The sequence below is a fragment of the Oryza brachyantha genome, chromosome 12 (genome assembly GCF_000231095.2).
Source record: "Oryza brachyantha chromosome 12, ObraRS2, whole genome shotgun sequence".
Classification (NCBI taxonomy): domain Eukaryota; kingdom Viridiplantae; phylum Streptophyta; class Magnoliopsida; order Poales; family Poaceae; genus Oryza; species Oryza brachyantha.
Window position 1 is genome coordinate 12,579,614 of NC_023174.2, and position 71,585 is coordinate 12,651,198.

The 71,585-nt window shown below is 38.4% G+C and overlaps 7 protein-coding genes and 1 pseudogene across 8 annotated transcripts in view; 1 reads left to right on the plus strand and 7 right to left on the minus strand.

Moving 5' to 3' along the window:
* Window positions 1–3,818: 3,818 nt before the first annotated feature.
* LOC102712876 lies at window positions 3,819–7,075 on the minus strand. The gene is made up of 2 exons (XM_006664524.2): window positions 5,494–7,075; window positions 3,819–4,081 (listed from the first exon to the last, which is right to left on the minus strand). The coding sequence occupies exons 1-2, from the start codon at window positions 7,073–7,075 to the stop codon at window positions 3,993–3,995; spliced, it is 1,671 nt and encodes a 556-aa protein (XP_006664587.2). The 3' UTR covers window positions 3,819–3,992.
* Window positions 7,076–7,158: 83 nt separating this feature from the next.
* LOC102706985 (putative disease resistance RPP13-like protein 1) lies at window positions 7,159–9,005 on the minus strand. The gene is made up of 3 exons (XM_040529867.1): window positions 7,737–9,005; window positions 7,260–7,588; window positions 7,159–7,162 (listed from the first exon to the last, which is right to left on the minus strand). Exons 1-3 carry the CDS (start codon window positions 9,003–9,005, stop codon window positions 7,159–7,161), a joined length of 1,602 nt encoding a protein of 533 aa, XP_040385801.1.
* Window positions 9,006–11,413: 2,408 nt separating this feature from the next.
* LOC102713153 (putative disease resistance protein RGA1) lies at window positions 11,414–13,724 on the minus strand. 2 transcript variants are annotated; one of them, XM_040529216.1, is made up of 2 exons: window positions 12,351–13,724; window positions 11,414–11,604 (listed from the first exon to the last, which is right to left on the minus strand). In XM_040529216.1, exons 1-2 carry the CDS (start codon window positions 13,667–13,669, stop codon window positions 11,589–11,591), a joined length of 1,335 nt encoding a protein of 444 aa, XP_040385150.1. In that variant the 5' UTR covers window positions 13,670–13,724; the 3' UTR covers window positions 11,414–11,588. The 2 variants fall into 2 exon arrangements, with proteins under 2 accessions (XP_040385150.1, XP_040385149.1); XM_040529215.1 differs by having other exon boundaries at window positions 12,154–13,724.
* Window positions 13,725–14,335: 611 nt separating this feature from the next.
* Window positions 14,336–16,016, minus strand: LOC121056063 (putative disease resistance RPP13-like protein 1). The gene is made up of 2 exons (XM_040529868.1): window positions 15,264–16,016; window positions 14,336–15,190 (listed from the first exon to the last, which is right to left on the minus strand). The coding sequence occupies exons 1-2, from the start codon at window positions 16,014–16,016 to the stop codon at window positions 14,336–14,338; spliced, it is 1,608 nt and encodes a 535-aa protein (XP_040385802.1).
* Window positions 16,017–20,503: 4,487 nt separating this feature from the next.
* LOC102713704 lies at window positions 20,504–24,833 on the minus strand (annotated as a pseudogene).
* An 8,726-nt stretch (window positions 24,834–33,559) lies between these two features.
* Window positions 33,560–41,959, plus strand: LOC102713975 (indole-3-pyruvate monooxygenase YUCCA1-like). Its single transcript, XM_006664526.3, has 4 exons — window positions 33,560–34,317; window positions 36,194–36,442; window positions 37,219–37,341; window positions 41,118–41,959. The coding sequence occupies exons 1-4, from the start codon at window positions 33,568–33,570 to the stop codon at window positions 41,325–41,327; spliced, it is 1,332 nt and encodes a 443-aa protein (XP_006664589.2). The 5' UTR covers window positions 33,560–33,567; the 3' UTR covers window positions 41,328–41,959.
* Window positions 41,960–45,669: 3,710 nt separating this feature from the next.
* Window positions 45,670–48,483, minus strand: LOC121055957 (polyol transporter 5-like). The gene is made up of 3 exons (XM_040529252.1): window positions 48,134–48,483; window positions 47,692–48,038; window positions 45,670–46,959 (listed from the first exon to the last, which is right to left on the minus strand). The coding sequence occupies exons 1-3, from the start codon at window positions 48,288–48,290 to the stop codon at window positions 45,925–45,927; spliced, it is 1,539 nt and encodes a 512-aa protein (XP_040385186.1). The 5' UTR covers window positions 48,291–48,483; the 3' UTR covers window positions 45,670–45,924.
* A 17,417-nt stretch (window positions 48,484–65,900) lies between these two features.
* The window catches only part of LOC102714524 (ABC transporter G family member 50-like), a 17,918-nt gene continuing 12,233 nt past the window's right edge, over window positions 65,901–71,585 (minus strand). The window contains 5 exon segments of the mRNA XM_015842828.1: window positions 65,901–66,167; window positions 66,925–67,179; window positions 67,264–67,435; window positions 67,796–68,023; window positions 68,187–68,319. Coding sequence (XP_015698314.1) covers window positions 65,901–66,167; window positions 66,925–67,179; window positions 67,264–67,435; window positions 67,796–68,023; window positions 68,187–68,319 — 1,055 coding nt within the window.

Sequence of the window (71,585 nt, forward strand, 5' to 3'; positions counted from 1 at the left end):
ACTTAAGTTAAAACTGATACGGTAACTAGCAATCGCACAACCAGATCAGAAGATCATACCGAACCGAGACAGTTCTGCTGGGGCCGGCATAACGTAGGACTTACCATTTGGCCGAATATCAAAGTGAAGCAGCCCCGCATCAGGTGGCAACTTCCGCCGGTGATAAACCTCGGGAAGGAAGGTGGCGATACACTGAAATTTGTAGTTGAAACAATAACCCTGGGTGTACATATTTATACCCATGGGTGGATACTAGTCTATAACGGACAAAGTACACATTTCCTAATAGATAAAAGGAAACACACAAGTCCTAATCAAACTCTAAATCTAATCTCTATTGAATCGACACATGTTTCCTAATAAATAAAGGAAAATAATAAGTATTGATCGGACTCTAACTCTAGAGATAAAACAAAATTCCTAAACCGTGCCTAACTAATAGATAAAATTAAACTGTTATGCATTGGTCTTCACGATTCCTCCTAGAATTCAGACTCTTCTGGACAAGCTTTCCATCGGATGATTGTGTCATTTACTTAGCCGAATCCACTAAGAAATTTTTACCAAATCTTGACGTTAACAGTCATCTATGCCATCATTCAAAAATAAAACATAATTTAGATTGAAAAGAGAAAGTCTGAATAAGTCAACATTTAATCCCCAGAGCAGGAGATGATTGTAAAATATTAACAAAATATATATGGATAATATAATATGGATATTTTGTTGGGTGATAACTGATATAAAAAGGTAATCTATTTTAGACAGTGATCTAAATGATAATACGATGATAAAATTTAGATGTTCTCTTAACGCCGCTTCACTTTCTAATACAGCATGCAACACGATGCGTGTTGGATAAAACTAATAGCGAACGACATAAAAACTAGCGCACACGAAACAATAAAACAAATCCTCCTCTGTCATTAGTTATTTGCGTGCTACGAACGGCGAGCATGACATGTTATATCTGGGTGTAGCAACATGGAAATCAACCACAAAGGTTGTGTTCTCTGTAGACATATTATTTTCAAGCTATTAAACGATGTTTTAAAAAATATTTCTATATGCAAATGGATCACTTTATATTCCTAGTAATATAGATTTCAAACTTTACAGTAGTCTATTTTATTATTTATATTATAAAATAATTATTACTAAAATCATATAATTTTTCATCTTCTTCGAATAAAAGAACGCAGATAAACTCTATAACCAACGGTACAATCACTAGCACAGTGTACAATTCGATTGTGATGTGAGATCAGTAGCAGAATATAGAAAGACAAGAAACTGTCTTATTCTCCCCCTGATCATGTTCTCTCCCTTTCTCCGTAGGGCCTTTCTCGGTACGGTGAATTATTAAGAGCTTATTAGCAATATACCCATGCTAATCTTATGGTCTAATTTAATAATATAAATAAAGTATTATAAATTCTTTTTAATATAATCATATATAAACTAAACATTTGAAGTGTTCGTCTATCAAGCATATGTTAATTTGTCTATTTAAACAAACTCTGATAAAATAACAGCAAACCACTAGGTAATAGTGACTATTATAGTTTTGCATAATCAATTATATGTTGCACTATATTTTAATAAACTAAGAGTTTTCAAGTTCAAACAATAATTACGGAACTCGTAAGATCATGTTTACATGCTAATTTCAGAAACCTTGCAACAATATTGATTTTAGAATCACTATAATATCAAGTTCACATATTACAAGGATAATTTTAATTAAATAATTTATTCACATTATCTGATATTAATATAAAATTTAAACTCTATAAAACTAAGCTTAATGAAACCACTTCATACAAACATAAATTGCATCACATATAACTTTATGCAAATCTGTAATAAATGAATTTTTGTTGATGTTGTATATGTCAAAATTACAAAACAACCGTGCAACTCTCTAGTCTATATTTATTATGAGTTTAAAAACAAATTTCTTTAATCAAATATTAAGTGATCATATAATTCATAACAAATATTTATTGCACGAGTTTATTGTAGTTTTAAAAAAATATATGATAGTTTTCAACAAATGAAATTACTAATGATATTTTTCATTAATTGTATTTCCAGATCATTATTATCAATAAATGTACATATCTTTCATGATTTAATAATATTCTACAGCGATGTGTCATTTGACAGATCAAGCAATTTACTTATTTTAAATAAAAACGTAGCGTTGACCAAATATTTCTAGAACACTAGATATTCATTCCTATTTTATAAGAGATTTATATTTGACATTATTGGTAGTGATTTGACTATATGGGTGTCCAATAATAGTGGTCTAGAGCCTTGATCGATCTTATGTTTAGCACAACTGTAGTGTGACGTTGATCACAAACTTTATTATATTGGTGTGAGTGACGGTGTTCAAACAATGTGATTAAAAGTTATGATTGAGCTTTAATTCTAAAGACATAAATCACTCTCTCTGTTTCACAATGTAAGACTTTCTAAACTTGGCTAGATCCATATGTATGCTAATAAATTTAGAAATATATATAAAATATATACATTCATCAATTGATGAATTTAGATAAGGATAGAAAGTCTTACAATATGAAACAGATGTAGTACATAGTTGTGGATATTTATGATTAAAAAAATTATATATGTATCTTTATATAAACTCTAATAGAAAGTGCTTTTAATTAAAACGATATTTTCTAACATATTAAAACTCTATAATTGGTAAGATAATTTTTAATTTAAAAATAACTAAGAGATGGAAAGTCTATATAAATAGAGGTGGAGTAAGCCGTACGATCTTACGTAGATAATTTTAAATGTTGGGTTTAAAGAATGATGAATGAAATATGTAGATGAATAAAAGTACTTCCATGTATCGTAGGTCAGAAGATTAAGCTTTTACTCCCATTTTGCAAGATATAAATATTTCTATAATTCACACCTTATACCAAAAATATAAACATTTCTCATACTATTAACAACTTATCCCGTTAACCACTTTCTTTTCAAATTAATTTTATTTTATCCCTACCTAACTCTCCTAAATAACCTATAAATAGGGAAAGAGCCATTACGTGCTACCAGGTCACATGGAAGTCAGTTTCTGCTTTTCATCACGAGCCTCATCATTTGGCCTCAGTGCGGAAAAAAATCAAACGATATATTTACCAATGAAAAATAATTTGTGAGTAACTTTTTTACGTATTCTTAGCAATGTTAAAATAAGAATGAAAAACAAACTACGATAAAAAAACCCTAAAATCAAATTCAAAATTTAAGGTTAAAAGTTCAAATTTTAGCTTATATAAACATAAGTAGAAGAAAAAGATGATGCTCGGCTAGTTATCAGTCCATCGAGACTCTCACAAATCTCAGTAAGATGATGATTGTTGTCAGATCAAGATTCACAATCAAGAAAGCGTCTTGTACATCTAGGTTTTGCTCTTTCTCGATGAAAGATCCTCTAAATCTTTGTGATAGCTATTTAGATCATGTTCTTCAGTTGATGAAAGATAAAAGACGAAGGCTTATCTGTTTTTATAACTACTTATCAATATAAATGATAAAATTAACTAATATAAAGTTAAAAATCATAATGAACTTTTATATATAAACTTTTTATATAAAAAATACATCGTTTGAGCGTGCATGCAAAATTCCGAGAAAAAAAATGAGAAGAATACCATGGAAGATATAAACAATAGAATTAACTATAATAAAGTTGATGGAATTAACTTCTGTATAGAAACTTTTGGAAAAAAAACCGAGGAAAATGCTGAGAAAAAGCTGGAGAAAAAAACACAATCTAGTTGAGCGGCCATAAGGGTATAATCTTTAGCTTGTAAACTTTTACATTGTAAAATGGTTTTACCAATAAATAATAGGATTTATTTTGGCAATAAACTGACCACCCCTTAGATAATTTTGAGGAGTTCCCTATTCCGTGACAACCACATGAACCATATGATCATCATGACAACACCAAGAACTCTTCATGGACATGTTGTACTAGCTGGTAAAGCGTGGAAAGCCACGCCAACGTCTTTTATCATTACTTCAGAAGTGAGGTTGCAGTTTGTATCTCCAGAATACCGGAGCATGTATGCACCATGTTTTGTGTCTCTGAAATAGCACAGCCCATGGGACGCTATAATCGGTTTTTACTCCTTTTCTTCGGAACGTACGTCACTTCTCACCTTAATCCTTTTGTTAACAAGTAGCCAAGCCGAAATCTTGCATTCCAAATTTCATTGGTGCCGCTCCATGCCAGATGAAAGCGAAACGTCTATCATGATCAGCTTCAAACATGCCTCTGCTGTTATTGCCTCTTCACTCATGAATCTCAGCAGTTTTGCTGTCCTTCCAAGGTACTTGTCTTCTGTTCTGACATCTCAGTAGTTTTTGCACCACAGCGTATTCCAGAATCTCCGTTGTGTTACATACATCATCCTTGTGTAAAAAATAGTAAGCGCCAAAGATGAGCAAAACATAAAAAACAGAAATAGATGGAGATAATAATGTTCCTACTAGCAAACAAGGAGTAAACTGAAGAGAGATGACTGGCAATGCTGAAGATAATTCATACCCCAGATGAAGCAAGGATGACAATAAACTGGAAACTTCAATCGTTGCAAGAAAGACAAGTTTGACCTGGAATTTCATGTAACCTTATGGAGGCATGGGTACTTCAAATTTCTCCGCTCTGATAGATAAATAAGATAAAAAAATCAGATTGTAAATTCATGACAATTTTAAATTATAGAACACAAGAACACATATAAATAAATAGATAGCTTAATTATACATACAGAAAGAATGCCAATTCATACTCCTTCCTCTGTCCACAACTATAATATGTTGTACTTTTGGCATTTTAACAGGAATAAAGTACAAAAAATGGCAAATTGAGATTGAATAAACAGCTATGTTTTGTTGTTCTTTATTCTTCTCGAGATCTCAAAATTCCATATATTTGTGCACAAATGAAAGTGACAGATTGAGGTAGTAACAAATACTACTACAATGGATGCCTATGCTGAATGCTCGCTGAACATTTATAAGTTTAAGTCCAAGAGAATACAGTGAAATGGTTCAGGGGAGAAAGAGTGATATACCTCCGTTTTAAGTTATAAAATGTTTTGACTTTTCCTAGATTTATATGGATACTAATAAATCTTGACATATATATAAAACATATACACTGGTTCATAGATTAATCTAGGAAAACCAAAACATCTTATAACCTGAAACAGAGGGTTATAAACAGAGGGGATATCATATATTGCATGACTTACGGTCCATCAAATGGACTGATCTAAAGGAACTTCCCTCTAAAACAAATTATAGTCGATGTCTAAAATTGTCTGAAGAAAATTTGGCATGATTGAGGTTCTACTACAAGGGCAATCTAGAAGGATAAGCTACCCAAGGATACAAGTTGGCATGGAAAGATTGCATACCTATCAGGTCTTTTTGGGTCAATGAGAGGGTAACGGATCCGGCATATCTTTGTCCACTCAGAACCACTAGCCTTGTAGTTCTCATGTAACGCATTGCAACAACCGTTGATCACAAGGACCCATAGGTTTGGTGGCATAAATGGCAGCGACTGAAGGAGTGGAGTGTTATGCAGAATCAAGCTCCGGAGAGTGTGCATTTCATTCATATTCGGCAGTGACTCCAACAGTTCTCCATTCCTTATTTCTACATGTTCTAGGTGAGATCTATTCTGTAATAACCATTCTGCAGGTAACTCAACCATTTTTGATCTTCCTAACATGATAAGTCTTTTAGTAAGGCACAAATTCCTTAATGGACTGATAGCAAGTAACAGATGGTCATCAATTTCAAGTGTTTCAAGCTTAAGATAAGAACTTTCTTCTGATGCTGGAGGAAGTCTTGACGATGAAGCACCGAGCAAGTTGGCACAATATTCTATTCTAAGTAATTTAAGATAAGAAAGGGCTTCTAGTCCACCCAAGGATGACAACTCGCTACATTCAATGATTTTAACACTCTCCAATTTAGGCATCCTTAAACAAACTTGTGCATCAGGAAGGGAAATCAACATGTGGCAACGAACCAGGCTTAAGACAGTGAGAGCTTTGCAATGTTCCTCTTGTAAGAAACACCCATTTAGAGAAACCAAAAATTTGCAAGCTTCTATATTCAAAATGGAGAGCTGTGACTCCATCATAGAAGCATGCCTTAGCCCCCTGTGATCACACATGGTCGGTAGACTAGACATTCCAACTCTACCAATGTCCAAATGCTGCAGACTTAAAGGTAAACCAGGTATCTCTGACAGGCATGGGCAATCGTTTACAACAAAAGTGATAAGGTGAGGAGGCAGTCCATCAGGGATGGTGCTTCTGTATCCATATGTGGCAGTACTGTAAGATGAACTAGCAATATATTTCAATTTTGGTAGATGCATCAGAAACAGATGCTTCAAAGTCCATAGATAGCCAATTGGAGGGAGTTTGTCCCATTCCACACATCCGTCAAGCTTCAGATATACCAAATTGGAAAGGTATTTAGATTCCATCCACAATGGAGGTTTAGTGCCGTTATATCCGGAAATGACTAAATGCTTGAGATTACTGTCAGGAACAAGCTTATTAAGCACCATATCATCGAAACTAGCTTGATCAGTAGACCATTCCAAAGACAATAACTTCAGGTCCAATTTCTTATCCAATTCAGCAGCAGAAGCTTCGCTGTGATCTATAACATTTTGGACATCAAGGACACTGATTTTTTGGAGCTTCCTTAAATCCTTCAGCTCAGTTATTTTGTGGCCATCTTTTGTTTTCACACTGAATCCATTCACTTCTCCAAGGGTAGTCAGCCTACCAATGTAAGGGATCCTGGACAATGTACTTTTAGGAAGATGCAGTTTCTGCAAGTGAGGTAGGTTAATACTAATAGAGTTACTTTTGTTTTCTTTCTCTATCTTCAGGATCTGAAGGACCTCCAGGTGACTGAGATTAAATATTTTGCTCAGATTATATTCCTCAGTAGATGACAGATAGATGTACCTCAAGTGCTCAAGCCTAGCAATAGCATCATTCATACAAAACCAACCATTTCCATATAGCTTTAAGAGTCGCAGACTTGTCCTGCCTTTGATGGATTTCTTAAGATCATTTGCAAGTTCTAGCTGAATGGAATTTTCCTCATTTGCTATGACAAGAGTGCGCAGGTACTTGGACTTGGAAATAATATTTATAATTTGAGCATTTATGCCTTCAACGTACAAGTGTCGTATTGTTTGAGGTATATCAGCATTGCGATCAGTGGCTTTTAATCTTGAACAATTGCCAATGGAGACAGAGCATGCCAATTCATACATCCCGTCATGCAGGACATAGTAGTCTTCAGAAGGATCAACAGTCAGTTCTCTGGGTACAAGTGAAAAGAATGATTTTTGTGATAGAATATTGAAGTACTCTCTACCAAAATCCTCCTGGTTCTTTATGCCATCCTCTCTTTGCAAAATCAGCCCTGAACTCACCCACATCTCAACCACCTCTTCCATCTTGAACTTGTGATGAGGTGGAAATATACTGCAGTACTGGAAGCAGACCTGCACATCGTATTGCCAGATTTTGATAACTCTGTCTGAGAACTTCCATGATTTTTGTGTCAATTTCATCAATTTGGTAGAGGTCGTGGTTTAAGATTTTATTCCATCTGGCATGGTCTGTATTTCCTTGTAACTGCTGACCAATTACTTTTGCTACCAAAGGGCACCCGTTTAGTTTTTCAGCAATCTGTTCACCAATCAATCGAAGCTCGACACTGTCGCTCGGAGTAAAGTCACCAAACACGTGATAATTGAAAAGCTTCAGTGTGTTTTCTTCATCTAAACCACCCAACTCCAAACATTTATATGTATCTAATGACATCTGGCGTTTAACAGCATTGGCCACTGACTTCATTCGTGTTGTTAGCAGAATTCTACCTCCAACTGGGGCATTGTTTCTAATTGGACCTAAAAATTGTTCCCATCGCTCATTTTCTGCATCCTCCCATGCATCATCTAAGACCATTAGGAATCTTTTAGTCATAAACTGTTTGGAAAGATTCTGCAGGGTGTCCAAGGCATCAGCACTAGCTTTGTACCGATTGAATGATTCCAAGATCTTCCTCACCAACACTTTAGGATCGAAGATCTTTGATATATGCACCCATATGATCTTGTTACCAAAATGATCCCGAACCTTCTTGTCTTGGCAAACAAACTGGGCAAGGGTTGTTTTCCCCATACCACCAGCGCCAACAATTGCACAAACCGAGAGCTTGTGATCTCTACTATTTGGAGCTTGAACACCGAGCCACTCGATTATCGCGTCCTTTTCCTTGAGTCGACCAAATACAGTTGTTGTCAACTCTCTTGTGGTCTCCCATCTGCTGGCAGAATCTTGGACGTTCTCTTGACCATGAGAGCAGGAGGTAGCATGTGTGACCGAGAGGGATTGCCCTGCGTTGTCAAGGACTGCATCTAACTTCTTGAGTGCATTTTTCAGACTCTCTGTTGCTCTACTGGAGCCAGAGCCACTGAATTTCTTGCTGATGCTACTCACAACGGATGACACACCCACCTTATTGCGAGCATCGGTGCCGCTCTTGAGTTGCAAGAACTCCAGTGAATCGAGCGCATCTTCGGCCTCCTCTATGGCATCCCTGAGCTGCCGCACCACCGCCGACAACCCTGGATTGCTCAGCGTGTGCTGCTGATTGACGGCATGCAGGATCGCTTCAACAGTGGGCATCTTCTGCTGCAGCCTCTTGCGCAGATCTCCATCAGCCGAAATGCGATTCAGAGCCTTGTTGACAAGGTAGGTGATGGCCGGCTGCGCCACAGCCTTCGTGGCCAAAAAAGCTGCAGCTTCTGCCATGTTTATCCAAGAGATCTGGTGAGGAAGAGGGGATGGAGGTGCTAGCCTTCTCTTGAGGTTAATACTAGCATTCGGTGCTAACTCAGAAACACCGTTGTCCATAACGTCATACTTTCTAGCTTTATCTAGATTCATATGAATGCTACGAAACATATAAGTTGATCAATGGACAAATTTAAATAAGACTAAAAGTTCTTACAAATGAAAAGTTAGCAATATGCTTTCAACTGCTCCAAAATATCGCGATCAGCAATCTCCTCTTGCAATAAACAATCTCGACAAAGGAGGAGACCAGACCAGAGAGGGGCAATGCGAGGAGAGTCAAATTAATTCTCCATCCCTATCACAGACCCCACGAAGCCGTCACCACTTGCCAAAGAAAACGGCGAACGCTGCAAAAACCATGGGGACTCGCCGGCGGACACTCGCGGAAACCAGAGCATCCCCCTACCCCCCACCAACACATGGGCAACCCCTCCGCCTCCCCTAGACCTAAGTCTGAAAGTGTGTACTGCGTACCTGCCCCCATGCCATACGTCGCCGGCGATGGCCTCTGCGACGGCGGCGGCAAGCGAGCGTTCTGTCCTGCCCGTGCACGCCCCTGCGCCACGGGAGGAATCATTAAAATGGGCCAAGACCTGGACCGGCCCATTATCGAACATACCACATTCAAATTTGTGAATACATTGATTTATTTAAACGCAGTATTTTAAGCAGCATGCGTATATTCAGATATACTACTCTTATAATCTGTGTTGGTGTGAAACGCACCAAAAGAAGTTGCGATGGATTCAATACAGATCAAACAGTGACAGATCTAGCAAATGATGTTAGAGAAGTCTGAACAAACTGACGGATCTGACAAATGATGTTAGAGATCTGAAAAAAATACATATAGTTTTAGACTCCTTTCCATTCATATTTGACATAAAATTTTACGGAAGACTCAGTGAAGCTTTTCATAGGCCTGACAAGGGTAATTAGGGCTCGAGTCCCCCTGTCCCATGTTGGATCCATCCCTGAGACCGGGAGTAAATACTGTAATGTCCAGTGCAACTCTCATAGGCAGTTCATTGATACAAGAAAACTAAAAAATGTAGCTCAACGCCCATGTATAGAACAATCAGATACAATTCAGGCAATATTCAGAAGGGCACAAAACACCAGTATCAGACAATCTTTTTAAAAGATAATGGATAGAAATCCAGCCTCTATATCTTAAGTGCATATACACCGGCACAGCCAACCAGTACCAGATAATGAAAACTTATGTCATGAATAAGCAAAATTTATGTTGTATAAACATATCATCTGGTGCATGTATGCTTCCAACATCACACTCCATATTCCACCTGCAGATTATTACCATCCAGTCTTGCTCTTCTTGGCATCCCTCAGTATAGAACTTGCTGGTGTAGGCATCCCTCCGCAGGAGATGTTGTCATGTACGGACGCACATACGCCAGGCGCAGACGCGCCCGCGACGTGCGCCGCGCGTCTGAGCGCGCCGGGCAGACGCTGCATGAGTTAGCCTCTAGTGGCTAAAGATAGAAACTTAGACTAATAAGTTGTTTTGGAAATTCCTAGAATCAAGGATAGCCTTCTCCATTTTGGTTGGGCCTTGGCCATATATGCTTGTAATCGCTTAACAATCAATCAAGCAAGAATTATATCCCTAATCTCTTTCTTTCTGTAAGCCTATGGTTGAGGGAAATAACCTCACCGGAGAAGACGGCCGGCGGCTACAAGTTGCGTAGTCGCGGCCCGGCCAGTCGGGGGTTCAACACCCTTGACAGATGTGGTCTCGACCCTTCGCTTCAACCTGGCCCTGCATGCCAATTGAGCTGTAATCAGATCGAACCCCAACACTTCAATGATGCTATGCTGTCATAAAAGAACCGAATGCTTTGTCCACGATATTCTAGTGCTGAAAAGGGCTAAAGCAAACCTTTTCTTGGATTTTCCTTTTTATGTTTGTCTGTTGCATACAATTACATATTGTAAGTACGTATTGTGGTATACTAAAATTCCGAACAAAATGAAGATGGGAAATTGTCAGACTACATTATATTCCCTCCGTTCCATATTATAAAACTTTCCAGATTTGTCTAAGTTCATTCATGTATCAATGTATATGTTTGTATATATGTTTAGATTCATTAGCACATATATGAATCTAGGCAAGACCAGAAAGTCTTATAATGTGAAACGAAGAGAATATATATGTATTATGGTACTGAAATAATTTTAAACAAAATAAATATGCAAAAATTTCAGATACATTATTCTTATACCAAAAAAGAGTACACTATCCATTTGTTTTGTGCAAGAAAGGAAACAAAGAGGACTAGCCAGTCTTGTTTGCAGTTTTGCTTTCTTGTACATTGCAAGAATTGATAAGAATTATTTGATTTTCCATGACACCACAAGAGCTTGTCAAATCAAAAGTAAAATATTTTATATGATAGCATCACCTATAAAGTTCATATCATCTGATGCTATCAGCAAGATTGAGTCATATTCATATGATGCTACTGACAACATTGCAATGCTTGTAAGGAAAATATTCAGGTATGCATGGTAATACCCTTAACACAATGGTTTCCACTGTTCCCATGCTAGTCTATCACAACAAATCGGCGGGAATGATTGCTGGTGCTGTCATCGAAATATTGAACCTTATCATCATCGTCGCTTGAAACTGCATAAAAAGGTTTACATTAAGTATATGCAGGAGTTTAACAGCCATCGGTAGCAGCAGAAAGCATCCAAATGAATTCAAAAGATGAGCTGAATGTAACCCATCATAGAGATGGGAGGAATTCTGGATTATTTAGCATGAGAATAAGGCCAATATAAAAGTTCACACGTTACAGGAGACACCAGTTTCTGAATAAGCAACTGTAAAAAAGAACCTATATTATAATCCTTTAACTGTAATAATTGAGCACAATCATTTTTGTATAAAACATCAGGAAAATAAAACCTTGTATAAAATTGTATTAAGTGCTATAATCTTGTAGAACTGCAGAGGTAGGAACAGGACGAGTGGGATTTCAATAGAGGATGAGGTCAATAAAATGATCCATGCTACTCAGAAGATGTGTAAGCACTCAGCATGAGTGCAAATTATAATGCTTAGTGGTGACTGGTGAGGAAATAAAAAATAATCTAAATTACCAATGACACAATAACACAATGTTAGTTGTTAAATGACAAATATAAAATTGAGAACAAAAGGAAAGTGCACCTTCAGAGTAGGCCTTTATATCAAAATGAGCAATGTTTTTAATTTTATCCAATTCTGAACCAACATCCATTTCATATAGCTTCAGAAACCTTGGGTCACAGCCCCCAATTATCAGATTATTAAGTGAAAGTGGCAACTGAGGGAGGGACTTTATTGCAGGGGCTCTTTCAATATGCAAGTTCTGTAGCGATTCCAACCTTTCCATCTGAGCAGGTAGGGTCTGAAGATTCTTAGCAACTCCTATCTTGATCAAACGGAGGGAAGAAGCATTCTGGAGCAACCACTCCTCAGGCAAGGACTCCATTGCATAATCACCACCGATGTGTAGCTCCATGGTGAACCTGAGGCTCTTTATTGGCTCCACCAACAACATGGCTTCGCGATCAACTTTAAGCTTATGTAGCTTAAAGGAGCAACCAGCTTTTGGAGAATATGAATGATGTATCTTGTCACAACATAGGATTGATAGAGCTCTCAGGGACAGAGCAGCTCCAAGACCACCCAAGGATAACAAGTTTTTGCATCTGACTATGGAAACATCATTGATATTTTTCAGAGTTCTAAACACTTCCTCTGATGGAAGTTCCCTTATGTTACTGCAACTGAACAATGTAAACCTTCGGAGGGAGGTGAGGTTTTGCAGTGACATAAGAAGCGAGTCGTCAATATGACCACATGGATTAATGTCAAACTTCTTGAGTGACATAGGCCACAGGCTGCCTTTGGTGTTAATGTTCCTGAGCATTGGGCATGCAACTATTTCTAGGAAAATCAGGTGATGCAATTCTGTTAAACCCTTTGCTGGCAGATGGCTTAGGTTTCCACAATGTCTGACAAGTAACGTCTCGAGGGACTGAAGAAGATATTGCTGCTGCTCTAGGAGACCTACGCCCAGAGAAGTCAAATTTTCACAACTTTCAATGTGCAAAAGAGCAAGACTTGACTTTATTGATGATGATGACGATGATGATCCATGTGTACCAGTATAACTCTGATGTATCATAGGCAGAACAAAAAACCCAACATGCTTTACTATTAATTGCTGAAGGGTAAAAGGTATAGCGGGGAGATTTTTTAGGCTAGGGCACCACCGAATGATGAGAGTATTGAGAGATGGAGGTAGAACATTCTCTAGTTCATTGCTCTCAAATTGCTCCTCTGTCACTGGACCTATGAATTCTAATTGTAAAAGGTGTTCCAACTTAAGATACTTCAGTGAATTTAGCTTCTGAAATGAGGGCATGGTCTTCCATTTCATGCAACATTCAAGCTCAAGTGAGACCAAATGGATGACTGATGAATTCTCAATCCAAATAGGGAGTCGGACTCCACTATATCCATGTATATGCAACTGCTGAATTTCTTTGTTTGGTTCCAGGCTGTTAATGGTTTGATGACCAAGATTCTCTGGATCAAAGTATTTGTTCCATGACAGAGATAAAAATTTCAAGTGTTGTTTGTTCTTTGTTGTGATCCCCATAGATTCTTTACAATACCTGACATTTTGGAGTGACATTTTGGAGATTTCTTAGGATGAGTTGACGAAGGTCAGTTAAACCAATCAATGAACCGACACTGTGAACAGAATTTTCTGCTACTCCAAATCCATGAAGCTCCTGAAGTTTGGTTAACATCCCAATAGTACGTATCTTTGATTACATAATATTTTCAGGAACATGAAGACAACGCAAGAAGCGTAATTGACGTATGCAATGTAAGTATCCTTCTTCATCTGTGCAGTAATTGATCTTAAACACTTGCAGATGATATAGTCTACGCACATGGTTAATTAAAAGCTCATCACATGAAAATAAAAAGAGATAGCGGAGATGAGTTAGAGTGTTAAAGTCACAAAGTCCAAACGAAAGGGTTGGCGCACACAAGTATAGCAAACCCAAACGTGTAGACATCCGCAGAACTTCTTGGAGCGCAAATTCAGCATCTTGATCCAAATAAACCTCACTTTGTATGATTAGAGTCCGCAGATTCTTGAAATGTGAGATCTGTTTTAAACTTCTGCAATGTGCAACAGACAAGTGTCTAGTTGTTCGCATGACATTCTGGAAATCACTGTTATCTACTCTTGCACATTCACCTCATGAGACAAACTGTGCCAAATCATGCATTAAACTATGCAAAACATAATACTCTTTCTGAATTCCATTAGAAGATTCTGTTTCTATCATAGAGCAAAAGAATGATTTTTTTTGCCAATGCATCGAAGTACTGTTCCCCCAAATGAACATTCATTTTTCCTGATGGACTTGGAGGTAACAATTGTTTCGGCCCATGGAGGTAACAATTGTTTCGGCCCATCAGCACCCCTTTTCTGAGTTTTTTCCATTACTCTAGAAGGTATCAATTGTTCCCCCACATCGAAAAACCTCACTTCCACTGGATCGGGAGGTATCAATCCAGAACCAATCCACATGTTTACCAATTCCAACTTATCAAATCTGTGTCCCTTTGGAAATATACTACAATATCTAAAGCAATTTTGTAACTCTGGAGGTAGATGGTTGTAACTAGCAAGAAGGAAGTCAAATCCTGATACGTACTGCCAGCCTTCTTGAAGAACAGTGTTCCAGTATTGGGAGTTCATATTGAGACTCAACTGTAAAGCAACTCTTATTGTTAGTAGAGGGCAACCACCAATCTGGTTTGCAATCTGTTCACCAACCAATGAAAGATCGGCATAATTGTCATTGTCAGCACGTATGTTTGAAGGCAAATGGCTTTCGAAGAGGTTGAAATTGTTAGCTTCGTCCAGTTCACTCAATTTCAGGCATTCAGCTTCAACTCCTATGCCATCTGCTGCCATGTCCGCTACTGATTGCATTTGAGTTGTCAGTAGGATCCTGCTTCCAACTTCGCAGTCCTTCAGAGAATCCGACAAATGATTTCCACTCATCCAGATTATTATCTTCCCAGACATCATCCAGAACAAGCAGAAGTTTCTTCTTGTCTCCGATATTATCAGCACCAAGCGTGTTCCGGCATTTAGTAGGTCTGCTAGTAATTTGTACAGCTTGAACCGCTGTTAACACCGCATCTGCACTGAACTTACCAGGCAGTGACAACCAGGTAAAAGAGTCGAAATTCATTCGAACCTTCGAATCTGTATAAGCGTGATGAGCAAGTTGTGTCTTGCCCATGCCTGCCATGCCTACTATTGCAAATACGGAGACCGCGGGATGGTTTCTGCTGGCAGGTTGATGCTCTTCAATCAACCACTGCACTATCTGTTCCTTCTCCACGTCTCTCCCAAACAACAACACCGTATATGCTGGGTTACGGCGCTCATTACGTCGACCCGGAAGATCGCCGACAAATTCAGAGGTTGAGACACGAGTTTGCAGATTAATCATATGGGCAATACGTTCTAGCCTAAGAACAACATCTTCTAACTCAGGGACAGGGGCGAAAATGTTAACTGACCAAGGATGAGAAACATCGTCGAAGAGAGAACCAACCTCTCGGAGCCTTGTGCACTCGACATCGTCGATTCCGTCCTCCAACTCCGCAACAACGGCCATGAATCTGGATGCATCCAGCCCAGCAAGCCGGTTCCGCGGAGAACCACCACACGCAGCTCGTACAGCGGAGAGACTCTGCAACAGCCTCTGTCTCCGATCCTGGTTGTAGAAGGGACCTTCAAAGTACCGGAAGGCTCTGTGCAGCAACGACATGGCAAGCGTCGCCGCCCAATTCACCTGGCAAAAATCCACTTCACCAGTCTGCGTATTTGAGATTGGGGGAAGGAAGAACGAGACTCGAGAGGGGTCAACTGGGGAGCGTGGTGCTCTGAGGAGGGCAGGGGGGAAAGAGAAATGGATGGAGTCATAAGGTTGCAATGGGTACATAACCACTCGATATCACGACCTCAAACCCATCTCCACAAAATCAAAATTTATCTACCGAATTATCCAATTATGTTGATAGTATATTTTTTCTTATACCCATACCTACGCGGGTATTTCTTATCACGGGTAATCCACACTCAATTATTACCTACAAATGCAATAAAAATAACGATATTTGATAATATCAATATGACTTGTAAATTTAATGCTAAATCATAAGCATAACTGAAATTTCACCATATAACCAAATAGTGAATAAACTAGCAGGGTTACACATAATTGGTGTTGGGCCTAGTTTTGATAGGTTAAGGTATAATTTTTATTTATTTATTTATAATGGGTACTCATTAGGTAATGGGTATGGATACTATCTACCCATATCCAAACCCAATAAACCATCGGGTATAAAAATTTATTATTAAGATATCTATAGATATAAAATCTAACCCATTTATCCACCCTAATGAGGTAAATACTCATCGGATTTCGAATAATAGGTCTCCATTGCCTCCTCTTTAGGATGGACCATTGGACCCTCCACTCGTGCAATTGGTGCCAAGTGTTAGACCTTTTTGTTCTGCCACCACCCACCCGAACGAAAACCGATAGAATGACCATGTATGAAACTATCTATTTTTGCTGTGGCTGATTCTTTTCGAGAATAAATTATAAAAATAAATTGATCTAAAAAAACTATTTTTAAAATAAGCCGTTTGCTCCGTGCCACTTCTGATGGTGCGGAATTTCACCATCTCCATGCTAGAGTGTTTGGTGTGGATGTCCGTGCCTCCTCGATGGATCGTATTGAGTCATTCAGATCCGCGCCGAGCCCTGGCATGAAGACAAAGGACCTCAACATTTTCAAGGGTGGCATGGAGAAAAAGGTTTATTTCTAAAATAAGTTTTGAAACATGTTCATTTTCATAATTACTTCTAAAAGGGTTCAAATAGCGTAAATTTCGTTGGGAACTACTTCATCTGTTCTATATGGTAAGACGGTTTAGCTATCTCCAGATTTATCTATTGATATATTTCTAGATTTATTAGCATTCAATATAGTCAATGTTAAAAAGTCTTACACTATAAACAAATGTACCTAAAACATGCTCTTCTTTTTTAGAGAAACTGGACACATATTTTTCTCATGAAAACCAAACGGTTTTGTTGCCCCCACCTGCTAGTGGGGTTAACAGTATTACCTGAATGCAGGAAATGAGTTGCCAAATTTGAGATAGCCTTTCCTCTATTACACAACTGTGCATTAATTCTTCCTAATGCTTTCCTACCAAACACCTTCATAACAAACAACTAGTTTTGGGTAAAGTATATTTTCTGTCATTTTTTGTTATCAAACTTTCACTTCTGATCGTCCTTTAAACCTGTCTTTTCACTTTAGACCATATTTTGCCTTTTTATTAGTAGATTTCAGAAAAGCCCATGTTTCATGGACAAATGGAAGATTACAAAAAACCACATGTATTATGACTTACAGCACATAACCTCGGGTACTATGTTCCTAGGGTTCCTACATAGGTTAAGTATGGATTTATTTAAAGTTTTCATCTCATAAAGTGTTCATGAAAATGATTTCTTAATATAGGTAAATTTGTTTAACTTTTTGTTTTGAATAATATTGTTTTAGATATGCAAGATTTACATGACTAAATAATGTGGGGTTTTTATGAAATCCATTCACCATAAAACATGTGGTTATGTGCCACAAGTTATAATACATATAATTTTCTGCAACTTTAACCATGAAATGTGGGGTTCTTTGAATTTCTCTTTTTAAATTTTGAATCACCTAAACAACTTATTTAGTACACATCAATAACCTCAAGCACATTAGCTCATCTGGAAGGTTCGTATCAGCAATAATATATGGGGTGGCACATGACCAAAAGTATGATGGTGCACAAGGAACAGGGGTTACCTAGGTTCGGACATTCAAGATGAGATAATATCGCACTCCTGCCTGTATGTAAATTGATTGTCAAAAACCTTAGAATAGGCTTAGCAATGATATATTAGATCGTGCCCCCTGAGGTACCCCTGCCTCCCCTTATATACAAGCTACAATAAGGTGCGATCGGCGGTCTCATGTGCAATGAAATTGTGCGTGGAGCCGGAGTCAAACCAGCAGGGAAGCGTCGTCGATCGTGATGTGCACTTGCATCGTCTCACTAGTGTGGACTCCCGCGATGGCATGGACGGAGATGTCTGGTTTGTCGACGGCCGCGAAGTTTGTGTAGGAGCTGTCGGTGGCGGCGACCGCCAAGTCGAGGAGGAAGATGCGTCGGCAGATGCAATTGTGGCCGCGCCCAAATTTTTCATTGCACTTGAAGCATAAGCCGAGTCGACGCTGTTCCTCTATCTCAGACTGGGAGAGTTGTTTCACGGGTCAGCCATCAACCAGTACTGGGGCGGCAGGCGAGGCAGGCGGTGGTGGAGGCGCTGACAGTGCCAGACGTGCGGGCAACGTTGCAAGGAGCTCCCGCTGTTGGTGGCGAGGAGGCAGGACGGGAGCTTCTTGGGAATAGTCCCACATTGGAAGATTAGGGGGAGTGGCACCAACTTAAAAAGGGCTAGCTTTTGGGGTGTAGAAAGACTTTCTCCCGGTTGGACCCGCGTCTCCCGGTTTTGGGCCAACAAGTGGTATCAGAGCCACGTGGTGATGGCTTGTGACAAGTCGCCGGTGGGAACGCCGCAAGGTGGCGGCAGCGGCAGCGGCAGAGGATCCATCCTATGCCATCTTTGTGCGTGGGCAGCAGTAATTGGTGAAGGATCATCAGTCGGTGAAAAGGACAATGAAGCTCTCGTCACCATCTCCCAAGCTATGCCGGACGCCGTGATGATGGCCATCGCGGACAAGGACACGTGGAATTTGCACCGAAGCTCACCGCACTTGTGGGGGAGATGCATTCTCTCGGTGGCAAGGTAAAAGATAGTGTTGTGAAGAAATTATTTAGTGTTGTTCCAGACAAGTTTCTTCAAATTGTTGGCATCATCGAGCAATGGGGTGATGTGTCAAAGATATCCGTGACGGAGGCAATCGGGCGTTTGAGGGCGTTCGAGGAATCCTTGAAGGGTCGGCGCCGTGAAAATGAAGATGGGCATTTGTTGCTCACTCGTGCACAGTTGGAGAGTCTCTCACTCAAAGAAAAGAAGAACCATAACCGTGGTGGTGGCCACGGCAAGGCAGGTGGTTACCACGGTGGTGGTTGTGGCCGTGACAACAACTGCGACGATGATGCAAGTGACGACTCCGACGACGACGAGCGCAAGTTGGACAGGAAGAAAGTGAAGTGCTACAACTGTGGCATACGTGGACATATCGCCGTGGATTGCCGCAAGCCAAGGAAGGAACAGGCGCTGCTCGCGACTGCCGACGACGAGCCGTGTCTCCTTTGATGATCCGTGAAGTTTGCAAGTCATGATTGGGGGGAAATTGTTAGCAGCAATCATGACTTACATGCTTTAGTCTTGCATATTGGATAGACGAGTGATTCATGAGCATGCGCGTGGTAGGGAGTTAAACGTGATGTGTTCACGTTAATTCAGTAGCTAAGCACATGTTGTATTCATGAGTCAATTAGATAGCTAGCTAGTTAGCACTTGACACATACGTGTGTTGTATGTGTTGAGAGAATAAGTCATTAGTTGGTTAATTAGCTAGGAGGCCAGCCGTTACATGCAAGAAACGTGGACGCATGCATGGCATGCAGGAGTTAGTGGCTCTGCATGTGTGGATCATGCGAACGTGTGCGTGAGACTCTGTCACAGGTCGTTGCTCGGCGTGTGCGTCACGTTGTCGCCTGGGTCTATATATGCATCATGTAATTGTTTCGTTTGAGTTGGTGAATAACAGAGAAAAGGTTTCAGTCATTTGTTGCTACAAAAACCTGTGTGCGCTTCTTTGTGTTCATCCCGGTTGAGCCATAGAGAGAAAGCTGAGTGTGCATGTGTCGCCATTCTCAATCTATCGTGTGTGTCCACTGCAAATTGTTCTACTCGTGCGTGTGTGTCATCGCGTGAGTTGCTACTTGTGTGAGTGTGCCATTTAATCTTGGGCCAAACCCAACAAGGCCATCAGCTCCCCGAGGGGATTGGAGCGGAGGGGCGGGCCAAACCTGAGGTGGAGTAAGTCGGTGAAGCGGCGCCATGGCGGGTGACCGACCTCCTCGCGTTGCACCTGGATGAACCACAATTGGGCGGCATCCTGCAGGTTGTACGAGGCCATCCAAACCTTCTCCTCGTCGGCGATGCGCTGCAGATGAAAATAGGATTCACATGGGTTGATGAAGGTGAGTGGATCCGTACCATCATACTTGGGAAATCGAGCTTCTGGAACCACGACGAGTGATCATTGTGGTGTTCGCCACCGGCTATAGAGGAAGAAGACGACCTTTCTTGCAGCAGGGCATCGACCTTGGCCTGAAGTGCGGCTACTACCGTCGTCAGATTGCGGCGAGGTCCGCCAATGTGGGATCGGCTATGGAGTTGACCGATGTTGTAGGCAACGGGGGCGCGGCGTGCTGGCGAGGTGGAGGCAGAGGATCATCTGGAAGCTGATACCAAGTTGTCAAGGACGTTGGTGCCCAAGATAGCCGGTCCCCGACTATGCAGTTCGTAGCGGGAACCCGACGGATCGCCTGGCTGGTCGCCGGACTTGGCAAAAGTGAAAGAGGCAGATTTGGAGAGAAGAGACGAATTAGGAAGAGGATATGTTATTGCTTAGTTCTAGTATTCCCTAGTTAAAATCTTTATATAGGCTCTAGGCCTTCTAAACATGGAATCTTAGTCCCTAATTCTAGCTTTCCCTAAATCTATCTTTCCTTTTCCTGATTCTTCCAAAAAAAATGGCGCCTACTTGCTATTAGTCGTGCCCTTGCCTTTGTTGCGACGCTGGAACTGCGCGCCCACATGACAGTTTTATTAGACAAACAACTTTAATATAGTGGAATCGATCGCATGAGTTTAATTGCTCAGTAGAGTGAAAATCATGGTTCAATATTTTTGTGATAAAATCTTTGATAGGGCATACAACATGCACCAAAAATTCTAGAATTGTGCTGAGTTTATCTTCCCTGTGAATTGACAGGATTGTTGTCCTCGTCATGGCTACAAACGGGCCTGTATTTTGGCCTAATCCCAGCTTTCCAAACAAGTTCTCTGCTGTTAGGAATCATCCTCATCTCTTCTAGGGCAAGATGGAATATTTTCTCGCCTATTCCAAAAAAAGAGAGAGAGAAAGAAAAGATTGTCATTGAAATAAAAACCTAACAAGAATGAGCAAGGAGACGGGACATATCAGGGAAGGTAACTGTTGAAATGGAAATATTCATACCTAGCATGTTAGTTTATTCGAACATTGTGGATTGACAATAGCTTCTCCCACTCAGAGCCGTGGATTTTACACTCATTCTTCAAATGAGCGCAACAGCCACTTATTCGAAGAGCCCACAGACTGGGGGGCATAACAGGAAGTGACTGGAGGAGGGGAGCATTATGCAGGACCAAACTCCTCAGGGAGTTGAAATTGTCCATGCTCAATGGCAGTGATTTGAGCAGCATTGCATTGTTCATTTCTATATGCTCCAACTGAGAACTATTTTGCAATAACCATTCCTCAGGCGACGCAAGCATTTCAGATCCATCAGATATAATAAGTCTTCTCGTGAGGCAGAAGCTGCTCAATGGATTCTGAAGAAGTAAAATATGGTCATCAATTTCAAGGTTGTCAAGCACCAGAGAACAACGTATAGCCGGTGCTACCGGAATTCGTGAAGATGTAGCAGTTAGACCAGTGCATTGCTGTATTTTCAGTAGTTTCAAGGAAGAAAGGGCTCCTAGGCCACCCAAGGTTGACAAACTCTGACATTGAAGAATTTCAATACTCTCCAGTGTGGATATTCTTCTAAAATGTTCTTCACTTGGAAGGTTCTTCAACATGCTGCAACAGACGATTTTCAGTCTGGTAAGAGCTCTGTAATGTTCCTCCTCTATGATACATGACCCAAAGGAAAACAGATTAGGACAAGAATCCACATGAATACTGCACAGCTGCGGATCAACTGCTGAAACGTTTTGCAGTGGCTTCTGGTTACTGGGTGGCAGACAATATATTCCAACTTTATTTATCCCCAAATGCTTTAGACTATAAGGTAGATGAGGTAGATTCAACAGTTTTAGGCACCCTTTTACAACTAAGGTAACCAAGAATGGAGGCAATCCATCACCATCAGGTCCCCCAATGCATGTCAGATTTGATAGGTCCTCCAGTAAGACATGCTTCAAACTAAATAGACTCCCAAGCGAAGGGAAGACATCCCATTCGACACACCCAACAATCTTCAAGTTTACCAATTTGGTAAGGAACTTTCTTCGAATCCACACCGGAGGTAAATGACCCTTATAACCAGAAATACTTAAATGCCTAATACAATTGTAAGGAGTAAGTGTATCAAGAATTTTCTCATTGATATGTCCATTAGACCACTCCAAAGACAATAGTTCCATATCCTTCTTATTGCTCAATTCAGCAGAGGAAGCTTCACTGCAGTTGCTCACATTCTGAACATCAAACACAAAGACTTTTCGAAGGCTATTCAAGTCCTTCAGCTCAGATATTTTGTGTCCTTCTTCTTCCTTCACCTTCAACCCATTCAACTCTCGAAGATTAGTTAGTCTTCCAATGTGAGGGACTCTGGATAATGCAAGTTTTGGAAGATACAATTCCTGCAAGTTAGGTAGGTTACATATATTACTAACAATTGCCTGTTCTTCTCCCTCTATATTTAGTAGCTTAAGGACCTCCAGATGGTAGAGTTGAAACAATTTATTCAAGCCTTTGTTAGTAGTAGACATACAGATATACCTTAAGTGCTTCAGCTCAGCTATATCATCATTCATGTCAAACCATCCATTCCCATCAAACCTTAAGAGCCGCAATCTTTTTATGTTCTTTATTGCTTTCTTAAATTCACCCACAAGTTCTGGCTTAAGTGGCCATTCCTCATTCACTATAATAAGAGTATGGAGGTACTTGGACTTGGAAATAACATTGATAGCCTCAGAATTTATCCCTTGAATGTATAAGTGACGTACTCTTTCAGATACATCAGCAGTAGTGCATTCAGTGATTTTAAATCTTGAGAATTCCTCGCTAGAAACAAGACGTGATAATTCGTAAATCAAATCATGCATGACATAGTAATCTGCAGAAGGATCAGGATGCAATTCTCTGGGTATCAATGAAAAGAATGATTTTCTCAAAAGAATATTGAAGCGCTCCCGAGCAATCTTCTCCTGGTCACTGTTACCCTCCGTGCTTTGCAGTATCAATCCTGAACTCACCCACATCTCAGTAAGCGCTTCCATCCTGAACTTGTAATGGGATGGAAATATGCTGCAGTACTGAAAACAAAGCTGCACTTCTGAGGTTAGATCTTCATAGCTCAGTCTGAGAATATCCATAACCCTTGGTGCAATTTGGTCTGTTAGAGGTGCCTTCTGATTTAAGACGTCCTTCCAATTGATATGATCAATGTTGTCTCTCAGGTACTGACCAATTACTTCTGCTACAAATGGACATCCTCCAAGGTTGTGTACAATCATTTCAGCTATGGTTTGCAGTTCAACATGTTCATGAGGACACAAGACATGAGATGCATGATGGTTAAAGATCTGCATAATATCTCTGTGATCTAAACCCCTCAGCTCAAGACATTTATATCCATCTGGTCGCATTTGGAGTTCAACAGCATCAGCCACTGACCTCATTCGGGTCGTTAGCAAGATTCTACCTCCCATTGGTGCACTGTTTCTGAGGGGAGCTAAAAGTTTCCCCAATTTCTTATCTGCCCCATCCTCCCATGCATCATCTAACACCAGCAAAAACCTCCTAGTAACCAACTCTTTAGTGAGGTCCAATTGAAGCATGTCCAAAGTATTCACGGTAGGTTTCTTCGGGTTAATAGATTCCAGCATCCTTCTCAACAAATCTACAGGTTCAAATTGCTTGGAAACATGCACCCAGATAATCATGTCCCCGAAATGATCATGAACCTTCTGATCTTGGCAGACAAACTGAGCAAGCGTTGTTTTGCCCATACCACCACCACCCACTATTGCCAACACTGAAAGTTTGCTATCTCTAATCACCGCAGACTCAACGCCCAGCTATTCGATTATCTCATCTTTTTCCCTCTGCCTTCCAAATACAGGCTTTGCTAACATTCTCGTTGTCTCGTTCCGGTTAGTTGTATGTTGCCTGCGCCCTTCACCATGTGAAGTGGAAGTAACCAATCGGAAATTTGCGCCATCATCAAAGACAGATTCCAACCTCATCAGAGCACACTCGAGATTCTTTCTACAGTTGGTGCTACCAGAACTTACAGACAGCCACAATTCCCTGCCTAAGTTACTGAGCAAGGATGATGATGATGATGCTCGTACCTTCCTATTGCAGACCTTCGCCAGATCGAAGAAGTCAAGCTCATCCAGCGCATCCTCGGCCTCCTCCATGGCATCTCGGAACTGCCAGATCCATGCAACCAGCCCCTGGTTGTCCTGGATGTTCTGTAGAGTGATGCCATACAAGATTGCCTGGATATGAGAAAGCTTGCTCTTCAGCTTCGTCTTCAGATCCTCGTTCTCCGGCGGAAGGCGATCGAGTGCCTTGTTCACAACATACCCGATCGCTGCCTCCGCAACTTTCACCCCGACGAAAACAGCAGCATCTTGCGCCATGCCGGAGAGATCGAGCAGACAAAGATACGCATGCACCGGATGGGAGGAGACGAGCGGAGGCTTTAGAGGTCAACGCTCAGAGTCCGTCAATGTTCCAAGCAGCTCTAACCTGTGCGTTGCCATCAACACATTATCAGATTATACCAGTGGCAGCTTGCTCCGTGGGATATACCTACCTCTGTAAAAAAAAAATACATCTTTTTTAGCTCATCATCCTTAGGCTTTGTTTAGTTTGCAAAAACATCAAATCAAGTTTGTGGACACCCATGTGAAGTATTAAACGTACTCTAATTAGAAAACAAATTTCAGATTCCGCCGGGAACCTCGAGACGAATCTTTTGAGTCTAATTAATCCGTCATTAGTACATATTGATTACTGTAACACTTATGGCTAATCACGTGCTAATTAGGCTTAGAAGATTTGTCTCATGATTTCCCGTATAACTGTGTAATTAGTTTTAATGGATATGTATATTTAATGCTTCATTTAGGTATCCAAAGATTCGATGTGATGTTTTTGAAAAAAGTTTTTGCGAACTAAACGGGGCCTAAGCCAAATAAAGTCATTATTATGTCAGAATTTGGTAAAGTAGGAAAAAACTGTTTTCGGATTTGAAAAAATATCAAACAAGATATATTAGGGTTTGAAAAAGTAAAAAGCATTTTAAATTTTGTAGCTTTGTATAAGTATATATAAGGTAGGTTATAAATAAAGTCTTTTCTATGATGATTTTTTTAGGATGAAGTAGTAAACACTAGAGTGTGAACACTTTCATCAGTCGTGCTCCACTATCAAACAACTTGGCAGAAATCAGGCAGATGCGATGCCGGTGAGGATGAAAGTGAAACAGTGTTGCTAGCTGCTGCCTCCCTCACACGAAAGACTTTATTTCTTAATTAATTATTGCATAGGAGTTTCATAAAATGAAAAATAAGTCCATCACCATTTGAAAAAGTTAGAAACAAATGCATTGGATTTGAAAAAATATATTATTTTAGTCCTTCTGGGTTTCTATTGATTTATATGCAATGGTTAAAAATAAAGTGTTTTTAGAACGAAGCGAGTAAGTAAATCTGGGTACTTCAGAGTGAGATAGATCCAAATATTTTAAGTTCCAGAGCAAGTATTTTTTAGAACTGTAGGAAAAAAAAAAAACAGTGCTGGACCAAATCCATGGCAGAACTATGATTAATTGGAAACAGGAAAAATCCAAATATCAATAAAAAAGATTGTCAGTAGTATGTCACTGTCGCTAGCGCTGATAAAAACAAGCAGGAGAAAATGCCACAACATTTCGAATAAACGCACACCATTTTCCGGCGACCAGAACGCGAAATTCTGCAGCTCGACGGCGCTCCGATTCCCCGTTGCTCCACCTCACCGGACGGCTTCCTCCCATCGCAAAACCCAAATGCCCCTACGCCAAAGGCAAATAGAAATCCCCCAAACCCAAAGCTCAAGTCGCTGACAATGGCCGCGTCTGGAAGAGTTGAGAGAGATAAGGCGCAGCGCACCGGTGCTCTGCTCGGAACTAGGTGCCGGCGAGCACGCCGTCGCCGGCATTCGCTAGCCGCGCGCTCCCCGTCACGCCGGCCGGCGGCGCAGTCCCTTCCATCCGCTCGCCCACGCGTCACCGCCCGCCCGGCGCCCGCCATATGCTCGACGAAATGCCGCGTTGAGGCACCCTTACTGATATCTGTAATTTTTCTCTCTTTATCCCAATTTTACATTTCAACCATTTATTGTTTGCATTCGTTTGGTTTGGGTGGGCCACAATCATACCACGGCCCAATATCCGGCCCATTAAAGTTTGGGATCCACTAGTCCGTAGAGCTCCAAATCTGTGTCCTGTAGGTTTATGAGTGTGGAGTGACTGGCAATTTTATCAAATACTCTCTCCGTATTAGACGATGCTATTGATTTTATATGATATATATTTAACCATCTATCTTATTCAAAAAACTTACGTAATTATTATTTATTCTATTATGGTTAGGTTTATTATTAATGTATTTTAATTATATTTTATATTTTTGTAATTTGCAGATAATTTTTTAATAGTATGAATCATCGAACGTGCGTCAAAAAGTTAGTTCATATGTTAAAATGTGGAGGGAGCAGCACACAAATTAGTGCGCTTAACTTTATTCCATGTACGCTGGGGGTATTTGTTCGGCCTTTTCCATAAAAAAAGCTGAACGACGTATTTACGAACGGAAAATAATTTATTAATAAAAAATGTATATACGTATTCTTAGTAATTTAAAGCTAAGTCTGAAAAATAAATTTCGATAAAAAGCTCAAAATTAATTTTAAATTTAAAGTTAAAAAATTAAATTTTGGCTTATAAGCATAAACAAAGAGATAAGACGTTCATACTATGCAACATACTTGAGCTGAACGGGTCTCTTTATTCTTAAATTTATTTCCCGACGACCGATCATAGTAGATTTGCTCTACAAAAGAGAACAGTGGAGATGCTGAAAAAGGGCGTGTTCATAGAGCACTGTCAAATCAAATGGTTGCCGAATTCATTGTATTATAACATTTATATTTTAATGTATATGCTACCTCGTATTATATCGTAAGTCTTTCTAGTTTTGCCTAAATTCATTTTATCGATAAAAGTATATAGTTTATATATGTGTCTAGGTTTATTAGCATCCATACGAATCTAGGCAATGCTTGAAAGATTTACATTGCGAAATGGAGGGAGTAGCTTTTACTTTTAGATTCGATTTTTGATCATTTAACTTATTCAAAAATTAGTGTAAATATTTAAAATATATATAGTGCTTAAAGTATTTACATGTATAAAACAAGTCAAAAAATAAACAATGTTTTAAAATGATTGAATAAAACTAATGGTTAAACTTGATGTACAAAAGTCGTAGGGTTGTACATTTAAATATGTAGGACTTAAATATCGAGGAAGCAATACTACAAAGAGCATCCTCAGGGTTTCTCTATTTTGCATGTATTATCTTGCAACCAGATGCAACGAATGAGATTACCAAAATTGACGGTTGATGTACAACTAAAACGGAATGATTGATCTCCTTGAGATCTATTTGTTTAGGGTATGATTTGCTACTTACCCTGGTCTAATTAAGCTAGAGAAGAGCCTTTGGACTTCCATTCTCAGAGGTGTTTATCAGGTCAGATTGAAATGACTGCCCTCATCTCATCAGCCTATAATTAGGATGTTTCATGTTCACAATTCATCAGTTCACCTTGCCTAACAGATTTGACAGAAAAGGGCGACACTGGAACTGCAAAAGAATATTTCCCTGGTCTACTCGTACATGGAGGCCTTGTTTAGTTCCTAAATTTTTTTTTCAAAAATATCACATTAAATTTTTGGACATCTAAATAAAACATTAAATATAGATCAACCAAAAAACTAATTACATAATTACAGAAGAAATCTTAAGACGAATCTTTTGAACCTAATTAGTCCATGATTAGTCATAAGTGCTACAGTAACCAATATGTGCTAATGATGGGTTAATTAGGCTCAAAAGATTCGTCTTGCAGTTTCTTGCTGGAATCTAAAATTTGTTTGTAATTAGACTACGTTTAGTACTTCAATATGTATCCGAAAACTTGATGTAATGATTTTGCAAATTTTTTTTGCAAACTAAATACCACCTTAGGTTGCATTCGGCAAGCTAGGTAACTAGCCTATATCCATCTTTTTTGTGTGCATGCTTCCTAAATTGTTAAATAATATATTTTTTATAAAAAAGTTATAGGTAAAAGTTGTTTTAAAAATTTAGATTAATCTATTTTTATAATTAATAATTAATTAATCATATACTAATATGCTACTACGTTTTCCGCACCTGTTATCAAAATCACAACCGAACGCGGCTTTAATAGTTTCGTTATATTCTTCATTTAATATATATGTTGATGGTACGGTATTTGTTTCGTGTTAAAAATATTTGTTGCGTTTTTCTATAAACTTGATCAGACTTAACTATGTTATTTGAGTTTAAAAATGTCAAATAAGCGGAGGAAGTATACATATCTTGATAGCTATTCTCAGAATTATCTCACGATGCATTAAACCAAAATTAACTCCATTGATAATTCTGTACTTATTACCATCCAAGAACTCATCCAAGGTCCATGGACCATGGACATAAATATGTTTTTTCTACAAGATTTGCCCATGGACCATCCAAGGTCCATGTAGAGCTCATCCAAACAACTTATGTAATAGTCTAATAAACCAGTACATACATATGTATGCTGTACATGCATGCTTGATACTGTTTCTCAATTCTCATCTTGAAGTTAGGTTTGGCAGATAGTACCAGCCATCATTTAATCTCACCCATGCTGATATTCATCTTGTTGCCCACCCTAATACATCCTAGATGAATTCAGTTGTACTGAAGATAAGGCTAGCTTTCTATGAAGTAGCTGCTGGGACCTGGAAGAACCAAACTGAGAGTCTGAATTTTCCTTGACAACTTGTGCAGAAGCTAGAGGCCATGGTCTATTTGGCAAAAGGTTAATACAACTGATCACTTTGTTCCTAATTGAAATAAATCATGAGGAAAAGATGCATACATGAATTGCACAAAAACCATGTGCTTGTAGAAGTTTGGATGACAGCTTGACTTCCTTGTAAAGAGCTTAATTAAGCAGCTGTTTGCTCCCAGGCCAACTTTTTGGTTAACATCATAATGTGGACATTTATCTGTTACTACAGGAGTTGGATTCATTCAGGCCTGAATTTCTGATGAGTTTCAAACCTCCCAGCAATATACCAATAGTGGATTCCTTTCATAAGTATATAATATCTAAATAATTTCAAACCATCTTCATGGTTTGAAAAAAAAAACAGACCATTTCTCATTTTGATACAAACGACAAACATCTTGAGAAACATAAGCTATTCAAAGCTAAGCTGATAGCAAAAAGAAAAAAAGGAAAAAAACATTTGGATTCAAAAGGCGATAGGGTAACAGCAGAGCCCCAAGGCCCCCAACTCCCCTACACACTCCATTTGCACAATCATGCCAATGACATGCATAACCTATTAAATGAAAATTAGTCGCCAAGATTTAGCCCCCCCCCCTTCCCTATGTATAAAATTCGACTTAATTTCTCCTTACTATCTTATGATGTGATTTAGTGTGTGCGTGTGTGCACTCAAAGGAGTGGTTGTGTCTATATTTGTACTATGTTTTGCAAAAAAATTAATATTACCAGACTATTTTTAGGTAGTTGTTAGTTTCATTGCCACTGTCCTACCATACCAGTCTGTTTTTTTTTTTTTTTGCTTTGAAATCCACATTTCATGCTTTTTTTATTCAAATCATGACTTAATATATCTGTGGTCAAAAAAATTCTTTTCCTCTCCAGCATGCCCCATTTTTCTCTTTTCTTTACAGCATGTGAGCATATATATATATATATATACACACACACACCCCATCTGGATCAGCTTTTACCTCAAATCATTATGATTAGATATGATGCTCCCTATGATGTATTTAGAGACCAGAAGCATGCAAGTCATTCATGAAAATCACATTAATTATTTGGAATTTTGCATATGCATATTTTTTTGGCTTAGGTACCAATTTGATGCCTTTATTCGCGCTAGCTCCGGAAGCATGCAAGTCATTCATGAAAATTCCTCTTGTCACCTTCTTTGCTTCACCAAATTTAGGAATTGGTTCTTATTCCCTTCTTCAATTGCGTCATAGGACAATAATATGTCCCCTACCAAATGGTTGGAGAAATGATGCGACTTTTTTGGGAGAAAAAGAACTTGTCCTACCAGGCATTTATATTCTTGGAATATTGGTTACATCAATAATTACACCAAGATTCACAAACAGGTATCCATAAACTTAAAAAAAATTATCTCCACGAAAATTGCAGTGCGAATATTTCCCCCTTTTCACACTAGATCTATTTCAGTTATAAGTTAGAGAGCATGGTTTGATGATCACTAAGTCTATGGCAATTTTACCCTCCTTTCATGCAGTATCTTGAGGTACCATATTTTTTAATATAAACTTTGGTATTTTAAAAAATAATTCCGTGAAAAATTGTAGAACTAAACCAGCTAGCTGGTGATTAATTGTAAACATTTTAAATTGAAAATTTTGGTATATTGACTTTTCTCAAGGACATAAAATTATCGTCCAATTAGAAATTATAACTTGACTTCACAATCAGCCAGCTGGTTAATCTAGTTCTACAAATGCCAACCCTAATCCAACAGTCTCCAACTACAATTTCACAGGCCCCACAACCGTTAATAGTCATTAAGGAACAATCACATTTCTACCAGTTTCACATGAGGACGATTGTATTTACCTAACTGGAAGATGCACCACCAAGTGTAATCTCTTTTATGATTTATTATAATCTTCCCTGTTTTGAAAGTGATGGTCATGAAAAACTAAATGCTGCATTCACTACTTACTGTACACGGAAGGCAAGTTCAATATATATCTAGCTTTGTTGAATATAGATGGCTGTTTTTAAAGAGTTTATGATCATGGATATGATCTCATATTGAAAATAGCCGCATGCAGTTGGAAACTTGGAATACAGCCAAGCCGTAACTTATTTTCCACCCTCCATTGATCGTAAGGCAGAAAGCCAGAAGTCCTACAAAATTATCCGCTTATAAAATTTTTATTTGCTTGGAGAGATTGACTGGCAGTGCTATTGATGTACTTGCTCCGATTTTTTATTTGAAGTAGTTAACTTTTATATTTATATTTAAGAGTTCATCTCATTCATTTTTTTTCAAATATGTAAAATTATAAGTCATTCTTAAAGTTTTTTAGTTTAAATCAAACCCTAACAAAATAATTAATAATTATATATTTTTTAAATAAGACGAGTGGTCAATCATAAACCCAGACTCAACCGTGTCAAATAAAAAAAAATAAAATTGGAGAGAATACATATAAAGAGAAATTATATGTTTTCTCATCGATAAGCAACTTAACCGATAGATTCTCCAATATGTTATCGAGAACATGAGTTATATATATACGAAACGTCATTTTTTCCCTCCCTCCTTATCGTTTTTAACCTTTATTCAACTATTATTTTTGAGAAATTTAATCGTCCTAAAAAAGTACTGTATTTTCTATTATAAATTTGAGCCCTACTATGGTGTGCGCAGTAGAAATTAATTTGAACCATTGATCTAATTTTATTGAAAAGTTCCGTTCTACTTCTACTTGTCTCACTTGACGGTAATAGAAACAAGAAACACGAAGCGACATAATGGTCAAAACAATATGGGATGGAGGGGTAAAATCTACCTATGAAAGGATGTGTACTGTTGTTAATTATGTGCTAGGAAATGATATGATCGAATGGATAGATAAAATCCTAACTAGCAATTAATATTAACCCAAATCAAAATAAAGTATTGATATACCCTTATAAACCAATCCTCCAGAGGTAACGTTTCTCTCGTAAATTTTGGTACCTTTATGTATTGTGTGCAGTATGTATCTCGAGCTACAAATTTTTAGCATAAATTTATATTTTAAGTAAGTACCTAGATATATTTTTTAATGATGACAAAATTGCCTAATGTATGAAGAATACGGTAACAAAATTAACCTAACAGTAACGGTCAAAATTTAGATCGGAGGATACCAACGGCGGAAATCGTATAGGTCGCCGAACATTAGTACTACGCAATTACTCCCCCTTCCCTAAATGTTTGACGCCGTTGACTTTTTATACACGTTTGATTATTCGTCTTATTTAAAAGATTTATATAATTATTAATTATTTTTATATCATTTTATTTATTATTAAATATACTTTTATGCATATATATATTTATATATTTGATAAAAATTTTGAGTAAGATGAATAGTCAAACGTTTATAAAAAAACCAACGGCGTAAAAAAAAAACATTTAGGATGGATATACTAATTGCATCCCGGTTTCGCGATGCCCTCACAGGTACCTCTCAATCATTAACTCCTACGACATATCCTTGTCGTCTCTTGGCATGCCCCCTACTCCTTCACTCCCTCACTCTACGTTCTACTTTACACCACCTTGAATTCATATACAGATCTTTATGTTTCGCTTATGCTTATGTTTATAGCTCCAAATTTCTATTTTAAACCTTAAATTTAAAATTAATTTTAAGGTTATTTTTATCGTAGCTTATTTTTCAGTCTTTGCTTTTAGATCGATAAGAGCACATATTAAAGTTTTATTCATAGATTATTTTTCGTTTACAAATATATCGTTGGGCTTTTGCATAGAAAAGACCATGCAATCAGTGTCCATCGATCCTTCCTTCCATTCCATGCATATATACGCATGTACACATAGATCTCCATGATCATCGTCGTCTCCAATCATAAGCCCATGCCCTCCCTCACTCCTAACCCTTACCTACGTCCATACCCCCCTCGGTATCTCTCTACCCATCCCTCTATATTTGCTACACACATACACTCTCAATTGCACCGTATGTATATATGTGAACACATATACGACGTAGATCCATACATACGTACGTACACCGCCACTAGGTATACCTAAGCTAGTTGTATGTGTAGGCCCATGCATGTGCATGTGTACACATTTATATTTGTACATGTACATTATATATCGAAAAATACATGTATATAGAGGTATATATAGGTGTAGACGGGTGTAGCTATAGTCGTAGCTAGCTAGCTAGATAGCTCAGCTGCGTGTGTGTGCATGTGTACTACAAGCTCATCACGCTAGCTACCTCTCGTGTCGTGTGCTTAATTTGCTTGTGTGATTTCGCCATGCCAACCAGCTCGCGAGATGGAGGAGGAGACAGGATAATTTTGAACGGCGGCGGCGGAGAAGGAGACGGAGACGGTGGTGGGGCGGCGGCGAGGCAGGTGTGGGTGCCGGGGCCGGTGATCGTGGGGGCGGGGCCGTCGGGGCTGGCGACGGCGGCGTGCCTGAAGGCGAGGGGGGTGCCGTCGCTGGTGCTGGACAAGGACGCGTGCGTGGCGGCGTCGTGGCGGGAGCGCACGTACGAGCGGCTCCGCCTGCACCTGCCGCGCGGCTTCTGCGAGCTGCCGCTGGCGCCGCCGTTCCCGCCGGGGACGCCGCCGTACCCGACCAGGGACCAGTTCGTCGCCTACCTCGACGCCTACGCGCGGGCCTTCGCCGTCGAGCCCCGCCTCGGCGCGCGCGTCCGCGCCGCCGCCTACGACGCCGCCATCGGCTTCTGGAGGGTCACCGTCGTCGAGGACTCCTCCTCCTCCTCATCCGGCGCCATGGCGGCGGCGTCGTCAACGGAGACGGAGTTCCTGTCGCGGTGGCTGGTGGTGGCCACCGGCGAGAATGCCGAGCCGGCGTGGCCCGAGGGCATGGAGGGGATGGACGCCTACCGCGGCGCCGTGATGCACACCAGCAGCTACAAGAAGGGGGACGAGTTCGCCGGCAAGAAGGTGCTCGTCGTCGGCTGCGGCAACTCCGGCATGGAGGTCAGCCTCGACCTCTGCAACAATGGCGCCGCCACCTCCATGGTCATCAGGGACAAGGTACTGACGCGCGCACGTGTTTTCTACTGTGTGGTTGCAATATAATTGCACTCTTAAACTTGCAAACTTGATTACAATTTTTTGTCAGTTTACCCTAATGTTTTTCTGCTTAATTGCTATTTTTAAATTTTTATTATTTTTACGTGTTAATTTAAATATATCACAAAGGGATTGATCTTAATTATGGACTGAATAATTACGTTAAAACACAAATTATGCTAAACTAGCTAATTATCCTTGTAATCAGAAATGAAAAAAAGGAAGAGACAAAAACATAGTCATCACATTTTTCCTTTCAAAGCAGCTGCCGGCTTTCTAAATAGAGTCAAACTGTAGAGGATTTGGAACCAAAATTCAAGCAAATCAAGGATATATCAACCAAAATGCACTTTTGCAATTTATTTTCCCCTTTCTAGGGTGCCACAGAGCTAGCAAACCTAGCATTTTCAGTTCATGTTCCAGGGTGTAATTCTGTGTAGGAGTTCTCTTCAGTGGTCAATTTATTCGGTCGCCGACATGTGTCTTTCCTTTTTGCCTCCCCTATTTAATAAATCCTCGTCCCCTCTTTAATAAAGTCTTGTCACTTTCATATATAGCAAGAAAACCATAATATACCATTTTCTGGGAAAATTCACATGAATTACAGTTGTTTCATCCAATCAATAAAATATAAAGAGTAAATACATGGCTGGTCCTTAAACCTGTGGCGCACGCGGTACCACTTAGATCCATAAACTTAGAAAATTGCATGTTTAGGTCCAGAACTCGTTTTAATGTCTAAAATCATGAACCTGGATGGTACATTAAAACGAGTTCATGGACCTTGATGATACATTAAAATAAGTTTATGGACTTAGATGATATATTAAAACAAGTTCATGGACCTGGATGGTACGTTAAAACAAGTTTACGAGCCTAAACGTGTATTTTCTAAATTTATAGACCTAAGTGGTACCGCACCACAAGTTTAAGGACCGGCCATATACTTTACTCAAATATAAACTACTATATAAACAATCAGTTTTTTTTCATATCAAAATTTCACAATTTCTTATCCTCAAATGGATCAAAGCCATACATGCATGTACAACACATATATTTATACCGTGCTACTTGTAGCTTGCTGTTTCATAGAAAATTAGTAGGCCAGTTTTTCTTATCCTGAAATGTATCCTGAGTATGTACACTACATGTGTGCTACTTGTAACCTGCTGTTACATAGAAGTACATACATAGTTATGTGGTGCCACATTGACCCGTAGACTTCCCGTTCCTTATCTTGCTCACACCGCACTGGGAGACAGAGAAAGAACAAGGAAAATTACAACAACAGTGACAGGGGAACACACAACTTTTTTTTTAAAAAAAATCACAATTTGAGAATGCTCTAGAAATGAGAAATATACATCACCAGCTAGCATGAATGTTCATGAATCCTCCTTTTCCATTTTTTTTTTGTTGTGAAACACGATCGAGAAGATGTTAATTAGTAATAGTGTTACTATGAGAATGATAATACATAGTGGATTTTCGAATGAGTCAAAAACTCAAAATTACATATTATATAGCCAAATTTGAGTAGCAAACAATGGATGGAAAATACAAATTAATTTCATCACGGCAAACAATGGATATATAAAGAAATTAATCCAATATGTAGTTTGGGACTACAATATTTTTACCATGCTTAAGAAAGTATCTCGAAATACGAGGTATCTGAAGGTACCAAATTTTATACTAGAAAATATGATACCTTCCGATACTTTCTCAAGTATATTAAAATTGCTCTTAAATTATATATATTGAAATGCATATACTATGGATTTGCAATATATATACTTAGTTATGGGGCACTTCTTGTGGGTCTAATTTGCAGATTCATGTGCTGCCGAGGGAGATTCTGGGCATCTCAACATTTGGACTCTCAGTGTTCCTCCTCAAGTGGTTTCCCATAAAATGGGTTGATGCAATGCTACTCTTTTTCTCGAGATTAATCCTTGGAAACATTGAGAAATACGGCCTCCGTCGACCTAAGATTGGCCCACTCCAGATCAAGTGCTCCACCGGGAAAACTCCAGTGCTTGACATTGGGGCTCTTAGAAAGATCAAGAATGGCGAAATAAAGGTAATTAATTGTAGTACTGGTACAATTCATGTATATATATAGCTAGATTGAACACCAGTGCTTGATTGGGGCTCTCAGAAATTAAGATCATGTAATTAAGCTCAATTAACACATCACTATAAGAACGAGCTAAATAACAACACACATATCTTTATAAATTATAACTAATTAAAAATTGCATGGGCATGTATATCACACACACACACCAAAACCCAATGTACAGCAACATCATGTAAAGAAGATTTTGGTCTGGCAGTTTTGATCTAGTTCAGTGGTCAGTGTACCTATATGTAGTTTAATGATGCAATGTCGTACCTAGGCCGCGTTCATAGGCATGGGTAAGTTATCTTACCTTTCTCGTTTTCTGCGCGTATAGATTCTGAACAGCTAAATGGTATATTTTTTGCAAAAATTTTCTATAGAAAGGTTATTTTAAAAAGTCATATTAATCTATTTTATTTTTAAATAACTAATAATTAATTAATCATGCACTAATCTATTACTCTATTTTTCGTGCTGAATAAGTTAACTTACCGCCTCACTCGCCGAACGCGGCCCTAGTGAATCTAGAAAGATAAGGGGTGATCTTAGCTTATTTAGAAAAAAATCAAACGTCATGTAAAAATAATTTATGAATATTTTTTTACATTGTTCTTAGGGATCTTAAGATAAAGGCTGAAAATAAACTACAATAAAAAACCTCTTAAAATTAACTTTAAATTTTAGTTTATAAGTATAAGAAAAACGAAAAGATAGGACTAATATATATTTTTTAGGTGGTCCCGGCAATAGACTGCTTCACTGAGAATGGGGTGGCATTCGTGGATGGGTGTAGGGAGGACTTCGACGCCGTCATCTTCGCCACTGGATACAAAAGCAATGTGCCATCATGGCTCAAGGTACTGCAAGCACCTATAATTCTTTAATTAAGTGCCACCAGTTTTTTTCGACATCCTTTAATTTACATGGTGCATGTGTATATATGTCTCATTAATTAACCATTTTAATTGCCGGTGATCGATGCTACAAGCATATTCACAAATACCAAAATAATTTCACATACTTAAATATGTTTTTAATGAAATGATGTATGAAACACTTTTATTTAACACGGGAGATGTGTATATGTAGTCCCTCCAATCATTAAGCATGTCGTTTTAGACTTGTTTCGCATCAAAATTTAAAAGCTTTTGATAGTTAATGATTTTTTAAAATATTATTAGAGATGGACGTGCACAAACATTGATGGGTAGCATGCATGAATGATTGAGTGATTGACTGAATTATATATATATATATATATATATATATATATATATGTGTGTGTGTGTGTGTGTGTGTGTGTGTGAGAGAGAGGGAGAGAGATGCATGGGGAGTATATATAGATACTTATTCTGTTCTAAAATAAGTTTATTTTTAGTTTTTAATTAAATATAATATTTCACTCTTCATCTTACTTATTTTTTGGGATTAATATTTTTATTGTTATTAGATAATAAAACACGAATAGTAATTTACGCGTCACTAATTTTTTTTTGAGTTTTTTTAAATAAGACGGATGGTCAAATGTTAGACACAGAACCAAAAATAAAGTTTTTTTTTAACAGATGCAGTATATAGGACATAGAAAACACAAAAAGAAATAAATACGCACTGTATACTTTCACATCAGAGATTGACTCTATGCTTGCATACATACGGTATGTGCCACCCTAACCAAGGTATTAGATAGCAAGGCATGGCCAATGACAGTGATACTAACAAGAGGGTGTGATGTCCCTCCAAGATGGAGACATGGAAATTCATCCAAAAAAAATAACAATCAACAGGCAGTGTCGCTCAAAAGATAGGATTGAATCATGGTTGTCACCTATTTAGATTCGAGGCGAAAAAACATTGAATAATTGATATATCTAGGCAAAGGCAAAGATAGGCCGAAGACGGGAGAGAAGGGCATCTATGTCTTTTCAATTTTTCATTGGGCATGTGCGCGTGTGCGTGATCGTGATGATAGCTACTAGTCATGTACATGTTTTTATTTGTATCTTGTTGCGTATATATCATTGCGTACGGTCGACCCTATGTAGATAGACATAGACATGCCTAGGGTAGGGTTGTCATGCATGTCAGCTTGTAAATGTTTTGATCGTGAGAACAATAGCTAGCTATAGCTAATTGATTGAGGATCGGGATGCATGGGCGGCTCTTGGCTAGCTACCTTGCATGTTCCTTTCAATCTCATGTGTGTGTATATATATGTATGTATGTATTTATTTGTTGTTGTGTTGTTGTTGGTGTTATGTGAGATGGTTCGGTAGTGGAGCTCATTTATATATTGGCATTTGAACCATATGCAATGGTGACTAGGCATATGTAAAAGAAGAGAAATAGGCTATAATTATACAGATAAAATGTGTTTTTGTTCGATCCAATCGCAACAAATTGAGTGTGTGCACTAATTAATTACTTGCATCAGGCATGGTAGTGGTGTTGAAAAAAAAGAAATATTTATACACATGTAAACTTCCAAATTCAGTGTCCACACTTAATTTGTTCATGTTTTTCATGCTAAAACAGACAATTTTATGGTATTTGTAGGGAGCTATTAGCCAGAAAGAAGTTATTTATCACATGGTAGTTAAGCAGCATGTCATTAACATTGTAGCAACTATAGATAGCTAGCTAGGCAGCACCCATCTGTTCCTTCAAATGGGAGTATAGCTAGGCAGGAAACTTCAGCTCTGTGGGCTATGAAAGGAAGATTAAATTCTTGCTATATAAGAGATTCTATATGTCTAAAGATTCATCTTGAAATACCTTACATTTAAGGACAGAGAGAGCAATATAAAAATGTATATATAAATAAGAACCTCATCATCATCACATCACATATGTGAGTGTGAGTGTTTTTTTAATTTATTTCTGTTCATTTCCACTGAGTTAGGTGATGCACATGCTGGCCCATAATGATTTGGTAAGGACCCATCTGTTGATCATGTGCATGGCAAGTGCTGCTGCCACACCCCCAATATAATGCATTGCATTGTACACACTGCACTGCATGCCCACTCTACCTTTTGTAGGGTGGCCCATCTTGATGACTTGCTTGATGGCTCTCATCTGTCTAACCAGATTTGATGATCTCAAGTGTGTGTGTTTGGCACTGATGCTGATCCTTCCTGCAACTCACCAGTAGTGTATAGATTCATGCATGCATCACTGTTGATGAGAGCTTTCAATTGGGTAAAATGTGATGGATTCTAGCTAGCTAGAACAGTTTGATTTGTTTTCTTTTTTGTGTGTAGTGGTCCACCAGATTCTGTGTTTTGTTTTCAGCTGATAATCATTGGGTTAGGAAAGACATCAACATGTATATGCATCAGTTTGTTCTGTTTGCATCTTGCAAAAGGAACAATGATTATATTGTGCTGGCTATATCAATATCGATGATGGTGTAGTAGGGTGTATACCATGAGTTATTTAGGAACATCGAGTTTATATGAACCATTCATTATTTTTCTTTACCTAAGAGCACGTATATAAATCCCAAATTAATCTAATAAAGGTCATAATTCACTACATGTTACTATATATCAATTGATTGTGGACATTATAGTAGCGAACATAGGATACTCCCTCCATCCCAAATTTATCATCATACAAGAGAAATAAAGAAATCTCATTTTGATCATATATAAGATAATGGAGTCTTTGTGCCTTGGTCGGGATATACACAACACTTTCGGTTTATAAGCACATTAAATGCTTGTATGCATGCATCCAACTAACTTACATGTAATTTATAAATTTTTGTTTGGCATGTTTGCATGCATGATTGGATTTGTGATTCTCTCGTTCTTTAACTGTGAATTAAATAGATTCTTGGTACTAGTGTTAATTCATACCTTATATAATAATCAAACTGGTATGGATGGAGTATTATGTAGTAGTGACTTATGTGCATGTTAGTAGCGATGAGTCCATTTGGCACCCTCAACTGTTGTCTTTGTCTAAAACACACCCCTTCCTTCCAATTCCAAAACCAGCTGTTATATATCCAGCACCCATCAACTGTCAAAACCACTCAAGTTGAAGTTCAATTTAAATTTCACTTTTGCTATTGATCAAACATTCAATTTTTTTCTTCTAACAAACACGTGCACAATTCATGGGGCTCGGACGGAGGTCGTGTATGGGCTTTTTAACTTACGTGCATGTCTTCAGATTATCATCCAACAGCAATGACCGAATTTGATTGATGGAATTAAAATTTTCAAACATTTGATCACTAAACGGACCCATTTAATTTTTAGACAATGCGATATTGAGGCAGTAAAATTGGCAAAATAAAAATAAAAATAAAAACAGTCTAGCTGCATGATGAAAGAAGACCAATTCCTTGTATATACAACAGCATAAGAGCAGGTACAATAGCAGGCTATAAGCCAACTATAAGCATATTTTAAAGAGATAAGAGAGGAGAGAAGAGAGGTAGGCTACTAATTAATAGCTAGCTGCACACGGACTCCAAGACAGAGTGTGTATATGACATGTGGTACCATGTATTGATGTTTTGTATGTAACTATGATATGAATTGACTATTAGATTGACTATAAATAAATTAGAGCTAGTAGTTGGCTTTGCTCTTAGAGGAGTACATGTGTGGGGATGCAGGAGGAGGAGTTCTTCAGCGAGAGCGACGGGTTCCCGAGGAAGGCGTTCCCGCACAGCTGGATGGGCAGCAACGGCCTCTACGCCACCGGCTTCACCAAGCGGGGCCTCCTCGGCACCTCCTACGACGCCGCCATGATCGCCGCCGACATCGCCCGCCGCTGGACCAACGCCCTCGCCGCCGCCGCCGACCACCACCACCACCACCGCTAATTAACTGATCCATCTCTCCTCTGCACCTGCACCAACACGCTTAATATATACTCCATATCGATTATCTTATAACTAATCAACTAGCGACCTGTCCCCTCCCCTACAGACTCATCTTCAGCTGATCCATCGATCGATATTTCTTGCTGTGCTGCTGCGTCTTCAGCATCTGCAGGTCGAGATCAGTCATGCATCAATGTGCGATGTGTGCGTTGTACATATGTATGCCAAACTATATGATATTTATAATGCGTCAATGTGTATCATGTGTGTTTAATCATGTGGTGTGGTATATCATCTAAATACAATTTAAACCCTGATCGAGCCTGAGAATGATCTTGGTGGGTAACCCTGAGTTCTGAGTTCTGAAGCTCTTCCCATGGCTGAACCTGCGCTGTTCTGAACTCTGAACTACTCTGAAGAAAATACAGATCCGGGCACATACTTTGAGCAGCCTGTCCAAACTCCAGTGGTGTTCTGCAGCATCTGAGCGGGTGCAATGCTACAACAGATTAGCTCTGGGAACACTGCAATGTAGCATAGACAGATATAGCTCTTCCAAAGGATTGTTCTAGCTCGGTTGAGATTCAGACAGAAGGGTTTCTTGGAGATAATGTTCATAGCATATTGGCACATTTGGAAGCAGAGAAATGGGAATATTTTTCAGAATATAACCCAAAATGAAGATCAGTATCTCAGATGTTTCAAGAAAGAAATTCTATTATATTGACATTGTTGACTCTTATACCTACGTTTAACCATTCGTCTTATCTAAATTATTTTATGTAAATATGTAAAATTATAAGTAATTCTTAAAGTTCCTCTAGTAACAAATAAAATCATAACAAAATAATTAATAATTACATAAAATTTTAAATTAAGACAAATGGTCAAACACAAAACCCAAAAGTCAAAGACGTTAAATGAAAAAAAAAACGAAGTGAGTATATAGTATCAACGGACCCCTCAAAGATTTTTCTTTTCCTGGTTACAATCTTTGTAGTTCTGATTTACCTTTCCTGTGAACTTTTTCAATATTTTTCTGGTTATAAAATTTTTTAACTTTGTCAATTAAAAAAAACATAGACAGAGATAGCTATGGCTAGGTGGAAAGAAGAATAAAGGAGATGTGAATGTCTTCTGGGCTGCTGGAACCTACACAATCTGTACAGAAAGGACATGGCTGAGCCGTAGGCCATATGCCCTGTCTCATTGGGCTTGGGCCTGGGCCTCAGTGGGCTTAACAGAGGTGTAATTAAGCCCTGCTGGAGTTTTAGAGTTTGCAGTCTACTGGCACCGTGGCACGTCCAACTAAGCCTTCTAATGGACTTGAATCCAATCCGATCCAAATCAACCCCAATTCATCTCTTCAACAACAGTCCACCAAACCAACCCGCATCAATTATTCTTCATTAGGATTCAGCCCAGATCAATCCAACTTTAAATTTAGCCCAATCTGCACCAAACTATTTGGCTAAAATAGGTCCAATCCACTCTAGCAAAATGATGTACGTACCCACTTAGTATGTATCCTTGCACCTAAAATTTTAAAACTAATGTCCACACTATAAACATTTATCAAATTTGATTGAAATTTGGTGGAATGATTATTATGTGTAAGAGCAACTTTGTGCTTGATCAATTTCTATATATGGGTCCCATATATATCTATTTTCTTATCCATTGGTTCCTCAATTAAAAGAGTACGTTTGTCCTTCATAGGTCAAATCTATTTAGAACCTGAAATCACCAAACTGAATCCAGTCCATACCAATCCATTTGCCCCTATAACCTAGTCCAATCCAAACCATTTGAAGATCAATCCATTTACACCCAACCAACGGTAATTCAAATTAGAAACCAACTCATTTAATCAATTTCCATTCAGCCCATTAGCAGCCCTACGTCCAACACGCAGCACCACAACCGCATCGCCGGCATGCTGCCTTGTGCCTCCAGCCGGCAGCGGATGATAGTTATAATTAAAATATAATATTTGGTGATAAATATAATCATAATAAAATAAATAATAATTATAAATATATATTTGAATAAGACGAATGGTCAAACGTGTACCAAAAAAATCAACAACGTTATATACTAGAAAACGAAGACTCTCTCCGTTGCTATATGAGCAAATATGATGACATGGAGAAAAGAGAAAAAATATTGTTATGCATGACAATGATTTAAAGTTGACTCTTAGCATTTATTTAAGTAAATTTTGTTGCATAGGGTAAATTAAAAGGAAAAGTAGTTAAAAAGTATATTTCATTATTTTATAGTATTAATGAAGAAACCATAGCCAACTTTACTTTTGTACGTATGCTATATAAAATGAGTTAGTGTTGTTGACATGGAAAGGAAAGAGTTAATACTATGCCCTACTTTTAAACATGCAATCTAGAATAGGAAAGTACTTCTCTATATTGTAAGATTTCTTACTAGTTTTTTGTTATCCTCTATATTTCATATGTTAACCCATTGTCTATTAGTAATTTATTACTTTTATATGTAAATCAATTTCAATATATGCTCAATTATATGAATATATGAAATTATGCTCAATTTTATGTCATATGTACTATACATTATACAACTATTAGTTGAAGACTATATGGTCTAAAATTGATCACTAAAACTAAATTTTAAAAATTAAACCAGAAAACATATTTCTAACAAGTTCTCAAATCTAATTTCAACATTTACACATGCCTAGTACCAGCTCTCTAGTATCCCAGTTTAGGAGCATATATACATGTGCATTCTCAATAGATGGTATTCAGAATTGGGTTTCTTTTTTAGTAGGGGATTATTTTTAGGACTAATTTTTTTAATGAACCCAACATACTGTTATTGGAGATGCTCTTATATATACCAAATATGAGACTTATAGTTGTAAAAAAAAAAGACATCCCTTTCTATTTAAAATACCCCGTCTCAAAATCCTATGCCTGCCTCTTGATGCAGCGAGTGACAGGATAAAACCGGCCAGGAGATCATGATCAACTTGGAACCTGATCTGGGGATGGAAAGACCATTGGAGGATTAGATCAGATTAAGACGAACTTGACTTGACATTTGGGGCCATGCAGAGAAGAGAATTAGACTCAAGCCTTGATTCTGACAGTTGGGCTAGTTAACACTAAAACAGACAAAAGAGAAGCTGAAGAGTGAAGACAAAGACTGCGTCATGTCATAGCTCTCAACCTGTTAGCCATGATTAAGATACAAATTGACATGGAACGTGATACAAGTTGCCACTTGATGCAGTGTGACATGTAAGAAAGGTGTGATGATGTTGATCATGGTTAATAAGTAAACAAATGGCATTCAATGATGATAGAGATAAACGTTGTATCTAGTGTTGTCATCTCTGGATCACTTTATTGATGAGATCGAGTCATATTATATTTCATAATCGACGGACCTAAAAGAGGCTAATTACGCATATTTCCATCAAAACTACGGATGAACATTATTTTTGTTTCTAGGCTGGTGCTTAAGGTAGTTTTATTTTAAATTGAGCTATAATATATAATTCGCGGTTGTTTAATTAGCGACCTCGGAAATATTGAGTATACCTTCGGAATAAATCTTATCAAGGTCGTTTAATTAGCGACATCTGAAATATTGAATATCGAGTATGTCAGGTTACGTGGCCACGTACCAACACTGACGTGGTCAAAAGTTTTATACGATAAAAATATTTTTATATAATATTTAGTAATAAAAATTATTTATTAAAAATATTTAAAAAATAAGAAAAAAATCGCACGCAACATACATCTTCCCAAGACGCTAGTTATATCCTCTCAATATGCAATGCATGTGGAACACTATCAACAAAACTCGAGACGGGATAGCGACGACGACGAAAGGCCGAGAACAGAGAACCCAAGGGTCAAATCTGATTAGGGCGAAAGAGCTGAAGACGTTAGACGTATGAGCGTTACATCCCATCCTCTATCTAATAAAAAATAGAGGATAAGAGATAAAAATTGAGTTTCAATGAAACATCTATCTCGTACTCTATTATTAGATGTATATATTAGTAGAGAGAAACTCATGTTCTCTCTATCCATGTCTTATATGTATGATCTGTTAGAGTAAAAAGAAATAAAAAAATAAAACTATTTTAAATAATCATCTACCGATGAGTCGTTGGATTCGGAAACAACTCTGTCTCTCTCTCTCAACTGGCTGTGACTCAGAAGCTCACTACCATCGCTGCCGCGAGAAGACGCGGGGAACCCCATCACCGCCGCCTCCATGGTAGCCCGCCATTGCCGCGGCTCTGTCGCCGGATTGCGCATTTGGGGGGAGAAAGCGATCAGATCAGAAGATGAACTAATACTGCATGTGTGTGAATGTGTCCGAAGAGACAAAATTGGACTGTAATATCCCCATAGTTTCTCATGGAGAGAATCACAAACATTGGGTGTGGGTGATGATCGATCTTGGTATCACCTCGCCATAAAAATCAAATTGCACACCAACAGTTTACCCATGTGCTTAATGCATTTTCCTTAACATAATTGCAAATTTAAGACACTCTTCCCACGCGCGCGCCGGCGCGATCGTACGTACTATACGTGGATCACGACGCCGGCGCCGGCGGCGAGGAGGAGGGCTGCGTGGCGTCGAAGAGCGCCTCCATCTCCTCGAGGCTCCTCCCCTTGGTCTCCGGCAGGCAGGCGTAGACGAACACCCACGCCGCCGCGGAGAACGCCGCGAAGAGGTAGAAGGTGCCCGCCATGCCCATCGCCTCGTAGAGCGAGATGAAGGTCATCCCCACCAACGCGCTCATCACCCGGTTCGCCGCCGTCCCGATGCCGGTGCCCTGCGCGCGCAGCCGGAGAGGGAGGATCTCCGACCCGTACATCCAGATCACCGGCCCGAACCCCAGCGAGAACGTCGCCATGAACGCCGACGCCGCCGTCACGCTCGTCGCCGCCGCCCACCACGCGTCGTCGCTGCCCGGCGACGGAGACGAGGACACGCGGAGGGAGAAGCCGAGCACGAACAGGCACACGGCCATGCCGCCCGCGCTGGAGAGCAGCATCGGGCGCCGCCCGAGGCGGTCGGCGAGGAAGAGCGGCACGACGATGGCGACCGTCTTGCTGACGCCGAGGAGGATGGTGGCGCCGAGCACCGCGTGCTCCGACGTCACGCCGACGTGGTTGAACACCCGCGGCGCGTACAGCACCAGCGCCGCCACGCCGCACGCCTGCTGGAAGAACTGCAGGCCGAGGATGGCGAACAGCACGCGGCGAACCGCGGGCGTCGGCCGGACCAGGATGTCGCGCCACACGCTCGTCGAGCCGCCGCCGCCGGAGGCCTCCAGCTGCTTCGCACTCTCCTTGACCGACGACACGATCTCCTGCAGGCGGCGCTCGGCGAGGGCCGCGTTGCCGCCGGTGGTGCGGACGAGCACCCGGCGCGCGTCGCCGTGGTGGCCGTGCAGGACGAGCCACCGCGGGGTCTCCGGCATGGCGAGCAGCGCGGCGGCGGCGAGGAAGAGCGGCGGGACGGCGCCGATGCCGATCATGAGGCGCCAGTTGATCGACGCGGGCAGGCCGGCGAGCGCGAAGTCGGCGATGTAGCTCAGCAGGATGCCGGAGTTGCCGGCGATCTGACGTGGCAGCACAGTAAATTAATTTCACTGAAACAACCCGTGCACAAATTTTTATTAATTACTATACTGCCTAAAATGCGTATAAATCAACATTCATTTATAAATCTCTAACCAATTTGGATAAAAGTATCGACTACGTGACAAAATTCGTAGAAGAATTGAACTCGTATTTCTCTGCTTGCTTATACTATCAGAGTTAAATTTTGTGAACTGTTTGAATCTCTTTACTTCTTCTCTTTATATTAATTACAGTACAATCTAATTTAACTTTTTACCCTATATACTTCATTACTGGCACATTAATTCATAGCCTCAACCAATCTCGTACTAGAAAATATATAGAAAAAGCATTCATGGCATCAACCAATCTTGTACTGGAAAATATAGAAAAAATAGTAAAAAATAGTTAAGTGTAACATCAGAGAAGTGCGATTTGATTTCGATACGCTTAAGCTTACATGACCATAATTATTTAACCAATATGCGCATCTAATTACTTATTAATAACATTATTAACAACCTCTGTCTGTTTCTCAGTTAGACGATCCAAACACCCTACGTATCTCTCGCGATCAGATTAGTTAGTGGAATAATCACTAATCGAACTTAATTTGATAATTAGGGATAATTAAGTAGTCCCTAATTAGGGATTAGGCATGTGGAGAGGAGGTAATTAGTTGGGGGGAGGCGATCGACATGCAGAAACGAACACGTGACGTGCGTGCGCACCTCGGGGATGGAGGCGAGGAAGCCGCGGGACGACGGCGGCGCGATCTCGGCGATGTAGACGGGGGCGACGACGAGGCCGAACCCGCAGGCGACGCCGGCGACGAGCTGGCCGAGCATGAGCGCGGCGTAGCCGGTGGCCGCCGCGGTGGAGGCCGAGCCGGCGAGGAACATGGCCGCCGCCAGCGCGATGGTGCGGCGGCGGCCGGCGCGGTCGCACGCCCAGCCGGCCGCCAGCGAGCCGACGAGGGAGTAGATGCTCGTGGCGCCGATCAGCACCTCGATCTCCGCGTCGCTCACGCCCAGCTCCGCCTGCACGAACTTCTGCGCCCCGCTCATCACGCCACGATCTGCACAGTATAAAGAAAAGAAAACGACCTTAGCAGCGGCGGCCATGGCGATGCGAGAGAGAGAGAGAGAGAGAGAGAGGAGGCGGCGGTATTACTGTAGCCGTAGATGATTGAGGTGACGGAGGCGACGACGGCGCAGGCGAGGGCGAAGGAGCTGCCGGCGGCGGAGGAGGAGGGGGAGTCATGGTCGTCGGCGGCGGCGGCGGAGGCGGCGAGCAGCGGCGACTCGACGTCGCCGTCATCCTTCTCCATGGCTGCTCCTGCTCCGCTGGTGGCTGGCTGGCCGGAGGGACTAGAGGTAGGAGGGCGCGCGCCGGAGCGGATGGGGGTGGTGGCGTGGTGGTGTCTATGAATGAAGCGGCGGGACGAGCCGAGAGATGGCGCGCGCAGAAAACGTGGCCGCCCTGGTCTGGACCCGAGCCTGAGTTGAGGCCGATAGATCCAATAAATGAGAGGCTCCACGTACTGTCTTCCAGCTAATCGTGTCGCACGTTTTGATCATTGACACGTACCGGAGCTGTTGTATAAATGTAATGTTGTAACGGATTGTTTCCGTTGCCTGTTAATTATACGATCGATGCTTGATTTGGCTCTATATATTTATTATGTGAATCACGTTAATGCATTTAAACATATACTTCCTCTATGTTTTTAATATGATGACGTTCAGTTTTATGGGTATGTTTGATCATCCATCTCATTAAAATATTTATATAATTATTAGTTATTTTTTACTATAGAAATTTTAAATATAATTTGTAGTTTTGTATATTTAAATAAAATACTTGAATTTGACGAACGATCAATCTTAATCTTAATCCAAAAGCCAATGGCATCATATAAAAACATAAAAGGAGTAAATATTTATAAAATATATTATTTGATCTAAAGTTGAAGGGGTATGTTTTTCCTCTAAACAACATGTACGATGGAGCTGTTCGCTCTTTTAGTATGGCAAAATATAATCGACGCGTGCACACCGATCAGTGTTGTCGTGCGACACGTCTGATGCGGATTGAGAAACATGAGAGAGATGAAGTCATTCAGCATGTAGGCATTCCTAGCATACAACACTAATCTATTCCTATTATCTAAGCTTCCCACAAAATTTTCTTTTAAATTACTTATCAGATCTACGATCTGATTTGATTACACTATTGTATTAGTCACAATAAAATACATGATAAGATCACACATCATTATATTATCAATATATATATCTTGTAGATTACCTTTTAAATTTCATTAAAATGCTTCTTAGACATTTATGAAAGTAAATTCAATAATGCTTAAAAGTTATTTACATAATTATAAAAGTAACTTACCAAAAATGAAAGAAAGTTGTCATGGAATTAAAAGTAAATTTGTCGTGGGCATAAAAATATAAGTCTATCTAGAAATTAAATTTAATCAACACAAATGACATAACTGAATAAAAACAACAACAGAATTAAACTATTCAAAACATTATGATTGTCTATGAAGCTATTTAATCATATCTAATAATCTAAAAGTAATTACATATATGATAAAAGCAATTTACACGTATAATAAAATAATTTACAAAACACACATGGATTATATATCAAAGAAAAAAGTTAATCCAAAACTTAAGCATTAAGAATCTTGTCCTAGCTATTGCATGCCTGCGTACTCCGACATGAGAAAAAAATACATGATATTTTAGTATTTTGTGAAATGTTATTTCTTTAAAACTAATTAGTGCACACGCATTACGTAATTGTGTCCCTTATATATTGCATGAGGCACCCCATGTAGGAGGCGTCCGCCTCACCTAACCCCCCGACATATGTGTAGGTATGCCCCTCCTGTGAAACATGACCACTCTGATAGAAGTGGTTGGGCTGCCTTGACCCCTAAGAGCAAGGCTAATAACATAGTCAACAAGCTGTCTATAAGACTTTTTGTAGTTTTTTTATAGTCCACTTATATAATGGTTAGCTCTTTATCTTTAATGCAGGGCCGATATGTCTCTCTCATATGGTGTCTTAGTTCTTGTGCTTGAGCTGACTATAAGTTTATAGCCAACTTCTCCTCTCTCTCCTTTCTTCTCTTTTCCACATCAGTATTTAGTTGGCTTATAGCCAGCTATTATACTTACTCTAATGATCAGGCAAGGTCGCGGCTTGCAAGAGTTCTTAAACAAGTCCCTAACTTCATCAATAAAAAGGTATAGATCTAGTCAGCACTCTGCCAAATAATAGTTCCGACCAGTCACTCGGCTCACTAGCTTGCAAGGCAACACTGAAACGATCGGCCACTGATAGCTAGCAAGCACAGGAAACATGCACAACGTGCAGGATCCCTAGCTAGCTCGGACAGGGGGATGTGTGCAGCATGCATGGTAAGATGTTGTCATCTCTGCCTACCTAGCCAGTCATCAAGCACTCTAGTATCCCGTCAATAAGGTCTTCTTTAATTTCCAAAATTTTTTTTCAAAAACATCACATTAAATTTTTATACCTAAATAAAGCATTAAACATAGATGAATCAAAAAACTAATTGTACAGTTACAGAAGAAATATTGAGACGAATCTTTTGAGTCTAATTAGTCCATGATTAGCCATAAGTGCTACAGTAACCAACATGTACTAATGACGGATTAATTAAGCTCAAAAGATTCGTCTCGCGGTTTCCAAACTAGCTGTAAAATTTATTTTTTCATCCGTGTCCAAAAACCCCTTCCAACATTCGGTCAAACATTTGACGTGACACTTCTTCCAAAAATTTTCTCAATCTAAACACCCCCTAAGAGAGTCTAACCAAAGACATTAAAGACTTAGGGGATGTTTAGCTTCTAAAAATTTTCACCCAAAAACATCAAATCAAATCTTTAGATATCTAAATAAAGTATTAAACATAGATAAAACGAAAAACTAATTGCACAGTTACATGAGAAATCGTGAGACGAATCTTTTGAGCCTAATTAGTACGTGATTAGCCATAAGTGCTACAGTAACTCACATGCCCTAATGATGGATTAATTAGACTCAAAAGGTTCGTCTCGCGGTATACAGGCCAGCAGTAAAATTCGTTTGTACATTCGTGTCCGAAAACTCTTTCCAACATCCGGTAAAACGTCTGATGTGACATGCAAAAAATTTTATTTCACCAACTAAACACCCCCTTAGACAAATATCTATAAAAACTATATCTAGCTACCTTCCTGGCACCGTCTCTACTTCCTTTGTTACTATAAAAGAAGGGATAAACCCGAGGAGGAGGGGATCAGATCGAGTCTTTCTCAAGTCATATAGCATACAACAAGAGTAATGCATTATGCACTTTGTAGCCTAAACCTGTATAAATTATTCTTTCTTGTGCTTGCGAAAAACTCTATATATCTTACCTACCAATCGGTAGTTCACATTCCGATAATGACCTTAGGCGACAATAGGGGAGATGCAATTGAATTTGTGATGGGACAAGGACGATAACATAGGAGAGGGAGAGAGAAAAGAAAAGAAAAGAAAAGAAAAGGATGGCAAGCTGCGTTTGCGGATTTGGTTGGATCAGTTCGACTAATATTATCCAGTGCAGAGAGGCCAAACTGTATCTACAATCTTGAGAAATGGTTGCTTAAGCCAATCACCTTGAAATGGGACTATCTTTAAGTCCAGTTAGCTTAGATGATATGTTGTCTTGTCTATATATGACTATAGCCTCTTAGGTTATGGATTCATTTTAGACCATTTGTGCAACGAAAAAGAGAGTGTCTTCAAGTAAATCTGCTAAGCTTTCTTATTAGTTAGTTAATAAGCTTTGACATTGTGAAATTAAAATAAACATTATTTGTACTATCATATAAAGTTCTCTCTATTTCACACTGTAAAACTTTGTACCCTTGCCTAGATTCATATGGATACTAATGAATCTAGACATATATATATATATATATAAATTATATATATTCATCAAATGATAAATTTATGGAATATTAAAAAGTCTTATAATATAAAACGGATGTGTGATAACTAGTGATAGCTTAATGTTTCTTTTCTAATCAAAAAGTGGATCAACCGGGGCTTACAGTTTTGTGGATCGAGCCGATCGATCGTATGGCAGCCTCGTTTGATCGAGCTCATTTTTGTCCGTGTTACCACAAACCCTGTGCATACATCCATCCAAAATCAACGGTCGTCGTCGTACAGCGCCATGATTCATGCATTTCATTTTCATGGCGGATTGACCTCTCTGCCTTGTTCATATATATGGATCGATCCTCGATCTAGAGAATCTGGAGCCCCCCATGAAATGGCGCGTACTTTTTGTTTTTTTATTCGACGCAATTCACTTTTATTTTAATCAATGTTTGATCATTCGTCTTATTCAAAAAATTATATAATTATTACTTATTTTGTTATGATTTTATTCATTACTATATAAACTTTAAGTATAACTTAGAATTTGTATATTTAAATAAAAATATTATATAAAACAAATGATCAAATGTAGATGAAAAATCAACCATACCAAAGAAAAAACCTAAGTAGTAGCTAGCTAGCTAGCCAGCGGCAGTGTCGCATGATGATCTTGGGCTCCATCATTTCGCAGTTGCAACTACTTATAAGCATAAATTTAAATTTTAAAACTTAATTTTGAACTTGATTTTGTGGTTTTTTTATCATGATTTCTTTTACACATTTCGCTTTTGAGTCGCTATGGACATGTATATAAAAGTTTTATCTATAAATTATTTTTCATTTGCAACAACGCGTTTTCGCTTATTCCTCCCATAAGCGAAACGCTTTTTCGTCTGCTTAATTAATTGAATCATGTGTTTATACCAGCTAGATGCCTGGTGCACGAATGCCGACATGTGTACGATTCATCGCGGGCCAATAGAACTTTTCGTTTATGCTACTTAAACCTAGCTTTTGGTTTAACATGAACAAAATGGTTTAGGACTTTACAAAAGTCTAACAAAAGGTTGATTGTTAGTAATCTGTAGTTGGGCCAAGCTGGCTCATAAGCCCAGACAAAGAATGCCTTAATATACATAAAAACCTTAAAACTCTTATTACTTAAGTTGAAACTGATAATTTGTAAAATAAATGAAGCAAGGTAAATATTTTATATACTTTTTATTAATGTTTAAAAGTCAATGCTAGAAAAGAGATTACGATGGAAAACACTATAATTGATTCAAAAAGTTTCATAATTGATTCGAAAAGTTTCATAATTTAAATTTTAATCATGGCTGATAGCGAATGATAAGAAAATGGTTAGGTCATCCTCGATGTAAGTTTTATGGACACGATTACCTAGAGTAATATGTCATCTAAAAGTTTGAAACTAGGCTAAAACACATATCTCTCAATGTATAGTTTCATCTATTATTGTTTCTTACGTTACATGCAAGACACAAGTTGTCTAGGTAATAGTGCATAGAAGGTTTTATCTCCATGAAACTTATTTCATCTCTCTTCATTAATACTTTGTCACATCATCAAAAATATCTACATGTCATCTTATTTATTGCCCATGAAACTCCCATTGATATTGGCCTTAGGAAAATAATTATTGCTGATGTAACATAGAAGAGCAATTGGTTTTAGCATATGCCTTTGTCATGGAGCCACCCCTCTTCACTGCTGCCCTGGCTGATGGAGGGAAGATAACTTTGTATCAAGAACTCCTACTTTTTGGGGTCTTTTTGTCATCATTGAAATAACTCAAGGTAGCAAGAATTTTAGTATAAATTTTTTTTACCTCAAGGTACAATGTATATCAACGTACCATACTTTTTAAAGTTTTTTTACCTCAAGGTACCACATCTTTTAGTGTAAAAAGTGTGGTATCTTGAGGTACTAAAAATTTATACTAAATTTTTTGATATCTTGAGTTACTTTTCAAGGATAATAAAAGTTCTACTTTTTACATTAAAAAATATTGTACCTTAAGGTATTCTTTTAAGGATGGTAAAAAAAACTCTACTTTTTTTTCATGGGTTCTAGTACGTCCTATATTTTTTAATTGAAGTTACAATCAACAAGTTTCTAAGTTAGTTTTGTTTTATTATTTTGTTCCATGTGGAAAAATAACCTATTTTAAATATTTTTCATGTTTTTAGAGATGGTTTTCTCACGAGGGGCAGGGTTGGATTTTTCTTCAACGTCTTACGCTAGTGGTATAAGTTTACTCATGGTTTACTAATTTGCTGTCTATGGCCTTATATGCCCGATATAATAAGCTTTTTACTTTAATAGGACAATCATTACTTTCATTTAATAGTATATTTATAGTACTTTATTAGAAAAGTAACAGTAATGATCAAACACGCGAGCAATTAAAGAAAAACATATCAGCCGGAGTAGATGGCACGAGTTAATAATTTATTGCGTCTTGGTAAGATGCAGCTAGCTGTCTGACGTATGATCGATCGCGCGCTGCACACGATGATTAAATTTGGGCAGGTTTAATTTGTTTGCCTGTTGCTGGCAAATCCATATGGGCGATGCGAATGCGATGCCGAGTTGCAGTGTTTGGCTTTGATTTGTCATTGTGCTGGCCTCTAGCGGCCTTTGTCCTGAGAAGCTTTTAGATTGTGAAGATCTACTGTTTAATTAGTAGCCAGCTTCCGTTGAAATCCAGCTTCTCTAGCTTTTGGCTTTGTAGAGCAAGAATAATATCAGACTATAAGTCAGCTATAAACATATTTTAAGGAAATAAGACATGAGAGAAAATAGTAGTAGGCTATAAATTTATAGCCAGCTACATCACTGACTCCAAGACACAATGTGTGTATGATATGTGAGACATGGTAGTATATGTTTTGTAGCTAGCTACTGTATGAATAGAATATTAGATTGACTATAAATAAATTGTAGTCAGTGCTTAGCTATCCTATTGAACTTGCTCTTAGTTTATTTTCAGAATCTGTAAGTACATATTCTTAAATTCTGTAAGTACGTATTGTTAAATTCTTAAGAACTATTGATCGTTTGGGGTGGCTTTCGGCAGAAAGGTAACAGGCCGTTGATCTCCACGGACCACTGCCGCAATGCAAGTAGCAAAGGATATGCCTTCATGATCCAATTAGTACCTGATTATTATCTGTCCTACCCTGCTGATACGAAGGCTCACATTGTTTTTTTTTAAAAAAACAAAATGATTTTTATATATAAATAAAAATAGTTTATGGGTACAAATTTTATATATGTCCATATAGATTTAAAAGCAAACGTTATAAAATAAACTACAATTAAAAAATCACAAAATTAAACTTTATAATTATAGTCTAAAATTTAAATTTTACCATATAAACAGCCGCATAACGGTATAAGTGAAAAGATACGAGTTTTCTTCTCTGATCTACACTAGCTGAAGATCGAATTGAGGTACGGTGCATGTGTATGTTGCTGAAATTGAGCCATTACTTTGTTAATCAGATATCACCGGATCCAGTTTTGTAAGAAGGCCAAAACGACCGGAGTTCCTATAGACTCCATCATCAAACTGGCACTGAAACCATCTATTAATTTATTTTAGACGGCTTTATGCAATAGTCCCTCAAGCATGATAATTCTTATTATTTTAGACAACAATACGGTTTTCTAAATCTATATTTGATCATGATTTAGTATTAAAATATATACAATAAATAAATAAATATATATTTACTTTTATTAAAGTATACTTTATGAGTTATTAATAATTTTAAACCATAGATTTTTAAAAATTAATAATTAAAATTTTATAAGTTTAATAGCACCATATCTAAAATGATAAGAATTACTACCTCTGATCATTTTTTTAGTTGTTAGATACAATATTTTGACTCTTCGTTTTATTTGAATATTTTTACGATGAATATTTGTTCCTAGATAATAAAACATGAATAGTACTTTATGTATATGACTTTTTTTAAAGTTTCTATATATATATATATTTTAAATAAGACAAATGATCAAACGTTGAAGCATACAAATCGAAAAATAAGATTATTACGGGACGGAGGTAGTATGTGTCTAGGGAGAAAGATAGCTAGCCTGAATGACGATCGAGTTATCAGAGACTCGTGCATGAAATTAAACTGAAACCCCACGAACATCTCTGTCTCAAAAGCAAAGAAAAACTGAACTGAGAGTGAGTCGACAATCTAAAGCCATGCATATATGCGCTGCTGAAATCGAACAAGCAGAACAGGGTCACAGGGGCACTTCTACGCATGGCTCCATCTCCCATTTGTTTTGTGGCTGGCCAGACCTCATGCTAAATCGATTCCAGATTCCAAAAAACACAGACTAGCTAGCTCCATGTGTGGATAGATCGACCTGCAGATTAGAGCGAGAACATGAGGCCAGTAAAATTTCCCTTTTATCTTAATTCTTTATCTTAATTTTCTTTATTAATGACCTGGACTGGATCGATCGATCGATCGACGCAACTAGGTAAGATCGAGAATTAAACAATGCACGTCGTGATCTGTCGATCGATCGGCCATATCCTGCAGCCATGGAATCTCTCTTCTCTGCAGAGATGCCAGTTGCGACAACGATGGTACGATGTATGTATCTAGGCAGAGACGTACTTCTCCTGCTTGTTCTTTGTCTCGTTGTAGTGCAGGTTGGTAACTTAACCTGCATCGATCTGTCATCCGGGATTAATGATTGAAAACTACTCTCTTCCTCTTAAAATAAGCTTATTTTTTTAGTTTTTAGTAATTTTTGACTCTTCATCTTATTATTGTGATTAATATTTTATTGGATTAGATTAGATGTTAAAATATAAATGGTATGTATAACTGACTAATTTTTTAAATTTTTTTAATAAATATTTTAAATAAGAGAATAGTTAAACATCATATACAGGAAAAAAATAAAGATTTTATGGGACGGGTAGGAACGTCTAAAGCTTTAGAACAATTACAGTAGATAGAGTAGGCTATAAAAAAGTACATCAGATCTATAACTATGCTCATGTGAACAAGAAAGAAAGGGAGTGACTCTGAAAAAACCAAACGATATATTTGCAAACCAAAAATAATTTGTAAATAAAAGTTTATATGCATATTTTTAATGATCTAAAAGTATAGGTAGAAAAATAAATTTTGGTAAAAATATTTAAAATCAACTCCAAAACTAAAATTGAAAAATTAATTTTGACCTGTAAACCTAAACATATACGAAAAGATGGGTTTAAAATAAAAGTCGAGAAAAACAAACTTTAATAAACTAGGTAAGAGGAAGAGGTTGATCATGTATTGGTACTGTAATACTAATCTAATCTAATAGTAGATGTTGATGTCAATTTTTAGAAACACTGTATTAATTAGCTATACTGTTGATCCAACTCTGTGAGCAGAGATTGATTACTTTTGATTGCCGTCCGACAGGCCACAAATCCCGATCGAGCAGTTATCTTGACAATGACATGCTCAAAGCTAGTAACTCTTGCTTCTGCCGCCTCGGTTACATAATAACTTTATTTTTTTATTTTTTATCCAACGGTATAACTATTTGTCTTATTTAAAAAATTGTAAAAAACTTATAAAATTAATCGCTTATAAAAATATTTTATGTTTTACCATCTAGTAACAATAAAATTATTAATTATAAAAATGTTTTAAATAAAACAAAAAATTAAAATATTGTATTAAAAAATAAATTTAATATGGGACGGAGGCAGTATACAAGAGTCACTCGATCGTTAGAATAAAGATATTTAATCTTTTTGCCACCCTACGGTATTACATTTATATATTATCACTTCATGCGTGATTCAAACTTATTTATTATAGATACGATTAAATATTAAATTTAAGAGTGATAAATGGTTAAATACGTGAACGTGCTTCTCACCGCTGTCTCCTAGGCCGCGCTCGTTTCCTCCCTCCAAGCTAACTTACCTCCTCGTTTTCCGCGCGCATGTTTCCCAGACTGCTAAACGGTGTATTTTTTAAAAAAAATTTCTATAGAAAAATTGTTTTAAAAAAATCATATTAATCTATTTTATATTTTTTAATAATTAATAATTAATTAATCATATAATAATCTTTTCTAGGACTATTTTTCTGTGCCAGAGAGAAATTAACTTTATCTCCTCCATTCAAACGCTGCCCTAGTCCTCGATCGATCAGGAAGCAACTCGAAACACTAGAGTCAACGTAGACTCCCCGACACGTACTGTGACACGTGGCGCCGTGACCGTGAACGGCACTGTGCTGACCCCACATGATGTTTTGGGTCCCACCCAGCAAGAACTCGCTAGCGCATCATGTGTGGTTGCTGCGCAGCATACGACGGCCTTGTCAGTCAGTCAATCACCCTGTCTGTCAGTAGATCTAGGCATCTAGCACTGGACTCGTGATATACGTATTCACTTATTCTGTTATATAATAATTTTTTCGTTTCGAACGTTTTGATCATTCATATTATTTAAAAAATTTATATAGAAACTTAATCACGTATAAAATATTATTCATATTTTATCATCCAGTAATAATAAAAATATTAATCACAAAAAAATTTCAAATAAAATGAATGGTTAAATATTGGACACGAAAAAAATAAAAAATGAGGTTATTATGGAATTGAGGTCGTAGTATCCTAGGCCTTATTTAGTTTGCAAATTTTTTTTCAAAAACATTACATCAAATATTTAGACACGTATTTAAAGTATTAAACGTAGTTTAATTACAAAACAAATTTCAGATTCCGCCTGAAAACCGTGAGACGAATCTTTTGAGTCTCATTAATAATCCGTCATTAGCACATGTTGGTTACTGTAGCAGTTATGGCTAATCACGTTCTAATTAGGCTCAAAAGATTCGTCTCATAATTTTCTCCATAACTGTGTAATTAGTTTTAGTGTTCAAGTATATTTAATACTTCATTTAGATGTCCAAAGATTCGATGTGATGTTTTTAACAAAAGTTTTTAGGAACTGCTACCTACATCGTGAAATAAGATCATTTTTCAGTTTTTTTATACAATGGTTTGACTCTTCGTTTTATTTAAATTTTTTTGCGATTAATATTTTTGTTTTTATTAGATGATAAATCATGAATAGTACTTTATACATGACTATTTTTTAAAGTTTTTTACAAAATTTTCAAATAAGACGAATGGTCAAGCGTTGGACATGAAAAAATAAAAAATAAAGTTATTATAGGACGGAGATAGTAAACAGGGGCTTATACTACCTCCATCCTATAAGAGCAAGTTCAATAGTATAGTCAACTGCTAGCTCCAATTTATCTATAGTCAATCTAATAGCCAACTTATATAATAGTTACTTACCAAACACCAATACATAATCCCATATATCATACACATATTTTATCTTGAAGCCCGTGTGCAGCTAGCTGGCCATAAATTAGTAGCACACCTCTCTTCTCTCTCCCCTCTTATCTCTTTAAAATATGCAATAGCTGGCTTATAGCCTGCTATTGTACCTGCTCTAATAACTTTATTTTTCGTTTTTCCATGTCCAACGTTTGACCATTCGTCTTATTTGAAAAATTTGTAAAATCTTTAAAATTTAGTCACGCATAAAATACTGTTCATATTTTATTATTTAGTAAGAATAAAAATATTAATCGAAAAAATATCAAATAAGATGAAGAGTCAAGATATTATATCAAAAAACTGAAAAATAATGGACGGAGGTAGTATTTTTAAAATAAAATCTAGCTACTATAGTTGTATCTGTTTCTTTCGGATTTTGTACGCGCTTTAAAAAATTTATATAAAAGTTCATTATCTTATATTTTTAAAATAAATTTTTAATTCTAAAAGTTAGTTCAATCATTCATACAATTAAACAGACATCACAAAAGTCCACAAATATTTCATCTCTCATCTATAAGAACACAACATGTGCTCTTGCTTATTACCCACGGTTATTATTAGACAGAGATATGTAAATAGATAAATTATTATATTTCTTGAGCTTTCTTTCTCTATCCATCAACCAATTTATATTGTTAAGAGATCTTTTGTTTTTTTTCTCCATGTTAATATTGCATTGGAATGTAAGATTTCCTTTTTTTTTCTTTGACAAGAGAGATATTTGCAGTGCAGTCAGCATAGCTATCAGGGTACAACTCTACCGAGATTGATGGATCAGTTCCCCTCGTCTAGGGTGCATGTGCTATAATATGCAGGCCCTGTTTGGCAGTGCTCCAAACTCTCGCCCAGAGGTAGATCCTGGAGAAGCTGAAGAACAACTCAAAAACTAAATGGCTAGCTTGGTTAGCTCTATAATTCCTGAAAGAGTAGTCAGGGAGTATGTTGATAATAATACCTTTGATTTATGTTGTATTTACGATGGAACTCATGTAATTGATTATTTTCTTTTAGGTGTAATTTAATATTCATTAGTTATCCTTAGAATTAGAACAACATAATTATAATTATATGGTTACAAAATAATCGATAAAACATATGACATAAATAGCACATGATGGAAATGTTTAGTAATAATATAGTATTAATTTAATAACGATGTCTCATCGTGCATTTAGTTAAAAGCAGATTAAGGATATATATAGAGAATATATTAGGGGTAGATGGGAGGCAATTTCACGTAATTAGATCTAAAAACTTGAGGGTAGTGGATCTTTTAGCGTGGGGTGAGCTGTCAAGCAGAAAAACACATCTATGTCCCTACCGTTCATTTTTTAGGAGCAACTCTGTTAACTCCGCTTTAAAATAAATTAGAATATATAATGTTTGGCATAACTTCGGCTCTAAATAAGTTGAAGTCAGGAGCCAGAGTTGTGCCAAATAGACCTGATATAATGGAGATGGCTCCGGTAATGTCTTCCATCGGCTGGCTTTGGCTCGATCTGAATCTCAGCTTCTTGCGGGGTTGTACTCCTTCAGCTATTCTAAATGTGAATAGATTCCGTTCCGATCAAGCAAGCAGGAGAAGGTGGTCCTTTCATCTCTCTGTCTGCTCCATGCTCTATAGCCTAAGGAGCCTAAGGATCATAAGCAGGTTTAATGCTAGAAAAAAGGAGACTGCCTAATCATTTCGGTAGATGAAGGGCCAGCGGGCACCGAGCAAGGGACACTGCCCGATTGCACTGTAACTCATATGCTTTCCCGGTCAAAAATATTTATTGTTTAGGACAAAATTAGTTAAACTTTATAAAATTCTAACTATAGATAATTTCTCAAATGTATAAGTTAAATACAAGAAAAAAGATACATATATTCTTCTTGTAATTACTTATCATTATATCACAAATTTATTAGACATTACTTTAACAAAGGGTTTATAAATTAGGCCGATTGCCGATTGTAATTTCAGCCCGTGCCATCCTAGTAGTAAATATTGGCCATAATTTGATAAATTTTGCACAAATTTCACCCATGACAGATTGCTGCTGTCTCTCGGGGGTCCAGATCCCCTAGAGTTGAAGCCAACTCCACCCAGTGGATTTCATCAAATCCCAACCATCTAGTTGCCTCTATGGCTGAGATCATGGCACATCTAATTAACCCAATTAACTCCCTTAATCAGGTAGATTTGGAGGAAAAATACTTACATTTTTAACTTTCCCTCCATAACCGTGATAATACTCCCGCCATCACGATCGAGGGATGTACCTTTATAGAAGCATCTTTTTCTTCCCAATTTGCTAAGTATGTTTTGGGGAGGATGGGGGTGGGATGTTGGTGCTCCTTAATCTGTATGTAACAGAGGTGAGGTGGATGGTGCTACCGACGCATCCACGGCCGCTCGACACCATCGTCAGTGTGCTCTTGCTGCTGTCCTGCCGGAGAATCTGTGCGGTCGCTCGACGCCATCGTCAGCGTGCTTGCATGAGCTCTTACTACTGGCCTGCCAGAGCATCAGCGGTCCCTCATTGCTGGGCTGCTACTTTATCCAAATATGTGGGGTGGACTGGTGGTTTGGTGGCTTCAAGGAAGAAGAAAGATAATTTAATTTGGTGGGAGTTGATCTCAGCCGTAGAAGCAGATAAATGGTTTAGATTTGGCGAAATCCACTGGGTGAAGTTGACTTCAACTCTAGATGAACTGGACCCGTCTCGGGGCCGATAAAAACTGCAGGTAATTTCCGCCCATAAAGAGGGACCCAATTCCACCCGCAAAGCGTGTGTTAATTCTGTCCGTGGTTGCTGCTGATTTAGGCCCATAAGAGCAGTCAATTTCAGCCCAAAGTAGCCCATAGTTTGGGCCCGTACGTGACAATGACTTCGTCCCATTAACTGTGGTAATTTCAGCCCAATTCGGCCCTAGATCATCGTACATTCAGCCCATTAGTGAGCAAAAATTTGGCCCAGGATGCCCTTAAATTTCGGCCCGTGTAAAATCAGATGTCCGGAGAGGCCTATTTCATTTCGAGTGTTTATGGGCTTACGGCCCACTAATCCAACATACGCGCGGCCCATTTAAAATTTCACCTGGGGTCAGACCGAGTCAACCGCCACAGTCCACTCGTTCCGTGCCTCGAGGAAAGGACTCATCGAGCGGCGGATCGAAACGGCAATCAGCGCCGACGCCGGCGAGCTTGGGGACTCACGCCGCTCGCCGGCGTTGATCTGGAAGGGTACGGCAGTGGCCTTGATTCTCTCCTTGAAGCTGTGACTATAATTTTTTTTTTTGTTTGAGAAACCAAATCCGTGGATATAATAGTTTTTCCTATACCCACGTCCACGTGACGCATATGATGAACAATAGATTGAACTTTTATACCTTATAATTGGACAATAGGTTAGATAACAAATCATAGAGACAGCTTTGAGATTTTCTAAAACAAAAGGCTGTTTTTGTAATTTTTTATTAAAAGAATATAAAATGAAAAATCTAGAACATTATTTTGTCGTGGGCTGAGATAGTATGATTTCGGCCCATCTCGTGGAAATTGTGATCCTGAGGCCTCCATGAATAAGTGGAAACATCTATAAATGGGATGCCTGATTTTTCTGAAAAAAAAAAGAGATGCTAGTTCCATTTTTCACGGGAAAAAGTTCTAGCTATTAAAATGATGAAAGATAATGAAACACTTTTAGCTATATATTATAAAACATCTAGTTTTCATCCGTGGAAACAACAACACTTCTTATTCATCAAAAGACAAAAAATAAGACATCACGAAAACAACCAATGCAATATTTTGATTTAACACAATATAACACTCAAAATAATTGACTAAAGCATAAAAAAAATTCATAAAAATAGTACCATCTCAGACGTGGCTCATCCTTCTCTCCAATGGCTATGAAACAATATCAAACTATCCGGTGGAACATCTCAATCAAACACGAATAAGCATCAAAGTACCCAATGAGACTCAGCGTTCACGTGCAACGCAGGCACGGTGTCGCTGTGTGACAGTGGGCAAGCATTATAGACTAGAGAGGAGGAATTGGTGCATTCGGCTGCGCTGTGTGAACACCAAAATGGCACTGCGAGTGTGAAGCCAGCCAGCCGCTGCACGCCCAATCTTTTGCTCTCCGATGGGTGTCGTCCAGCGAAAAGCAATCTCACATGGAACAACATGTAAATGGACGGTGTTTCGTCAAATATGGAAGAAATGTTCCTTTATTCACGGAAAAATATTCTACTCCCTCGGTTACCAAACAGCTGCTTCTTAGAATATAAAACTCTCTCAAACAGGCCCTATAAAGGAGGAAATGATACATGCGGCTAAGTTGTGTGAGAGAGAGTGTAAAAAGCGGAACTCCAAGTGTGCAGCTAGAGATGTCAATGGGGCCCCGTTATCCGTTTTCCCGCAGGGAATTCTTCTATTAGAGGATGGGGATGGTTCTTATTGGTTTTCCGCGGGGAATTAAATGGAGGAAAACATGTCCCCGTCGGGTCTCGGGGGACGGGTATGTTATTTAGTCCCCCGTCCCCATTCCCCGTGGAGACCCGATTAATAGAAATATATGAGTTTTAAGTTTATTTTTTTCATGTCATGGGATTATATTCATTGTTATATTTAATAAATAATAATTTTATATTTTATAATATGGATTAATGAATATATATTCATTTATATTAATATAAAATATGTATTATATATATGATTTGAGATGTATACTATATTGTTTAAGCGGAGGCGGGGAACCCACGGGGATTAATTCCCCGTGCGGGGACGGGTATGGGGGAAATTCTTTACCTGTTGTAATTCGCGGGGATGGTGACGGGAAAAATTTTAACTCGCGGGGACGGCCGGGCGGGTATGGGGACATAAAAAATTCCCCGTTGCCATCCCTATGTGCAGCCAGCCAATTGTTGGGTGCCTGATCTTTTGCTTTGTATAAGGTGCCCAATGAAAATGTCATGACCAAGACTATAATGGGATAACTATTTCTGAGAAGATAGCTAGGTGATGTTAGCTACTAGGAAAGGGATGTAGAATTAGACTGGGGAGAAGAGCATATGGGGAAGGGAACTAGATTAGTGTTGATTCAATGACTAAAGAAATAAAGATACAATCCATCCTTATATGGATGAATAGACTTAACCCCTAAATAAATAATCTAATCTAATCGTATCTTATCTTCTAATCTACTGCTATAGTATCGAATATAGTTCATCAGCTAGGTTTTGGGCTCGTGGGCCTCCATCTCTTGGCCTAACGCCGATTAGTGTTATGGGTTCCCCACTGCTACGCTAGTTGGATGCTCTTGCAGTGGTCAAGAGGTGGAGGCCCCAAGCCCAAAACCTTACAAATAAACAGTACATACGATATTGTTGTAGTGGGTTAGGATATAAGATATGTTTGGATTAGTTTAGTTAGTCTGTCCATCAATATAAAAATGAATTGTATCTTTATTTGAGCAGACAATGTATAAATGTTAATCCCGTTCCCTTCCCCAGATGTTATTCTTTCCAATCTAATTTTAAAATCCCTCCTCTAGCGGCCAACGCTGCCCGGCTATCCTCTTGACAGTGATTACCGCATTATGGCCTTACGTCATGTGAACCTTGTAAGCCCATAAGAGCAAGGCTAATAATGTAACCAGCAAGTTGGCTATAAGAATCCTTGTAATCTTCTCTTAACCCACCTATATAGTAGTTAGCTATTTATAATTAATACAGAGTCCACTTGTCTCTCTCACAGAGTTTTTTTGGTTCTTGTGCCAGAGCTACTTATAAGCTTATTGCCCACTTTTCCTCTCTCCTCCACCTCAGCATTTAGCCGGTTTATAGCCTGCTATTATACTTAGAGCAGGTATAATAGCAGACTATAAGCCAGCTATAAGCATATTTTAAAGAGATAAGAGGGGAGAGAGAAGGGAGGTGAGCTACTAATTTATAGTCAGCTACACACGGGCTCCAAGACAAAATATATATATATGATATGTGGGACCATAAACTGATATTTTGTAACTAACTATTGTATACATTGACTATTAGATTGATAATAGAAGAATTAGAGCCAGTAGTTGGCTTGAACTTGCTCTTACGCTAACAAAAAAGCAACCGCCGAGAAAAAGTTGGCACCAGGTGACTAGTGCGGACTTTATATATGAAGTTTAAATCCCATGTAATAAATGCTTATGTTTGTATAGAAGCCCAGAAAAATAAACCTAATGTTCTTCGTGACCCTGATTTTACGCTTGTTTAGGATTGTCAGTTCATTCAGTGTATCATGTGCTCATTTTCTGTTGATGCATCCAATAATCTAGGGCACAACGCAGTAGCAAAATACTCTCCAACCGGGATACATGAAACCATCAAGTAATTCCAAACGGTGAAACAAAAAAAAAAGTTACAACTCACAAGCATACTTAGCACAATCAAGTCACCCATCAGATTTGAGAAAAATAGCCACTCGATCAGTTCTTATTTTGCATTAAGTAGCTGTTTCTGTAACATGATACATTTTGATGTCTGTTGAAACATCAGAGCGTGGTTACCTCTTCTGAAAATTAAATTTCTCAATTGACAAAGAAAACAGGGTTATCAGGACAAAAGGAAAGGCGATGAGAACAACTGCTACTAGGCTCAACTTGTCTTGATGAAACCCAAAGTAGTCATTCAAGAAGATCGAAACTGATTTGGTTTCTCCAAATGCTTTGATCTCTTTCTCTATGTTTCCATACTGTGATGTCAGTAGGGCATTGAGTGTCCAAGATGTAGGAGTGAGATAGTAGAGCCAAACCCACCACTTTGGGATTCTCTGCAATACAAACTGAGATGCATGTTAGTTTCCAATCTAGTAAAATAGAAATGGAAAAGGCAAATGATATAGCTGAAGATAGTTTATGTCCATAACTAGTACTCCCTCCGTTTCACAATATAAGACTTTCTAGTCTTGCCTATATTTATATGGATGCTAATGAATCTACACATATATTAAATTATATACATTCATCAATTAATAAATTTATACAATACTAGAAAGTCTTACAATATGAAACGAAGGTAGTACGATGTTAAACATACGACGAAGTGCTCCGGTCTGTCTTCATGCGGACATCCGGTGATTCTTTGTAGTTGCAGCTGATCATATTTTTAGCATTGATACGAGGTATAAACTATATAGAGTACAGTAGGAGACTTGTATAGGAACGTGAACACCAGAATAAAGTAAAGCCCAAAAAGCTATTACACCCTTAACAGATCCACAATGTATGTAGTTGCTTAATTACACTACAAAATCATGTTAAATAGAAGTTCTCATGTAGGTTGTTATTTTCTTGGTACATATTCGAGGTGAGCGGCAGTAACTTTAGTATCCCGGTGCTAGTATTATCAGCAGTAGAAGTGAAAAAAAAATTCTATACCAATAGTCGAGGTGGTATATAGTATATATAGATAGATATTATCCATTGGATTAGAAAAGATGAACAAACTAGATAGACTGTACTACCATTAGAGGCCATTATAGAACATATCGAAAATTTCATACATTTTGGGAGGAAATAAAGGCTTACAGGCGCTGGTAAAATAAATCCTGAAAATAGTGTTTGCATGGTGTTGAAAAACGATGCCAATATCGTGGCAACTTGAACGTTGGGGGTTAGTGAAACAAGAAGCAACCCAACATAAACATAGGAGAGACTTGAACAAAATGTGGTGCAGAAGAAACATAGGAATTTGTGAGCGGTCCAATAATAACCAGTTGACGGATAGACAATTAACGTATATAGTACCACTTGGATAAACACATAGGGAACTTCAATGGCGGCCTGTAGAAGGTGAATAAACCTGAACATTAGAGTCTCAACAATGTAGATTTTACTTTGCTTACAAGCTTGTGTTCATTATCTGACCTGTGCGAATGAATATGACCAAGATGAGTACATTCCTGCAAACTTCTCACGATACATTACAATGCGCTCTGTTGTACTGAATGGTATGATCGACTGATGATTATAAGCGCCTACAGTTGTGGAACCCAGGTACATTGCACCGAAAACATTGAACAGGTCTTGCTCGTCGTTTCTTAATTAGAAGGGATAAGAGAAAGCTATGTTATTCAACTGACTACTTCAAGGCTTTATGAGGCCGCGTTCGGCACAGGTACTTAGTTATCTAGAGTAGAAAACGTAGGAGTAGATTAGTACATGATTAATTAATTATTTATTAATTATACAAAATTATACAATAGATTAACATGATTTTTTAAAGTAACTTTTCTATAAAAAATTTTTGTAAAGAATACACCATTTAGCCATCCAGGAAGCGTGCAAACGAAAAACGAGGGAATCTAAGGTTATTAGTTGGGGACGCAAATGCGGCCGAAGCACCCACAGTTAACTAATTAACGTGGAATGTTGTGGATAACAGAGTAGTGAGACTTACAGTATTTTTTCATGCTTCCAGAACAATGCTCCGTAGATAAGGGCAGATATTACTGCCATCATTATACGCCTCAAGTTATACTCAGGACTTCTCCAGTAAGTTATGTTTTGTTTCCACAAGCAAGCTTTAAGTTGAATCCAGCCATTCTGTGCGAAACGATGGGAGAAACATAGACTTTCGGAATTTGGTGCTGGGACACTAAGCTTCTCCACTAGCTCTTCGGTGTCTCTGCGAAAAAGTATCATATCATTTCATCCTTGTGAATTTAAATGGAGGTATTTTGTTCGGTTCAACATTTTGCTAGTTGAATTTTATTTTCTTTCAGCTATATATCCATATGATATGCCCCCTTCCACTCATAAAATCCTAAACAAATTTACAAGATATGTACCTGTGCAGTGATGATTCTGCATACAAAATCGCAAAGTCTATATTGCGCTGCGCCTCCATTGATGTCGATGTTATGTCCATCATCCAAGTAGCTGGATTGCAGTTATTCTTTGTTTTCGAGACTCCAGAATTTTCTATCATCATAGACAAGGAAAATTCAATCGATTAGAACATCAGCACGAAGGTGGCCGAACCATGCCGCAACCATGGTTCTCCTATGGAAACAACAAGAAACATATACGGAGTACATAGCTAAGCAAACAACAGGTCTTATTATCTGAAATTTGAACACATTTTGATTAAATTTAAATAAATTTTGCTTAGTTAAAAAATTAAAAAGGATGATATTTCTGGGCAAAAATAGTTTTATGCCCAACAGGGAAAATTTTTGGAATTTTCCAAACAAGATTTCAAGGACAATTTTCTAATCCTTGAGAAGGTACTAGAAGACACTGCATTTTCTATCGTAAAACTTGGTAACTATATATATTGTATAATTAGAGGTATCAAAATTTTTAGTGTTAAGTTTTGGTGTCTTTATTTACTTTCCTAAGGATTGTAAAATTTCTCAAATTCAAACATTAGCAATTAAAGTTTTTTCAATATGTTTTATTTTCCCTTGATCTGTATTTTTATTATCGCATTACTTTTCAGTTTAAAATGAGAAACACATATGACAAATTAAAACCTTAACCAATCTACATATTTCATGTTAAATGTTAGCCAAGTTGCATATTGAATAGAAGTGATTCATAGAGTTGATAATTGTTTTGACTACAACATGAAGTTATCATTTCATTGGCAATTTGGAACAGTCTTAACAAAAGCATTGACAAGTAGCACTAAGATAGAGGCATAGAGGAAATGGGTCAAGTTGAGCACAGGTAAAGCAATCTATGCCCAACTCGATACCCATCTTTGCCCACGTAATCCATGCCCGAAAGGGTTGGTGGGTAAAACTCCATGCACGTACCCATGTCTGACTTGCACGGACATGCCTGGTAGGTACCCAATGTGTTTCACATGAGTAATAATATCTCAATAGATAAATAATTTAATAAAGAAAAATATAATTAACAAATTATAAAATTATTACCACCGGTTTAAAATAGAACATAAATTATCACCAAGCTAGCATAAGTTTAATAAAGTTCAAGATTTTAATGGGCCAATAAAAAAGAGGTAAGAGAGATAGGCCAAAATTAGCTTCTACATGTATATTGGGTGAGACATGAATTACTTATAGATAAAATATAAAATATGGCTACCACCCACTAGGTTTTTGGGTAGCAAGCGTGTGTGCTCATGAACAAAAAAACTAAAACCATACCCAAGCCCATCAGGCTACTTGCAGATACTCGGACCCATGTGCAAAATTGTCATTCCTACTTCAGCACATGTTTGAAGGGGTGCTGGGAAATGTAGCGTTTGGTACGAATCACAATTGAGGTCATTTCTCATGGGTAAACTATTATACCCCAGCTAGTTTAAAGTCTAGTAGTAATGTGGTTTAGGTCCATATGGCCCAGAAGTGGATATGTAGTGGTGGTTTATTATTATCTTAAAAGTTTAGGTGGATGAAAGTTTGCTTATAAGCCTTGGTGCTCCAACCATAAACGAGAACGAAAGTGTAAATGAGATACTATGCGAACATGGATTCATTCAATATATAGAGTAGACTAATGTAAATTTTGGAGACATGGTTGTTTCAAAGAGAAACCTAGATGTGTCTTTGTTGTTCTACGCTATTCATATCTACATTGGATCCATCCATCACTCTACGAAGCTTCTTACATCTGCACTAATAATATTTTGTTGTTACATGACTATCATATCAAATTCCTTTTCTGGTTACTAGTGCTATATTGCTTTGTTTTACTCTCTTTGGTTTGTGCGATTCTTGTTGAGCTCTATCTCTAGCCTCTACCCCAATTTGCTTGGGACTAAAGCCTTTGTTGTTGCAGTTGCTTCACTGCCATATGCAATTTCCTATAACATAACAAGTGGTTATGAAAATTTCTCAAGTCATATTGTAATTACATCGGACTAGTCGGATTTGGCAACCATGATTATATTTACTCTATATTGAGTTGGTGTGAAATCGTAACTGTTAGGACTAATTAACCCATCAACTGGTTTTGCAGTTCCTTTATTTGGAACAATGTAACTCTATTTTTTTTTTTGAAATGCAACAATGTAACTCTATTAATGCATGAAGTTGATACACAAAACTACAACTTTTTAGTAGAACATAAAAGCAAATAAAATTTAATCAAAATCAATCTAAAACAAACAATAGGGAAAACTATTGTCTTTTAACATAATAATTAACTCAATATTAAGCAAAATCAGTTTTCAAAAGAAAAGAGGGATGAAAAAGGAAGAAAGTTGTTCAGTCACAATACAAAACCACCATGATAAATAAGGAAAAATCAAATAAATTTAGGATATTATGTAGTTAGGAAATGAATAAAGTTTGTTAGCAAAATAGAGATAAGAGATCAGGTTGTTTCTATTATACTACTAATAGACATGAGTATCTTAGATGCCAAGTCAGTCCTCCCTATATCTAAAGGTAACCCATGTTCTCCATAGTCAATCAAGCAATGAATTAGAATTAGCATGTTCTTCCTAACCTACACCCCAACTAAGCCGACACTTCCCAACTATCTTCTTGGAGGTGTTTATACCAACGAATCTACCAACATAACACATCATCGTAAGAGCCCCCCTTATGCCTCGGTTTGAAGTCTCGGTTTTGGTGTTAGTGAATTTAATCATCATATCCTCTAGTTCCTCCAATTTACTGAAAATATTCAAATATCATTATTTCTACTTGGCCAACCCGTCCCCATTCCTTCCCTCCTTGCCCCTCAGCTATCCCAACCGCTCACTGGCCCATGACCATCACCCCCCTTCCTTTGTACTTGCCCACTGGAGCCGATTGTCTGTATAGATGGCCATAAGGCTCGAGGCCCATAGTACTGCCATTTGGCTCGGCCTGAGCACGGTCCAGCATGACGGGGATTAGGCCCATGCCGGCCTTGCCCAACTATTGGGCCGAGGGCCGATGCCTTGGCACGTGGGCCGGCCTGGCATGGCCCTATAGATGCAAAAAAAATTAAAGGACCTAAAATAGATTTAATTTAGTTATATAAGGTTTAGCCCAAAATGAGAGGTATGTAAAATAGACTTATTTTAGCCATCAAAGACAGCTAAAGAATAGGGAGGAAAAATATACTTATTCATGCAGCCCAAAGAGGTGAGGAAGGAAATGTAGACTTATTTGCGCTTTGGCCCATCGTGCTGTCGGGTCGGCCCGACACGGCCCGGGGCTTATTGGGCCATACCTGGGCGGTCGGTTCAGCCCGTGGACCGGCACGGCACGACCCAGTGTGGT

What these genes read in the sequence shown, in the direction of transcription:
- LOC121055957 (XM_040529252.1), bottom strand. Translation starts at nt 48,290, where the DNA reads ATGGAGAAGGATGACGGCGACGTCGAGTCGCCGCTGCTCGCCGCCTCC. An exon ending in CTCAATCATCTACGGCTACA is followed by an intron (nt 48,039 to 48,133) that starts GTAATACCGCCG and finishes TATACTGTGCAG; the next exon opens with ATCGTGGCGTGATGAGCGGG. An exon ending in TCCTCGCCTCCATCCCCGAG is followed by an intron (nt 46,960 to 47,691) that starts GTGCGCACGCAC and finishes CTGCCACGTCAG; the next exon opens with ATCGCCGGCAACTCCGGCAT.
- LOC102706985 (XM_040529867.1), bottom strand. Translation starts at nt 9,005, where the DNA reads ATGGACAACGGTGTTTCTGAGTTAGCACCGAATGCTAGTATTAACCTC. An exon ending in GGTGCCCTTTGGTAGCAAAA is followed by an intron (nt 7,589 to 7,736) that starts GTAATTGGTCAG and finishes TACGATGTGCAG; the next exon opens with GTCTGCTTCCAGTACTGCAG.
- LOC102712876 (XM_006664524.2), bottom strand. Translation starts at nt 7,075, where the DNA reads ATGAATGATGCTATTGCTAGGCTTGAGCACTTGAGGTACATCTATCTG. An exon ending in GACAAAGATATGCCGGATCC is followed by an intron (nt 4,082 to 5,493) that starts GTTACCCTCTCA and finishes GGTATTCTGGAG; the next exon opens with ATACAAACTGCAACCTCACT.
- LOC121056063 (XM_040529868.1), bottom strand. Translation starts at nt 16,016, where the DNA reads ATGTACCCATTGCAACCTTATGACTCCATCCATTTCTCTTTCCCCCCT. An exon ending in ACGCTTATACAGATTCGAAG is followed by an intron (nt 15,191 to 15,263) that starts GTTCGAATGAAT and finishes CGGTGTTAACAG; the next exon opens with CGGTTCAAGCTGTACAAATT.
- LOC102713153 (XM_040529215.1), bottom strand. Translation starts at nt 13,669, where the DNA reads ATGTCACTCCAAAATGTCAGGTATTGTAAAGAATCTATGGGGATCACA. An exon ending in TATAAAGGCCTACTCTGAAG is followed by an intron (nt 11,605 to 12,153) that starts GTGCACTTTCCT and finishes CTTTTTATGCAG; the next exon opens with TTTCAAGCGACGATGATGAT.
- LOC102713975 (XM_006664526.3), top strand. Translation starts at nt 33,568, where the DNA reads ATGCCAACCAGCTCGCGAGATGGAGGAGGAGACAGGATAATTTTGAAC. An exon ending in CCATGGTCATCAGGGACAAG is followed by an intron (nt 34,318 to 36,193) that starts GTACTGACGCGC and finishes TCTAATTTGCAG; the next exon opens with ATTCATGTGCTGCCGAGGGA. An exon ending in ATGTGCCATCATGGCTCAAG is followed by an intron (nt 37,342 to 41,117) that starts GTACTGCAAGCA and finishes GTGGGGATGCAG; the next exon opens with GAGGAGGAGTTCTTCAGCGA.